This window comes from Dicentrarchus labrax, unplaced genomic scaffold, assembly GCF_905237075.1.
Source record: "Dicentrarchus labrax unplaced genomic scaffold, dlabrax2021, whole genome shotgun sequence".
Lineage (NCBI taxonomy): Eukaryota > Metazoa > Chordata > Actinopteri > Moronidae > Dicentrarchus > Dicentrarchus labrax.
In genome coordinates this window covers 18,586,169-18,645,122 of record NW_026136712.1, presented here as the reverse complement: position 1 = coordinate 18,645,122, position 58,954 = coordinate 18,586,169, and the positions used below count along the sequence as shown (strand labels likewise).

At 41.2% G+C, this 58,954-nt stretch overlaps 1 protein-coding gene across 1 annotated transcript; it reads right to left on the bottom strand.

Annotated features, from left to right (window-relative positions):
* Nucleotides 1-15,647: 15,647 nt before the first annotated feature.
* si:ch211-216b21.2 (heparan sulfate glucosamine 3-O-sulfotransferase 3A1) lies at nucleotides 15,648-46,229 on the bottom strand. Its single transcript, XM_051418437.1, has 2 exons — nucleotides 45,365-46,229; nucleotides 15,648-17,993 (listed from the first exon to the last, which is right to left on the bottom strand). Exons 1-2 carry the CDS (start codon nucleotides 45,919-45,921, stop codon nucleotides 17,372-17,374), a joined length of 1,179 nt encoding a protein of 392 aa, XP_051274397.1. The 5' UTR covers nucleotides 45,922-46,229; the 3' UTR covers nucleotides 15,648-17,371.
* Between the last annotated feature and the right edge of the window lie 12,725 nt (nucleotides 46,230-58,954).

Below are 58,954 nucleotides of genomic sequence, written 5' to 3'. Positions count from 1 at the left end.
ACGACAACAATCAGTGCCACAAAATCGTATATGGCAAGTAGCAAGCTAGAGTGACAAGTCCACGATAGATTGGTCAACAAAACATTGGACTTCAACAAGGTAGGCCGGTTTGTTTCTCCATTTCCAACAGTCAACATTTAAAATAATGATCGTGGTGATCATTCCATATCGTGTTTATTATTGTTACCGTTTGTTTTGGTCTAATTTGTCGTTACTGTAAACTCAATCAGTTCCTAAACTTCTCCATATTAGCCCCATTTAGCAAGAACACAGTAAGATTCTGATATATATTTTATAAACTATGTTTTATAATAATGAGGTTATTATTATTATTTTATGTTTTTGCATCATCGTCCCTCAAATTTTCTTAGAAGATGTGACTGAGGCTTGCTCAACTGTGATTGGAGCGCATTCCAAAAAGAGGCGGGGCTTATGAACATCTTACTGCGAGACCACAGAAGAAGAAAACAGGAGGGTTTATCTCCACTTCCTGTTACTTTCTGCTGTTTCCAAGGTTCATCATTAGAAGGTCGGTCAGCTCAGTTTATGGGAATTATTAAGGTTCAAATCCCCTCTGCTCCACACTGTCACACCAAACTCCATTCATCGAAGGTCCCCTAACCTAGTCACTGTAACCAAACCACATTGTTTCCCTAAACAAGACCAAGACAAGTAATTTCTTGCCTAAACTTACCCACAGTGGTGTAGCATCAAAAAACAGATGTATTTTTAAATAGGAATTTGCACAATTTTGTAAGACAGTGACAAGCGATGTTGTCCATCTGTTGCGTTCTAGAGGCATGGACAAACAACGTGTTTTGTTGTTTAATTTGGAGGACATTATAGAATACATTTCGAGTGAAAGGACTGTATGAAAATGTGTGACTATTGTTTCTTTTGCTGAAGGGACGTTGGTCTGTTTGGGAGCACAAGGGAGGCTCTTTTATTTTCTCCATGCCGAGGATTTATATTTTATCTCGTCTTTTTAGAATTTACTGTAAAAACAAGACTGAATAGATACATCAAATAGTTACGTCAAAAACATGCCTTTTGTGTGCACCATGGTCCATAGACAATATAATTCAGCACAACTGAACTCGTCCTTTCTGATGGGTGAAGCAAAATTATCACAGTGAATAACATATTAAACAAGTCTGAGAAAGAGTGTATTGCTTTTGTTTCAAAAAAGAGTCAAACATACGATTCAGCAACCCCTGCCCACCCCAGTACTATTCATGCAATCCCTAAACTGTAGAGATTTGTTAAAGGAATCAACATACAGCATTTTCAAATTAAAATATTTAGTAACATGTTGTGCTTTGTATTCCCGACCAATTTGGTTCCTGACACACCTCACAAACACAGTCTGTCAACAGTTAAACCCAGAGAGGTCTGTCTTTCTACCTTCCAGAATCTCCTTTGTGCCCTGGTGCTTAGTGCAGTCGTTTTGTCTTATCACATTTTCACACAGTCCCCTCTGCAGCTTTGACAATTTTGAAATGCTGCTTTTGTTCAAAGTGCTTGAAGAGAGAGAATGAGAGGAACGAGGCCTCAGAGAATCGCAGTACCATCAGCGTTAATGCAGGCGCTCTCCATCTGCTGTAGAGGCTGAGGGTGCATGCCAAGGAGACACTGGGCACCGTACAAGTTAACCACTGCACTGAGAGTCACATATAGCTGTGTGTATGTAAGCGTGCACATGCATGTCATGTATTCTGTACTTGATAAGAGCTTACACAACTGCTCTGCTTAGTGGAATCACGTTCAGCTTTTCCAAAAGAGACCAAATCATAGGCGGGAAGTCATCAGCTTAAACCTACCAGTCAGTGCCTCATGGTTTATAGCGCCGTTCCCATCCAGTTAAGTATACGCATGCAGCTGCAGTCAACAACGACTGAAGTACACTTCACTGGTTTTGGTTTTCCTCCAAGCAGTCTCCTGTTTTCTACATGTCCGTCCTGCCGAGCTTTCCAGTTTCTGCATAACTGGTGCCATGCATTGCTCCTTTGGTGTTTGAGATTTAGTAAAAGTGAGAGGAGCTAGATTGATGGGTTTGATTTGTGATTTTATTGGCAGTGTTTCTGTTAGCTAAGGGAATAGAAGGAGGAAGACAAAGCAAAAAAAGTGAAGAGAAAGAGTGTGGGAGTGGAGACGATAAAGAGTGGGCGAGGAAAAGGAGCATTAAATCACCAAAGGTCTTCTTACACTACCTTAACAGGATTTCTTTGATTTCTTTTTATTGCTTTCATGCATGACACAGATTCATAAAGAGGGCGCTGCTAATATCTTATGTCATAGGAGACATGGAAAAACTGTGGAGCAAAGTGTTTCCACAGCTGGCCTCATGCTGGGGCTCGACGAGGTGGATTGTGGCCACACCACAGGATCCACGATCAGTCATTAACTACATGTGCCAATCATACATTTAGCTTCCTCCTCTGTGTCAATCATGGATTTGATCTCCTGCCCTCATTCCTATCTTTTTCTTTTTTAACATAAACCTGCAAGCAGCCCAGATCTTGCCTATGTCTAACTCTCTTAGAAAATAGTGGAGAAGATGTTTTAGAGTAGTTCTTTAAAACCAATCTCACCCGCGACGCAAGGCCTTGCAACATAAATATACACCCCCTATTTAGCATTTATTATCAATATATAAATCAACATATTATTAAAAAGAGACTGTAATGGAATTGTAAGCAGATATTAGGACATTTTTATGTGTTTATTAATGTATTTGTCAACAATTTAAACTTTTCCTATGAAGAAAGACAGTTAATGAATGATCAACACTGTATAATATACAATATGCATGTTGTATAAGTAGCAATGATATTATGATTACACACTTGAACAAGGCCTTACAGTGTCTTATAAAACTTTTAAGAACTAATTATACACATATTTACTCACATATAAATTGGGTTTGAAAATGTGTTCAGCTGCTTAATGAAAGACAAAGTATTAATGACTATATAAATAGTTGATTAATAAAATAAACATAATTAATAGAAGAAATTAATACTTCATATTTATATTGAGACATTACATCTGTTTTATTATGTCAATCCTTCACTAAGTGCTTACACAGCAGTTATTAGTTCTTAATTAAATATGACCTATCCATCACTTTACTTTGCACCAAATGTATGAAAATTGTCATTGGTTGCTACAAACTGTTCACCAGAATGCATAATCGCCTTTATTATCTGCTTTTTAAAATTATATCACTTCTTCTATAGCAGAAGAAATACCAGCGATATCATCGACAATAAAATACACAAGGCTTTAATTGTAGTGGTAAAAAGAAAGTGCTGAGTGTAGCACAAGCTTAATGTTAAACACCACATTAGCTTTTGGGACCAAACTTGTATAAAACAGAGGCAGCCGTGTGCATTAATATTTATGAGTCAGCACTAAAGACTCTTTATCTCTTGTCTAAGTATTTACAAAGTTCTGTTATTGATTGTGAGCAGAGTGCTCTCTGCAGAGCCTGGAGTGGAGAAGTTATAGTGACTGGTTCAGACCTGAAAGGTCACTGTTGACAAATTAGTCTGTTGATGGGTCAGTGAGAGGGGTCGTGAGCCCGCAGGAAGAGGTCAGGGGTCAAGTTTGTGCAAACACATACTCACGGTGTTGCAGCTACTGTCAGGAGCTGAGAAAAAAGGAACTGTTGTAGTGTCTTTTCTCTATGGACTTTCCTTTACAGCATGCTTTAAAAGGGACGACATAGCAATTATATTAACATATGTTAATACTATATTTATATAGCCTAATGTATTTTCTTTTACTTTATTTGCAGTCCCTACAGTTTTAGTCATTAATGTGTCGCATATTTGTCAGGCTAAGTAATAAACTAATGACATTCCCATCAGCCTCAGTTGTACTTGTAATTAGCAGACAATAGCATGCTGGGGTGTGAAGTGCATTCATATAGGCTAGCACTTTTCTACCTTAAAGGTTATACATGATGAGATTTAAAACATGACTATAGCGGTAAACAACTGTTCTCTGTGTAAAAATAAAATGTAATAAGGGTATCCAGAGCTGAGAATGACGGGAATATCGCAACCTCTCTCTGGTTTGTTTTCTGCCCCATTGGCAGCAAAGTAGAGCGACTGAAACTGCTGTTTCCCTCATCTGCCTCTGTGAATTAAGGATTTATTTCGACCAAACCAGAGTTGGTGATTGTGGGAAAACGAAATAAGTATGGTTCTAATGAGTTTTATTATGACAATGTTACAGTCATATGCCAGGTAAAATGAGTTACTATTTTTGTCAAGTCTTCTCGCATGGGATAGCGATATTACGACTGTTTCTGGTTAAACAAAAGGTCTTTTGCTGTAGGAATCCTTTCCATAATGTTGTCAGACACATAATAAAAATCTGAGCCAGTCAGTGGCAAAAACAAGCACTTTTAGTGGACGTACTTCTGTTAGCTTATGCTGTAGCCAGTGCATCCCTTTGCATTCATATTTTCATATCTAACTCTGTGAATTAAGGGTTTATTTTGACCAAACCAGCGTTGGTGAAAGTCACTTATGGTGAGTTTTATTTAGTTTCCGTGCCGTTGTTTTCATCTGAAGTGTGCTATCCAGTGACAAGTGAATATCATATATAACCTTTAACTGACAAAGGACTTTAATTGAGAGCCTGTTTGGATGCTTACATTTGCACTCTATAGCTTTAACCATTCATTCATTCTCTTCTTCATTATCATTGAACAACATCCTCTAGCTCGACTATCCTATTCCTGAATATAAAGTGTTGTAAGTCTGTGCTTGTCTTATTTTGTGAGTTTGTAGTACAGTGTGTAAATTGGGTTGTGCAAAAGAGAAAGCGGCTTAAATCTACCATGCAAGCAGGCAGTGTGCAGATATTTTCTATCGCTCCATTACCTCCCTATTGATTGAAGGGCTGGATTTGATGTGTTAATCCGCTCTCCCCAGTGAAAGATTCCTGTCTTTCGAGACACTAAACACACACACACACACACACACACACACACACACACACACACATACACTCTCTCTCTCTCTCTCTCTCTCTTGCTTAGACTGAAAAAAAGTAATCAGCTGAGAATTCTACAAGGCTCCTCATTCACCTCGCAGTCTTCTGAAAGCCTTTGATCAAGAAGTGCTTAGGTTTCACATAAACGGTTGGATACCTTTCAGAGACCATGCTAAGCACACAGCTACTTGGGGGATTTAGCCTACTTTAATGCCTGTTTTCAGAGCTTCTCTGTGGCATTTGAGCCAACACGTTAGCTGAGGTGCATGGCGAGTTAAGAACTGCCACACAAGTAGATATCGCAAAGGCCAACTAATGCACGATGGTCATGAAATACTGGCTAAACCAAAAGGCTCTTCTTTGTTGTTCGACAACACAGCAGAGTGCCTTCAAGTCCTTGGGGATACCAAACCTTCGTTTGTCAGCTCTTCTTAATGTTATGGCTCTTTGCTGGAAATCATGTGGAAAGCTGTGTTGTGAAACTGAATGAATAATCACTAAATAACACAAATGTGACCAATACAATGTGAAATATTTCCTCTATTTCCTAAAAAGTATAATAGTATCATTAATTAAATTAAGCAGCTTGCAGGTATCACACATTTTAGTCCATAAAAAGGACATCAGTGGATTTAGTAGCAAATATTAAAACCTCTACATCTTATTTATTTGTTTCTGTCCCATTGTTTTAGTTTATCCATCTGTACAGTTGAAAAGCTCGATAAATTAAGTGGCAACAACTTGTATGTCCTATGACAAAAACGCCTCATTTCCAGTAACGGTGTCCCATTTGTGTGCCATCTTACTGACAGACGAGACATCTTTGTTTGGAAACACTCTCCGACTCTTCCAAGTCCTGAGACACTGCGAGTGAAATGAACCATTTTGAAATCCTATCAAATAAACATGTTTGTAATTTTGTCGCCATGCACATGTACTGTATACTGTGTGTGTCTGTTTGTCTCATAAATGTATGAGACATCCCTGTTGGATGTCTGAAATAAGACGTCTTGTTGTTTCTGTCTGGAACTCTTTGTGTTAGTCTCCCGGCCATTTACTCACATGTTCCTGAATGTATGCTGTGTGTCTCTGTAATGTGTTGACATCCCATAGATAATGCAGGTGCAAGAGGCTTCCTATAATTAAAATACATTTTCAGTACACATATTATAGGGCAAGGTTGCCTGTAGCGTTCTTTTCCAAACCACAGTATGCCTGAGCACAAACCTACACCTCCTGTTTCTGTTGACATACAGCACTTTGGCCTTTTTTTCCTGATTCATTGTTCATTCATTGATAGAGGGAATCCCTGCCCTTACAGGAAGACAGTGTCAGACTTACCTCCTGGCCAAATCCACAGGTTCCACATTTTCCAGTGGCCAGCCCAGTATTGACAAAAAAAGCAACACTCACATGAGAGCACTGCCGCCCCCATGAATCAAAGCGCAGAGCAGCGAAAGGTTAAAAGCTCCTGGGGCCTGCAGACACATTTTTCAGGGGGGCGGGTAATAGGATCAGGGCTTCCATAACTCCCCAGAACAGCCAATCCTCCCTCGTTTCTGCCCGTTTAGCCTTCAAAGAGAAAGTTTGTGTGTCTGTGACGGCTGGTCAGGGGGTTAAGAGGAAAGTGCATTTTTTTGGTCACAAACTCAATTTCCTTGGTGAGCTGAAGAGGCCATGCTTTAAAACCCAGAGCATAAAGCCTGTTTAATTTGTCCCACATACAGTATTCTCCTGAACCTCTCACTCTGGTATCAGGCAGACAAAGTCCTGCTTGAATGAGCTGAGGAACCAGCAGCAAAAGAATGTCTGTCCAGCTTTTTTTCTCCAAGTCTTGACCCTATGTAACTATAATAAGGACACATTCTGTATTCTTTCATTCTTATGTGACACCATGTCTTTATGTTGTTATCTTAATCTGGAAAATTTGTCAGCAAAGGAAATGAGGCCAAAACAATGAACCCTGTTTCTTATTATTAGCAGCAGTCATGTTTCCATATGTTATTTTATATGACAGCACTTAACAGTTCCCATACATGCTGTGTTTTAGGGTATGCCATAATCTGTATGTAATATAAGTCAGAAGAGGGAACCAAAAAAGCACAAGAACAAACAAAAACCACTGACTAAAATATTAATCCTAATCTTTATCGTCTACACATGCCAAAAATGTGCAATTGGCTTAAATTGGATTGAAACACATCATAGAATAAAAAATGCTCAGTGCAGACGACAATAACGGACTTGGTTCCAGTGTAAATGGTGTAATCAAAGTCATTACATTTGGTATAAAATACTTTTTGTAAATGTTCTTGGTTGCTGCAGCAGCTCTGTAGCGTCTCCCCAAGGGCAGTCTAACACAGCACCATCCAAGGCACATCAGCATTTATAACGGCAAAATGGAATCTCAGCAGTCAGTGGATTTGCTCATGCAGATAAAATAATGGAGTTGAACTTTGGTGAAGTTTGACATGCAGATTTACACCTCTGACCAATAGCGAGCCATCTTTAACCATGCTGACCTTTGAGGGAATATAAAGCCAAACAGTCCAAAGTGAGCTATCACATTAGCTGAGTCGCACCATCCACTTTTAGGCCACCAGAACTCCTCTGTCAGCATATAAAGTGCCTGACAAAAGACTCATGTAAAAGTAAGATAAAAAAAAGAGCATGGGCAGGGGGAGATTAAAGTATAGAAAAAAGGTAAAAGAAAAACAGGTATGTCTCTGTATATCTCTGTCTGAAAGTCTAAAACCTTAGGGGGAATCCACTTTCTGGTTGTGGAGTGGTGTTACTTGAATCTCTGAGCACCTTTCTTTCTTTCTACAACCTTACCTTTCGTCTCTAACTATCAGCGGTATAAAAAACACTGTAACTGTTCAAGGAATTCTTCTGTGAAATCCACGTGTTTGTCTTCTCTCCAAGAGCCTAGCTTAGCATTAACGCTGGACGCAGGGGGAAACAGTAAGCCTGACTAGCCTGGTTGTCCAAAGAGAAAACAGCTTCACCTGTACCAGCAGCTAGGTGTCAATTGGTGATTTTTGGTGCTTTCCGTGTCTATTTATCAGGTATGACTTGGTCATATGACATTTTAGATTAGCAGTTTTCGGCTTCAATTACTTTGCTCTGGCTTTTTTTTTTAAAGTTTAAACTGGATATTTGCTCTTTCTTGGATTTTGGAGTTGGATTTTCCCAAGGCCTCTGATGAGGATCTATTTTATCTGTAGTTATTTTAAATATACCCCCTGCACAAGGCTTTGGCACTGTGGTAATCTAGGCTAAAAGTAACACTGCTTACCTGCACTCCCTTTGGATCACATCTCTACAATGTGATCAATTATCACCATGCCTCTGAAGCTGCATGCTTGAGTGCCTGAACTGCTCGTCTCATGACTGGGGCGAATACATTTTAGCCGTCATCACTTGAGCGAGGACACTGTCTCTGATAATTAAAAGAGCTCCATTGTCATGCAGCTGAACTGCTGTTCCGATGCATGCAGAGCTGAGATCAGATGACGATGACAGGGCGAGTGTGGAGTGGAGCCCGGGAGTAAGTGACGAGGGGGCAGGGTCCCTGAGGGTGACCTCGGCCAGGCTTCGCTCACCAGCTGCTGCCTGAAACAGGACACCCGAGCCCCTCTGCTGCCATCCACCTGGATCGCTTACCTGACACACATATAGACTGCGCTACATACACACACAGATACAGATGCAAATGCCAACAGTATCCCTTTCTTACCCTTACTGTACAGTACAGTCATGCACACATTGCTCTCTTTTAGCGAACATAAATGGCTGTGGAAACTCAATGCAGTCTCATTTGAGGACAAATGTTATGGAGTTTAAAGTAGGGGATTAGGCTGCCTTTGAGGTGGTTTTTAGGGGCCTTGTTTGATTGTGATTTCTCGCAATTTGGAAAGTCCAATGCTCTATTCAAAGCACTCCTTCTCATTTAGTTAGTTGTTGGCCTGAGGACAGCTACATGTGCCATGTGCGACCTCTATGATCTACCCTCTCTAATCTCTGCCAAATAGAGTAGGTTTCAACTTAAAATATTAAAAATGGCTAGCAATATGACTTCTTTAATACAGCAAGTTTAGCTAATATCGTCTGTTTACTTGCCGAGTCTGGATAACAAACTTTGAAGCTGATGTTGCTCCAAGTCCGTCCCAAAGATAGCATAAAAGACGACAACCCTCACCGGCTTCCCACTACTGAATACGGCCAATTGTTTGCTGGAATGCACATCCAAATTAAAGGCAGCACTACAGGGACTCAAACCCTGTGTCTCTGATATAATGGACACAAACCAATTTAACTTTTGCAATTTTATATGATTCATAAGACCCCAATTATGTACCTGTGTTATTTTTTGCGTTATTCTTTGTCTATAACTCGTTGTTGTGCAACCAGGATACGCTTGAAAAATACCTTTTTAATCTCACTGAGGTTTTCCTTGTTAAATAAAGGTTAAATACCGTGTGCCAGCATGACCACAAAGCATGCTGAGAAAAGAGCTCCGTGTTAGGATATGTCCACAAAGTTTATGGCTGTTTTTTAAAGGCCAGGCAGCATTATGGGCAGCAATACATCACACTCAAACATACCTTACAGCAGTCAGTGTGTGGCGAAATACTTGACAGCACGTGTAAATGATCCTCCGTACAACCTGATTACTGTGGCATCCCCAGAAACAAATCCATCACCTGATTACGCCCAAACCTCTTTAGCAACACTCTCCTTCAAAAACAAAGTAACAAACTGCCATACCTGTCATATTTATGAGTGCAAGGGCCTCTGTTTGTAGCAGCCAGAGCTCATACATACTTCACACAATGACCCCTACGGCACTCTCATTTGTCAGAGCAAGACAAAGCTTAACTAAACGGCAGGGTGAGGGAATAGAGAAACCCCCCAAGTTAGGTGGAATGACAGAATAGGGAGTGATGCAAGATAAACACACACAGTGTTATATGTCATATGGTGCGTAGTATTAACAACCCCACTCCCAAAACAGGTTGAAAGGCAACAGACTAAATCGAATTCACTTGACCAAAGGGACAAATTTGCCTCATTCACTGCAGGGAAGACTAACAGCTCAGATTTCCCAATCACCTGCTTTCTATCTGTACATCAATCCCAAGTGTGCTGTGGGCCTGCTCCACCAAAATATACATTCAGAGAGGTAATATTGAATCTGTCTGTAACACCTCATACGGCTCTCCTCCAGGCTAGTTCTTCATGTTGGCTCCTTCCAACACTTTGCTCCTCCACAGCCATAGCCTTGGGTGATAAATAATTACTCGGCGGAGCGTTGACTTTTCTTCTGTGGTGTTTGCATGCTGTCCCTTCACTCAGCACCGTGGCACTCCGACAGTGTCAATTATTAACAAGCTGCTTTTTTTTTTTTGCCTCAGTGTGTATTCCCACTGTGTTTTGAACTTTGTGTTGTTTCTTGACTCAAAGTGAGCCAAGGTGTAAAGAGGTTAGTGAGTTTTTCAGCAATAATGCAGCCTGTGTGTGTGTGTGTGTGTGTGTGTGTGTTTGCGTGTGTGTGCGTGTGTTTGCGTGTGTGTGAGGACCTCTGAGCATGATGGGCCAACGTCTGTAATGAGTGGGAGGTAAACAGGGGCAGGTTCTCATTTATTCATAAGGCAAACAGAGACTGCTCAGTGAATGGGAATAAGTGTGTGATGATTTATTTAGAGCTATTTGTTTCAGGCCACACAGGCTAATTTCCCCTAAAACAACTAGTACTCTTTCGGCAACTCTGTGTTGACATACACGTCTGTATGTCTGTCGGGTTATACTCTGACAAACAAACAGAGCTATTTGTACCATCTCACTCTTGCTGCTATATTTAAATGCTGATGTACAAAGTTCTGAGGTAAAATTATTGAAAAATAAAGAAAAAGGAAAAAAATACATGTGGTATCCCGGTTATGAGCCTAATGATTATATTATGTTCACCTGGAACAACTAGTTACCAGTTTATTTGTCTCCCTGTCTCTCCCTCCCGATTCAGTTACATCAGCAGTTTAGGACCTACACTCTGGTGTCTGACCACCCAGAAACAGTGCTTCATTTATCACTCTACATTCGATTTGGCTTCTCTATCTGATCAACAATGATTAAATATGAGGGTTGAATTTATTTTGCCTAAATCATAGTTACAACATTTATTATTAGTTCTGTTTTAATAACCTCTATGGGACATAAATGTTGGAGTCATTTCTTTCCTTTCACCAATTTATTAAGTTGTATTAAGTTCATGAAAAAGTTCATGCCCATTTTCCAATTGCTCATTGTGTCAGACCAACAGCCCCGAAGAGAAAGATATTAAAGTAATAGACGTTTCTGGAAATGCATTATTACGCGCTTTTTCTCCCCAAAACCACAAATTGTTGCTAAAATGACAATTTGTGGTTTTGGGGGGAGTTATGTGCTGTAACTATTACTTGACATACAACAGTTTATCTGTCTGCACAGTAGTTCTGTGCAGTGTCTGCTGGTTTCCTGGAAACCTCACTGTGAAGAAGACTCATTGAAGTCACTATGGCTGCTCTTTGCTAAGAAATAGCTACAGCGTGTAACTCTTGCGTAAAAGCACAAATTGTTTTTGTTTTGTTTTTACATTTCTGTTTGTGTAAGGAATTTACCAAAAAGACAGGCCTACACCATGTTTATTAGTGAGAGCTCTTTGTAGATGGATTTTTGAACATTAAAGAGGGCCAGGCTAGCTATTGCTGCCCTTTTCCGCCCTTTATGCTAAGGTACGCTTATTTGCCCTCTGGCTGTAGCTTTATATTTAGCATTTATCTTCTTGTGTAACACTCAACAAGAAAACAAATAAACATATTTCCCCAAAATGTTCCTTTAATTTGTGAGCTTTAGGTGTCGCCCCGCCCCCCCTATTTCCACTCTTTATGCTAAGCTAAGCTAATTGCCTCCTGGCTCTAGCCTCAGACTTAATGCACAGATACAAGAGTAGTATCGATCTTCTCGTCTGACTCTTTGCAAGGACAGGAATGTGTATTTTTCAGAATCTTGAACTATTCCTTTAATTTAATGATACAAAACAGAGAAAAACAGCAAAAATGCCCTCTGTGATGGTGTGACTAAAAGGTTCCAGGGCTGAGTGTCAGGGCTGACAGAGCCTTCCACTAACAGGGCTAAACTTCTCCTCCCTTGAGGACGTTTGGTCTCTACCCCGAAGACGATCTGGCCGTCTTGTTTAGAGTTCTGTCACCCTGCTTTTCATCCAGGAGAAGGAAAATTTGAGCTTAACATGAACACATCTTTAATCATGTGTCAGGATCAATTATCACCCTTTTGAAATGCAGCAGCTCTTTTGAAGGAGGTTCTCTTAAGGAGAGATGCGTGAAAAGTTCGAAGTCAAAACACACATGTCTGGAAAGAGTCCTGCTCCCAGACAATCTTAATTGCCAATTTGGTGTGTTGTCTGCTGTACTCCGGGCACAGAAGTGACAGTTCAAAGAGCAGTCCCTCGCTTTATTACTAGCATGCAAAACCGTTGGTAAAATGCCTTTTCATCACGAACAAACAATTGGTCATTTTCATGAGAATGTCTTTAAACATAAAACCAATAATTTTGCTGCAGCATGGCTAAACATTTCTTTTTTTTCCCCACATTTTTTGCAGGCCACATTCTCTCTGTTATGTCAAAATGAGGAAAATCCACAGTGTGGTTTCAAGATAAAATATAGAAATAAAAACTATATGAATCCTCCGCAGAGAATAAGAAAGCCTCTCGTTCCCCATTTGTATCAGTATAACAAGTCAAACCAGAATTGTTGATGGGTAATGCATGCTATACTGTATGCTTAATGTAAATGCATATGTTAAGGTCTGGAGACTGAGTATGAAACACAGGTATCTTGGTTACATCTGGCCATACAGTGCACCAGATAACACTCAAAATTCTGCTTTGAAGTTTGAAGATCTCTCTTTAAGATACAAAGTTCACGATAGATAAAGCAAACTTGGAATTGAAAGTGCGACTCAGTCATCCCCTCGGCTGTTTTGATTAAGGCTGTATGTGGAGCGTGCCTGCCGGAGATATTTGCTCAGACTTGGCCAGGGATTAAGGGCTTCTCTTCTGGGATCCAGAGAAAACAGAGGTCTGAGCCCCTCTATGTCCCACCACGGGGCACAAGTGGGTGACATAGTTCGTGTGTGGATCCCATTGGGTCAGCGAGTGTGTGTGCGAGTGATTTTGTAGTTATGTGACACTGCCACGTCTGCATGTATGTATGTAATTGTCTGTGCGCTTGGAGGAAGAAGCACAGAGATTCTGGGTGAACGCGAATGCTCTCACTGCTGCCGTCTTCTTCAAAGCGATCTCTCTGATCCCTTCACTTCATGATTTTGCATGGCCTATATGATGCTCAGGGCACTTCACATGCTAGCATACACACACACACACACACACACACACACACACACACACACGCTCAGATCCTTGTTTTTCTGAAGCGCTGGCGGTTGTTATCGTACAGCCCACCCATCTTTCGCAGCGCTTCTGTAACGCCTGTGTGTGCAAAAACAGGCTCATAGTTGCGTGTATGGAGAGGGGGGTCCGGATGAGTGGAGGTTTTGGTGGCTTAGTTCGAGTTAAAGCAGGGTGGGTGTGAGCTAATTGTGCGCAGGTGACTCCACACAGGTGCTCCTGCATCTACACACACGTGTTTGTGAGGGAGAGTGATGCCATATTGATGGAGTGAGTAAAAGAAGCATAAAAGGGGGAAATATAAGAAGAAAGAAAAAAGCAGATCAGAGACCTTTTGCAAGGCTACCAGAAATGCCTGTCTTTCTGCAGCAGCTCGCCCCACCCTAAAAAAAGAAACCCACCACATGTGGTCAGCTGTTTTTCAATACACAGACTTTAAGTTCTCCCCAGGTCCGTGCCACTGATATTGAGCTGAATGCTCTCTGACAGGGGTGGTCTGTACGCCGTCCCGCAGCAGATGTTGTCATTCCATTTTCTCTTTCATAGTTAGCCGTTCTTCAGAGAACTGAGCGGGAGGATGAAAACTGTCTCTGTCTATTACTGTGAGGAACCGTCACTGGAGAGCCACTCAGGAAGGAATAACAAGCAAATTGAACAAGTCAACAAATGGACATCAGCCTCCCCTTCCCTCTGCCCCCGCGTCTCCGTGCAGGTTGTTAAAGTCACAACATCTCAGCACGCGGACGATCAGCATGAATAAGCTCCAGATATTTGTAGACTTTCAACAGGTCTTCCTCCTCTCATCGTGGTACATCTGCTGAGTGCTTGTCAGCAGTTTTTCAAATCAGTCAGCAGACTGCGAGGAGGAGGAGGCCAGGAGATTCCTTCAATAAAGAAAAGCACACAGGTGCAGCAGAGGAGGAGAGAAGAGATGGAGATGGGGTGTTTGGGGAGTAGAGACAGAAAAGGCATGAAGAAAGACAGACAGCTTGTCCCTTCAGGCACCTGCTGTAATGGTATGCTGTATATACATCATTAGAATAAGACTGCAGTTGTTCTGTACAGTGACAAGCATTTTTGTTGTTTCAGGCTTCCAGTGTTCGTATAAATCCATCATCAGGAAGAGGTGGAGGAGAGACATGCCTGATAATTGCTCAGTAGCATCAGTCAGACCTATAGTAAACAGCGATTGTTTGTCAGGTTAATCATCAACATTTACTGTACATACCTATGTATCAGCACGTAGACCGTCAACCTCTTCAGTTCTTCAGAAGCAGTTCAAGTATTTGAGAAGGGTTTTTATCTATTAATGGAAAATCTGCCCTTAAAACTAGGCAGCGATATCTGGATTAAGCATGATTTTAACCTCAAATAAGTTACCCCTGAACATTTTAGATTCAGGATGCATGTCTGCCAGATCGGCTGCCATTTAATGTTCAGTTTTAGGCTTGATTAACCCAATTTCTGTCACATCGGAAATGTTGGTTTTCTTGTTTGAGCAGATCCACGATCCGATTCCCTAAGTGGCGTATATTGTGGTTTCTCTTTTTATGTCTGCATTTTGAGGAAAAATGTTATTTGAATAAAAAAATGCACAAAACTTAGCAGGAGGTTTGTGTTTCTGTGCAGACACCCATGTCGTGAGTGGTTGTTCCAACCATACAGTGTGAGCATTAAGTCAGATGTTCTGCGTATCTGAATATTTGCTTTGCCTGTTCATTTCAGAATTGTCGTAAGTTGTGCATCACATTCTTTCACGTTAAATTATACATATTAGCTTGGAGTAACTGCAGTTAACCCATTTCCCACGAATGCTATTCCAACTTTTTTAATATTTGTCCCACAAAAAGCTTGTACCTCTGAGTCTTCAAGGAGCCAGAATAAAGCTTCCAGATTGCAAGCATCTTTTAAAATCCTCCTTTACTCTCTGCCCTGGAGGCTGGACGGAGATAAGCAGAGACAGTATGTGAAGGTGTAACAGTGGATATAGGAAAAGGAGCAAGGGAGTGCTCTTATGATTCTGCAGGAAGCCAAGCTTGTTAGATGCGTGATCAGCACTCTAATGACCTTAATATGCTCTCCTTAACATTATGGATATGGTTTGGTATCCTATTACACTGTATGCATATTAAAAATATATATATATATAAAGGCCAATGTAAATAAAATATTTACATATAACATCTTTTATTCAAGGAGTGCTTTAAAAATCCCAACAACTTTAAGAAAACAACAGTCAGAACAGCACAATTAGATTGGTAACATAACCCCCCACCCCCCCACTCCCCAAAAAACCTACAGTATATTAGGTTCGTTTCTGATGCTCACACCAAAAAACACTGTTGATTTTGTGTCTTTTGAGGCACATCTGCTTTCAGAAAGTGGCTCACAATACAAGCAGACAGAAATTAGGAACACAACTCAGCCATTGTTCTCGTGCTCCCTGGGTTTAAAAAGACTTCCACACACACATCGCCTGGAGGCAAGGAAGGCCAGTGACATCAAGTGTATTCAATTCACAAGGAGGCATGTTGAGGAAATTTGAGTCACAGTTTGGGAAGGCCCTTTGGAGGTATTTTCCCTTCCACCAGCGTCGCTGTTGCTTGAATAACAGCCAGCGCTATCTTTGCCTGTAACTTCATTAACTGGAGGTGGGGCAAACAAACCCTTGACATAAACTCACAGCTCTGCAACTGAAAGCTGGAAAGTGTTACCACACTTATCCACATATAGTAAACACATATTAGAATGGATGACCTGAAATTAATATGAGGATAACATGTTTTTAGTGTTCAGTATAAAACAAACAAAACTCTAAAGGCATGGGGGAGCACAATAATAACAGAGCAAATAATCACTGAGAAGTTATTCAAAATACATACTGCTTGTGTACTTCTTGAATAAATACATTTTAAAAAATACATATATTTTTATCTTTTCATATTCTTTTTTTGCTAGAAAAATGTTAAATTTTTTGAAAGCAGCTATGTATGTTTAAAATATGGCATTAACTCACTCAGTATCGGCTTTGATCAAAAGCCCCTGGACACAATGTGATTTTACCCATCTTCTTAAAGAAGCACTGCATAAGATATTTCTGTGTCACAGCCAAGGACTCCAAACAAAAAAACAACAACAACAAACAGTTTCTTCAGATAGTGCAGGGAGATATAATGCAAATCCTTCGACAACTCAATATGTTTTTAGAAAAAAATATCTCCATGATTGTGGATTAGAGGCAGCTCTGATGTTGAAAAATGTAACAGTGAAATATTGCATATCTGGGGTGCCACTGAGGGGAGATAGGGCCTCTTTCTCAGTCACTTATTGCTTAGGGTTAGTGCTGAGGATGGAGGTTCGGAGGAAAAGATTCAGAGAATAAAGTCATGATATTTTGAGAGAAAAGTTTCAATATTTCCAGAATAAAATCACAAAATTTCTGATATTTATTGTACTGTAACAATTTCAAAATATATTTCTTTCCTATTTTTACTTACTATTTGTAAATTTAAGACAAATTAAACATAATTTAATAAATAATTTCATAATCTTACCACAATAAAGACAATATGAGGATAAAGTTATAGTTTTTACATATTAAATATTGTTATGTATATTAGGTTTCGAGAATATAACCAAAATGTTAAAATACAATTGATTAGATCAGATTAAATGTGCATGTTTTACAACAGAGTATTAAGTTATTCACATAATAAAGTGTATTCATAATTTTTTCAACGTCATATTTTAAAATGATAACTTCACACTTTTACGTTACATTATAACTTTTCTTGAAATATTACGACTTCATTCTGAAAACCATCCCCCTAGAGTATTCCTAATACTCCATTGCAGTATTTCTGACAGTCCTCAGTGTTGCAGACAAAAACACATTCAGTCATCCCAGCCAAAAAAACGTCCCGTCATCTGGTAGAACTTCATGTTGAAGGGCCTGTAGAAGTCCCGTAGCCTCTGCACCACCTCAGGGTCAATGTTCGGATGGGTCCGCCCTTTGGTTTTGCCCAGGCAGTGGGGCTTGCTGCTGCCCTCTGCCTTCTTCAGGCACGGGAAACCCTTGGTCTGGTTGAAGTAAAAGTGTTTGTCTGTGATGATCCTCTTGAGCCCCAGGAAGTCCTGCACGCGGCCCAGCTCTCCGGCCGGGTCGCTGATCAGACGCTCGCCGCTCACAAACAGGATCTGGTCCATGGGGAAGTACTGCAGCCAGTTGTCCAGGTGCTTGGCGTAGATGCCGATCTGAATGGCGCTCCACGAGGTGTCGATGAGCCCCGTAGTCCTGTTTTTGAAGGTGAGGCTCTCGAAAGAGGGAATGTCAGGCTTCTTAGACAGTGTCTGTGTGTAGTCCGAGATAGCCCTGGTGACGGGGTCCCTCACTACCACGATCAGCTTGGTGTCCCGGGACATGGCGGATATCCTGGCTGGAGCCTCTCTGGTCACAAAGTAGCTGGGGGTTTTCTCCATGGTGATCTGGCCCTCCAGGGTCTTAGGCATCAGCTCCCTGGGAAGAGAAAAAAGTTTGGAAAAAGGGGAGTGAGATATTTGTTTGACCTACACTCCAGACTGAATCACACTGTCACAGTTATACAACCGCGCTTCTTACAATAAACACCCCAACTGGACGAACTCGGGCTATGTCATCGAAAACTCTGAATCCAATCAATCAAGAATAACACTGGAAAGAGTTTGTTTGCAGTAGTTTATTTATTTGATCTCTATCGGGTGTCTTTCTCCAAGCTCAATTAGCTGCTAAGAGGTGTGACCAAATGTTGATTTGCAGTTTTGCAGCAGCACACTCTGGATGTAAAGACACTCTTGTGGGGATAGTATACAGATGCTATCTCAAGTGTTCCTTAATGTAGCCTGAGGGCTTATGAAATCAAGAAGGGGGAAATCCCCTGGGTACATTTGAAAGGGGGTATTCTTCACTCTCATATGGCGCGAAAAGAAGAATGTCAATCTCTATACCCATACCGTAGTAGTGCTGTTATAAAATATTGATATTTGAGCTGAAAGGCCCTCTCAGCATAATTGATCCCATTCCTGTCTTTCAGTTTTCGCAACAAATGGTGGGAGAACATCAGAAAAATATTTCAACATATCATGTAATTTCCCCTCTGGTGTAAAGTGAGAAATCACAGAACGGTTCTTGTGGTTTAACACTGTCAAACTTTATGTGGGAAATTACTGAGTCTATAGGTGTTGTGGACTGTTCCACTTGAGCAATCTAAATGCGTTCACCTCTATGAAATTAAATCCTGAATCGTGATGAAAGTATGCTCATAAGTCCCACCTCAAATATTTACACCAGCAAAGTTCAACTAGGCATAACCTGAGGTTATAAAATGTATTTGCCGAATTTTTTTTATGAGTGCTTGAGTCCTTTCCTCCGTGAACTCACAAAAGGGATGGGAAACAAGCTAATCCATTTGGCCATGCCACCCCTCTTCTCCCACTCCTCTTTCTCTGCTTTCCTTCTGCCCAGCTGCCTTCAGGACAGTGACCTTAAGCAAAGTGGGTAAAAGCAGCCCATGAATGATTAACGCACCCTCCCTCTGCCATTTAAAGCCTCTGCAGAATACAGCTTTAAAATTCACCAAAGTACAGAATGCAGGCGTCAATTATTCATCTGCTTGGCTGGTGCTGCTTAAAGCGAGGACTGGCGCTGACAAAGTGGCCCAGGCTGCTCTCAGTGTAGACGCAGTTCGCCGCCCGTGACAGAACTACTGAGACCCTAAAGGAAGGAGGTCCTCTGAAATTTCTGAAGAGTGCTCATTATTTCAAAGCTGTTGTTTCTAGGACCACGCAAGCAGTGACAAGCAGTAGCACGTGTGATCAAAGTGTAGTTTCTTCCTACCGCCGAGTGCCTTTTTCTGATGTGATGGGCACGATCTTTCTCTCCTTCCAGAAAGAAGCTGATAAATAATCATGCTCTGTTTAACATACAAAGAATGAAAGGAAACAGAGGGCATGGAGATCTTCGCCAAGGACAGGTTTTACCCAGAGCGCATTTCTAAAAGACACCAGATGTCATGATGAACGTGATGACTAGCTTCACCAAGGGCTCTCCCCCAACGAGTCAAAATACATAATTGACACATTCTTAACTGCCCTCCAGACTGACACAGAGAAGCATTTTCTGATCTGGTGGTCCTAGCAGCAGGGCATCATGCGAGAAACTGTTACTGGACAGTCACATCGAACCATTGTGGCTCAATGTCACATTATTTCTTCCTCACGCTCCTTTCCTTCAAGATAATTCCCACGGCTGCTAAAGGTCTTTGTCATTTGAACATAAACGTGGAGTTTACTGAAACAAGTGATCCTGCCGTTTTTCTTTCTTTTGGAATTCTGACAGTATAACTGAAGCCATGTCAGAGGAAGAACTACTGAAGTCACGATTACTGAGGTGGCAGCACAAATGTGTTTTTGCCAGTTCTCCTTAAGGTTGTTCCAGGCTTTAAAACAGCTGTCGGTTGGGCTCAGAGTATTAAGTGAAACGGATCTAAAAGCCATAAGTCAATACCTTCAGGCCAATGTCAAAACACAACCATGCTATGCGGTTGAGTGGATGTTCTCTGTGAGGAACAAGATCACGAGGTCAGCACAAGGGGGACTCGCAGGAAGTGGTCGATAAAAGCAAGAACGGCAACACAGGTGCACTGATGTCTCGACATCCGCCTGCAAAACACTGACCGCCATCCGACCTCTAGAGTCTTCTCAGTATCTGCAACCTGTCCTACAGCTGTGTGAAGAGGAATGTGGACAAGGCTCCTTTCCTCTCACATTAGCTCTGCCCCATCACCCCAAAAGTCCAGAGTGAGAGTGTATAATGGTGCTTTAAAACAAACGTAATGCTGTCTGGGACTGCAATGGCTACTAAGCTGACAAGTCAATAATGAAGCACAACAGACTTAGTATTGATAACTGGGGAATCCCATACACTGACATGCAGGTAGTCTTCCTGAGTGTCTTCCTGTCTATATTTGCAACCTGCTGATATGGGAACCACAAGACTTCTGAAACAGCCCTGACAGTAGTACCATGACTTTATGATACAAAAGAGAACATTATTGTTTTATGAAAAAGAAATGAGCCTGTACTAAAGGAAGCATTCATATTTGATGCCGTGCGTCAAGCTTGTTCTGTGGTCGATGCACTCACAGCGGTGGTGTGTTGGTGCGAGGGCACTCTGGGGGGATTTTCAGGGTCAGTGAGGTATGTTGTATGGTGTGCAACACGAAGACAGTCATGTTTGGAAGTCCAAGTATGGAGGTCATAAGGCACTAGTGTATTCACGTTGATGTTAATGTTATAGTTTTTAAGAGAATGGTTTCAGGTTCATCTGTGGAGTGCAGTCACATGAAACAGATACTTTTGAAATGTTCTGTTTTGTGGCAAATACAACTTGCTTGCATGCATACAAGGCCTGCAGCTAATTATTGATGTTTATGATGGCGCCACATAAGGATTTATACAATATCTTATTCACGTATGCAGCAGCGTTCCCCCAGACCAAACAGATGTTCATGTCTAAAATTGGCACACTTCCCCTTTAATATAAAGAATGTTACAAAAAATGTGAACATTGCCTATCACAGGTTCGCAGAGCCCAAGGTGCTGTCTTTAAACTTTATATTTAGTCCGAGCATCAGTGCAAAACTCAAGCATATTCCATTAACAATTTACAAAACAGAGAAAAGAAGAAAATTGGAGGTCCACTTGGTTCCTAATAACCGACTGGAACCACTAACTTTTTTAACTTTTTGCCAGACAAGTGATATTGTTGTAGTTACTAATCAATTAAGTGACTAATGCACACTAGTGTTAAAGGAGTAAAGAACTTCAATCCTCAACTTTTGAGTTTTAGTTGGGCAAAGCAGTAAGGATTGGTTTTACAGTATGTGAACTCCACTGGGGTATTTCTTTCCATTCTACAGTAGAAGCATGCAGCGCTTTCTAATGAAACTTTATTGGCAGGGTAGGTGATGTAACAGATGACAAACTGTCCAAGTGCTTGATATTTACTGCAGTTCCAGATCCTGCTTTGATGTCTTCATCATGTTGCTAAAATATGACTCCCTGAACACAGTGATGCATGAAACACAGGCAGCGGGATCCACTCATGAAACAAGACACAGACCCAAAGTGATAAAAGAAACACAGCACATGAACCCTGGCCTCCCTTTAAATCAAATTCACTGCTTTGGCATGAATTTAAGTTCTGGAGAGCAACAAGAAAAAATGTTTAGGATGACTAAGAAGTTTAGAACATAACAGCTTGTGTACATGACAGAACATAACACATGTTGTAATTGTACGTCATTCCTCTCATATGGAACTAACTAGCTGGAAAAGGTTGCCAGGACTCATTCAGGCAGCTCTATTCCCTATTAAAAAACCAAATCCAATGTACACAGTAACATGCAGTACATCACTCAATGCGTCCTTTGTAGGCTCGTCTATAAAGTAACCACTTTGGAATAAAGGGCCTGATGCATCACTGCTTTCGTTTCCCTACTGAACGAATTTCACTTGCAAACCAACTGAACTCTGCCCTCATATACGGGCTGTGACTCATGTCTGCCTGTTATATGAAGGCCAAAAAAGTCTGACTGCGCCATAAGGTCTTATTTACTGTAAATCGGGTGCACAAATAATATGACAGCTTGACATATGAATTAGGGAGGAGTAGAAAACTAACAAATGATCAGCTCTGAATGGGCCATTTCCTGGTGTTACCCTGAACCTTTTACAAAGGGGCTTGGATCTAAGCCAATGTCTGTCAATTGACAGGAGTTGTAAAGACATAGCGGCAAGTGGGCATGAGTGCTGTCCACTTCTCCCCCACAAGCCTTTGATTCATTTTTCCTCTTCCAGCAGGGAGCCCTGGCAGGCATAACTACACTCCCACAGTGTTCCCCTGCCACTACCACCAGATAATAATCTTGTAATTGGCTCAATATTTCTGCTGTTTGTAGGCGAAGCAAAGGCCAGCGCCGCTCTTGGTGGCTTGGACTCACCAGATATTTTCCAGGTCAGTGGATGCTAGCGGAGGTCAGAGAAAAAGGAGGGGGAGGAAGGCAGGAGGGTGATTTAGAGTAATGGCTGCTGTGCGGTGAGGGAAAAGCCCACTCCTCTGAGCTCAGAGCATTGCTGCTCTGCCAACCAACAGCACAGCTCTTAACCTGCCCTGCGGGCTGCAATCGCCGGCAGCGTTGCAGCACATAAAGCTATAGAATGACACACATATGATGTGCTAAGTTGTAACAGCCTCTGCACATTACTCCCGGAAGCCCATGGAAACACTAATGAATGACAAAATGACATGTTTACCATAAACTCTAATGCACCTCTTTTTGTATTAATCACATTAATCACATTTAATTTTAAAAGGTGGGCAGTGAGTGGCACAATGTGGCCTTCATCATCTGCTGAAGGTGGATGGCGACAGATCCAACTATTTATAATTCAGGGATTACAGGTGTGTTTCCCAGCAGCAGACAGATGCTAGCAGGATAATCATCAATTTTATGACCCTGACTGTCTCAAGATCAGCCCACCTGACCTTTTATCCTCCATTGGATCCTCATGCACTGTCACCTTTGCCTGTACACCTGCAGTTTACAGCTCTAAATCCTCCCCCCTGGACCGTTAAATGCTTCTCCAACATGGCTTCACAGGATTACTTCCATCTGAATCGCACAGCTTCCATGGCAGAATTGAGTGTCTCAAGTTTTCTGTTGTTAGGACAGTGTGCAAAATTTGACTTTGACCAACGGCTACATTTAGCCATCAGTTCTTCCCCCCAGGTTGTAGATCACTGAAATCACCTGTCATTGCCTTTGATTGATGCATGGTGTCAGCTCCTTGGTACTCACAGCTCACTCTACTCACTCAGTTTGCTTTACTTACAACTATACACATTTTGCATGTTTTGGGTCACGTGTGGCCAACTGGTCCAATCTGGAAAAAAAAAAAAAACCCAGTCCAAATAATGTCAGATCTAACATCTGAAACACATCTGTATTTCTCAAACAGTTTTTATTCAAACTTGGCCATTGTTTTAGGTTTTCTTCCCATATTTTACTCCCAAGTCATAAGTACTGTAGCTTTATAGGGAAGCAACTAACAAGATCTTGATCAAATATAATTTGAGATGATGAATATGAGGGCATTGGCTAAAAAAATAGCTGGAACTATTAAGAATACAGAACCTAGTTATTTTCTTAATAAAGCAAAAGTATATTCTCAATACTCAATTTGCACTTTGAGTTAAGCAGAAATTATCCAAGGTGGGCTCTTGGAATTAAAGAATGAAATCAGAGCGGTACATGGGAACTGTAGGGGGTAGGAAGCAATTTTGAGAGACATACAATTACAAGATAAGAGAGTGGTCTATTCTTGGAAAACAACATGGGAGGACAGGGTCTACTGTTTTCCTCTGGGAAATGGCATGGTTTTGATGAAAGAGTAAGTAGGAAAGGAAAGAAACCCAGCATGACACTGGGGACACATTAGATAACAATGTCACTGTGGATGAAAAACTTTGAAAAGTCAACTATTAAATAACAGGAAATTCATTGTCAGATTGGCGATTTGGTGTGTTTCAAATTAGACAAAAAGGATGTGAATGGGTTTCAAAAGCTTGTGGTGGTTTTGTCTGGGAGGAGCGCAGGAAATTGGACTGAAAGTGGAAAAATCATTTAAACCTCAGTGTCATTAATATAACCACTTTCTTGAAAAACTTCACAGTGGTGTTAAAAGACAAAGACAAATGGGAAAGTTTGTGGAGGGTAAAGCCTGTTATCCTCCCTGAGGCTTAGATGGAGGAAAAACAATAAAGGAAAGTTAATCAACAGCACAAGAGTAGACTGGGGAAAAGAAACACTGGAAATAGTACAAAGTTGTGTTGTCTATTCTGATTTGCTTTAAGATTCAGTCACATCGGCTATTAGCTGGTGAAAGCATTCAGACATTAATTTATTTTACAGCCTCAAACACAAACACTGAAAAACAGTGCTGGCCAGTTGCCCTTGCAATTTATCTCAATTGAAATGTTTGGCTACACTTGGAAAATATACATTTTTTTTAATGTACACTAAAATATTAGAGACCTCATAAATAATGTCTGTAAAGAAAAAAAATCAGACATATTGCGATTTGTTACTTGGTGAACTTAAGTACAAGAATAATAATGTTACTGCAGCAAAATAATGTTTTTCATAAAGTCTTGTATAAATAAATCTCCCTGCTGGACACTCACCTTACCACTAAGCATTGACTTTTTCCTCTTCCTTTCTTCCCATACAACAACAGCTATGCGATTTAGTAAATCATTTATAGAGTTAGCTTTACGGTATGTTCTTATAAATTTATCAGCAGTGTTTTTAACAGAATCCTTCTTTTTTTCCTCGGTGCTGAACGTAAGTCCCTGGTTTATTGCGTAGGGGGGAAAAATAAGCTTTATCTTTATGGCGACTTGCTTGTGAATTATTCACCCCCTCTAACTGTGGTGGAAGACTGAGGGAGGCAAAAAGGCCGAAGGACGCGTTCGAGCCATCTGAAGCCTTTTACACATCAACTGCTGTAGCAGAGTCTGCTCACTTCCAGATCCAGACTGCATATCAGCAGAGAGGACAGGGAGGTTAGGCGTGGAGTGGAGTGGGTGAGATGGGTGAGAGTGATGAAGGACAGGGAAAGAGAGGGAGAGAGATCAAAAATAGAAAGAGGAAAGAAAACAGACGCAGACAGAAATAACCCATTTACACGGTTATATAACTCTTACCCAAAAGGGGATAATACTGTCAAGAAACACAAGTGGTCAGGTGATCATGCAGGTCGTAAACAAACCCCAAAGTTAGCCAACCTTATTTGGAGAAACAGTGAAATTACGTACTTAGACTTTCTGTCCTAGACATCCATCACAGTTTATGGACCCTCTTCCTGCTTTAACTTGACCTACCGTGCTTACAGTACCACTGTTACATTTTTCACGTGCAACGAGGTGGTGACAGACCAACCGACAGACATTACCATCCCTACAACCAGGTTGTTATCGGGCAGATAAACAAATGTTGCGCTACGTACGAAATGCCTGCCAATGTAGTACAATGCTCGTATGTGTAAGAAGAATTATAAACGAATTTCCCTCTCTATTGGTTTACTCAAATGTACATATTCACTGATTTTCTATTTCTGAGTCTATATAGGTTTTCTCATAAAGCCCGAGGCTGTTTATTTTCTCTGGATTCTGCTGAGAAAAAACTAGCGGTACTTTGATAGCGATACAGAGCTTTGATTGAACTATAAACATACGTATGTGGCTAGAAATAGTTCTATTTTACACCTTTGCTTTGGGGCCATTTACACCTGGATTTACATGTACAAAGGTGCTATTACATTGATCACACACACATTTCAATAGGAGGTGTAAAATGTGGTGAGAGTAAGTCAAGTTGTGTGTCTGAATTAGCTAAGATGTGAAACTGATTCTTATTATTGCCTGGAGAGTCTGAAAAACCCACACAAACTGAAAGCAAGCCAGCAGAGATGAGGCTATATTTTGCATCTAGTGATTAATGTTCCATTAAACCAAATTACTATAAGACCTAACCACTAAATATAACCCAAACCATAGCTCTGTATTCTATCTAATGTTATCACATGGGGTGTATGAAGTGGATTCTCAGACACAGCGCTCACATTACTTTTTCATATTTCTCTGACCCACTTGTTCAGAGTTACATGGAGTTTGAGACAGAGCATGTGGAGATGACACTTCAGTGGGATCGGCTTTGGTAACAGCTCAGTGCTATTTTTCTTTCTGCCAAGTCAGTTTTTAGGGTTTCAACAGCTTGTGGAAGATAAGACACTTAAACTTGGGTTTAATACCAAAGCTCATTTTGCAAGGTATTGTGTTTCTTGAATGTTCTCTTATATACTGGAGGTGGCTTCATTAGGGAATTTCAAGTGGTCTTTCTATAGCTGTCCTTATCCTTTCTCTAGTTTCTAGTACTGAAATAATCTGTGGGGGGGAAAAAAAGAGACTCAAACGGAAACCATTTCAATGGGTATTTAAATTCTACATTTAAGCTTGATTTGAATAAAAAAAATAAAAAAGCCCTGTGTCAAATGCATGAGAGCAAAATTAAATGTGAATTTGTTCAGAGCCAAATGGAAGGCTTTGAGGGGACTGCTCTGCGATAATTACCCATGACAAAAGGCTAAGGCTTTTGTCTTTGGGACCATTACCATGGTGATTTTCAAGCTGCTGAAACATTCAATATAAACATTTCAGTCTGCTGATTATGCCACATAGACTGTCGCTAAAAGAATATCTCATATGAGCCACATTTCTGCTGGCACGGATCCCGCCTGTGTGCCTCCACCGCCGCCGCTGCTGCTCTTGTTGTCGAGAGAAGAAGCCACTCAAATATTAGAGCTCGGGGGGAAAAAAAAAGACATTAAAGCTTGTGATTTAAAAAAATAAAAGCCAAAGTGTGATAACTAAAGCCCAGTTTCAGATCCTTCTACAAACACAAAATGATGGGCTGGCAAAAAGACAATTCCTTCCGCCTTCTCTCTTTGTGCACGGAGAGACACTGGAACTAGCATTCCTGAAGATTTCTCCTCAGCTCAGTGTTGGGATATTGATTTCACTAGCAAACACTTAAACCATTTGACATTTTCTCTTTTTATTGGGGTGAAAACTCCCAGATGCTCAGCTTATTGAGTACGTTGGTGTACTATACTTTTTTTTTCTCCTCAAAGATTTTTTGGGATCTTCAATCAAGGAACAGCTCCACGAGGACTTGATGGTGTTTTTTAGAGGTTCTTTTCTATCTCCCTCTGTTATTTCTGAGAAAGAGAAAGCTGTCTGCTCTGCCATATTCCTCTATGATTTTATATGTATTCTGGGAGACGGCTTATTAAACACAGTCTTGTAAAATCAGAGATGAAGCTTTTGTTGTTGTTATCAGTGCAAGGAAACGAGAGCAGATTCAAGAAGGCGCTCAAAAAGCATTTGGTCATTAAACTCTTGGGAACGTTCTTACTAAGCAGTAGTGAGTTAAAACATATAGCCACAGCTAGGAAATGCATCCAGGGCACCTACACAATACAGTATTAATCGTGCAGCAACATGCATGCCTGTTATCATCTTCAGTTAACGCCCTAATCATTAATCATTATTTTTGGTACTGTAGCATATTTCCTTATCAGGCTTTGCTCCATTTACGTAACCTGCCATTACCACGACGGTGGGGTAAATAATAAATTACAGCTTATTTTAAACTCAACAATCAACAATTCTGAGCCACTTTTAATCCTGAGCAGTTTTTGCCTGCATCTGTTTTCTATTACACTGTAAAAGGTGTAGCAGTAGGACTTGCTGTGGCCTGTGTTAAATGGTGGACTAGCATCCAGCGGGGAGCTCCTGTAAAAAGGAGTGAGTGAGTGTCATGGTTACCTGAAGAGACAACCATTTAATATGCCTTCCCTGTTGTCGACCATTAACGGTAAAGATAAGCCTGTAAATATGATATTTTTTTGTCAGCAAATCCCGTGATAAGACCAAAACCAAAAACATGTTGGTCCATCTCTCTTGAGACTTTTTGACGTACCCATCCTGTCAGCCCCAAGCCCTTTGGTTCCTACTGAAGATGTAAATCTTTGAAAGTCACATCACAGTCAGTCACAAAAAACTCTGGTCAGTAATGAACTAAGACTGTATCACAATAGTTCCTGCAAAAGTTACTCAAACTGGAGGAAATACTTCTTGTGGACTATTATATCAGCTGTGGATTAATACCCATTGGTTGTGCCAGTGTGTGTTTATGGCAGCAGGGCAGTGTACAGTCCCTGTGTGCAGTGGAGGCCTATAGCACAGAGGAATAAGCTATAAAGGCTATAGCTACATAGACAATACTTTTTCAGTAGAATTAATTCATTGATGGTTTTGGTCTTTTAATAGAATTTGTGGGCAGTAAGAAAAATATATAGAATATTTTCTGCCTTAAATTCATTTGGGGATTTGGGGAGAAAAGTAAGGACCTGAGGAAGGGAACGAATGAGGAGGAGAGCTGGGTGTGGTGGCATGACTGTAACATGTGTGTGTGTGTGTGTGTGTGTGTGTGTGTGTGTGTGTGTGTGTGTGTGTGTGTGTGCGATTGCTGCTACATTATACATTAGACTATGTTTATCACAAGCATAGATGAGATCATTTGCATCCTCAAAACTGCATTAATCCTAAACAATATTTCTATCTCATCCCACAGAGCAGGTAAGCATACCAACTCACTGATAATACTACAGTGACATAACTGCACTCGAAATCATACTGTACTGTACTACACACACATTTAAAGTAAGAACTTGACAGGTTGAAAGCCCAAGTCTGAGTCTTCTGGCACACTTCTGAGAGCTCTGACTGTAAACCGCCTGGGATTTTTAAAAATAGAACAACTTCTGAAAAGGAGTCATTGTCCTGTTCAAATGCAAGCATATAGAGAAGCCAAAATTAGTCAGGTAGTATCTGAGCCAACAGAGCTGGAGTTGACAGGCTGGCAGATATTCTCACTGTGAACTCATTGTACATTGTACATCATTGTATTTTACTCTCAAGACACTGCGGGCTACCTCACAGCAGAGAACCCAGTGTCAGTTTCAGCTGCCATCATGCTGAATTGCATTACAGTTTTTACTTTGTCTCAGGACCTATAGGCAGCAGGCAGTAAAACATCAACTCCATATGAAATCTGATAGTTGTAACATAACGAAAGCCACATATTTGACAGTTAATTTTAACCAGCTTTAGGAGCGCATGAAGTCAGGAGCAGAACAAAAAGTTAACAAGATAGCAAAAACAGTGCTGCACATATTCAATACATACAAAGCTCAAGGTCCCACTTTAAAGGGGGGAAGCAAGGAAAGGCAGATAGACAGTGTGAGATATTGGGAGAGGGGAGAGCAGAGAAGGCTGGGGGATAAGAGTCAAGCATCAGGCGGACAGCAGTATCGGGGAGTGTAAAAGTGATTACACTGTCTCCGTGCTCTCTTCCTCTCTGTCTACTGCCTTTTCCTATTTCATTTTCTCCCTCCTCCTTCCTCCCTCCCTCCATCCTTCTACTCCCAGGCTCAGAATACAAAGCGCCTGGCACCATCGCATCGCTTTCCTCATCTTGGTGCCAAGCCACAGCAGAGCACACCAGCGAGCTTGCGCCCTCCGCGCCGTCCCGCCACCACAGGAGAAGCAGAGAGGGGCAGAGATTAGCATGTATGAATGCTCCCTCTTATCGCTTCTTTTGACATAAACTCATTACAAACAGGCTCGCTCAATCTCTCTCTGTTTTTTCTTCCCTAGATTGTCGTGCCAGAGAGATACAGACAGAGGAAGGTGAAGATTATGTTCCTTTACTCACATCTAGGAGCTTTAAATATTTCATAGGATTTCTTTTGTTTTTTTTTGCTTCCCCTTAAACATCCTGGAGAAATAATAATGAGCTTAGTAATAACAAGTTACCAAAATGATTTATGCTCACCGGGGATAAGAAAGAATGAATGCAGTTCGGGAAGGCTGGCAGGGAGGAGCTGGGGTTAAAGACATGGTCGAATGCGTGATTTCCATTTTGCGTCCCTTGCATTATCCATTAAATAAATAGCCCGGGGGGAAATGGAACTTCGTGCAGTTCATTTCTGTTGAGGCAGCAGTGCTGTGCATAACGAACAGGTGATGCTGAGGTGTGTGACATCGCCATGCTATCAGCACCAGTTGCACAAGCTCATGCCGTTTGTAAGCGGTGCCCGTGAGGTGGGGCAGGATGGAGAACAGGTTGTCGCTGAAAGAAAAGGTGAAAAATTACCCACTGCAGGATGTCACAGGGGCTAAAACGACACAGAAATGGCTAAAGCGGAGCCAGCGGTTGCCTGGGGCTGGGCTGTGACCCAGAATTCAACAGACCCCCAGTGAGAAACCAGGAGGCCCCATCACGGCTGAGCTGAACTGGCCGCGCAACAGGAAAACACCTCCTCTTCCTCCCCAGACTGCAGAGAGGTAACCCCATCTGGGAAGCTGTACTGAGGGTGCAAGATAATATGAAGTGTAACGGAGAACTGCGGCGTCTGAGGAGCCGCTGACAACGTGCTAATGTTTTAGCCTGTCAGCTCTCTGTGAGAAAAGACGGATGGTTTTAGAAATAGAATGTAATTACAGGGCAGAACCTCATTGTCGGGGTTAGGACAATGCGTATAGTATAGTGGAGGTTTCTTTTTTTTTCTCCCAGCTAAAAAAGGCACTCTGCTGAAGCTGGAAAGTGAGCTTGAGACAAAACTGACACAAACCACCAACGCAAATGATGAGTTTTGTCTGAATAATTTGGGACATCAAATTTGGTTCATTCATATTTAATTACTATCTTTTGTATTTTTTTGTTTGGGGGCATTTTTTAGTTTGTCCTGGTAACATGCAGTGGGGGTGAGTAATGAGAGGGTCTGCCCATGCAGGTACCGAGACTAACCATTAAGAACTGCTGGTGCAGCAGCAAGGTTGTGATCCCTCACTGGCTTCCCAACCGTCAACTCCTTCTCCAATCTTCTTTATTTTGATATTATGGTGTTTAACTATGCAACAATTCACTATTGTGGTTTGACTCAACTCGCAAGGGCATCACATCAAACAGAGAAAAGCTGCCAATTCTCACTCGCTAAAACACTATTTTGTTTAACACATATAAAGAGTTTGGTGTCATATGTAGAATAGAGTTCTTTGAACTTCAGTGTGATTATTTCATATGTGATTTTTGCATACATTAGCCATATCTTGATGCATACTGACATCAGAAAATATCCTCATTAATACCGTGACCATATTTCTCAGCTGTAATCACGAAGAGAGATAGAAACCCTGACAAACGGTAACGGTTTTAAGCCAGATATTTTGCCTGCTGCCCTGGGTATCCAGATGGATTTGTTATTTTGAACGGGTGCCTCAATTTAATACTTTACCTCCAGTTTCCTAATTCTTAAGCCTTAGAGCTGAGCTAGACGCCTGACTGAACGGCTCTTGCACTTGAACAGCGATAGACTCAGTTATCTCCATGAGGGATGTTGCACTTCATTCTTTTACGAGCAGGTCCGTGGTGTATTTATGTACGGCATTATAGAGGCACGGCTCATGCAGCTGTTTGCCCGTATCAATCCGATAACCAATGTTCTAATTCTCGCCAAAGCCCGTCTGATTACTAAGTCAGCACCATAACTTGATCTCATGTGAGCAGGTGATTGCATGTAGGCCGTTCCCCTGCATGTTGCTACGGAGATGGTAAATGAGGTGTTCAATGGGGAGGGGACACAGGCTTGATGATTCATGTTATCAATCAGAGGGATATTTTTCAATATTTCACATTGATGTAATCGTCCTAAAAACACATTAACATTGAGGGAGTACTCCGCAGAGAGAGATAATGGCTGGATATTTGCGCTGTTATTGAGTCAAACTCTACCAGGCTTGAATGACGAATGTGGCTTACATGCAGAGAGAGGCTGTGGCATGAATAAATACGGTCCGTCCAAATCACAATTAGAAAATAAATAAATAGAGTGTAAAGACAATGATGAGGAGGGGCTGGGTGTGCACGATCATTCAGGAGAACACATTTATGGAGAAAAGAAGCAAACCAAAACGGAATGCATATTAGTGCCATTCATATTCATGACAGTTGAATGGAGGTCATTATGAAGCCCTTTCAATCACATTTGCATTTACATTACGAGGCCTGTAATGCCGTTGTAAACCTATAGAATATAGAATAAATTGCAGTGTAGCAAAAGTAGAATGTGTTGCAAACAACTAGCAGCAGTAGTAGTAGTTAATACAGTACTTTATGAGAATACTTGCTCCAGCAAATACCTGTGTCTGTGTGTAAAAGAAATACATTTACAGTGTATCTATGTTTGTCTGTGAAAGTGTGTTATATGTTGAGTGCAGACATCTGTTTGTAATGGTATGTCTTTTTGAGTGTGTCTGTCTGCATGTGCGTGTTTGTACATTCACCTAGAGACTCAAAAGAGCTCCTCTAAAGGGACGTTTTTTTTCTATAATGTGCATCCAACGGTTCATCGGGGAGAGCTAGAAATGCGCGCTGGCACTCGATTTCCAGAAGTAAAAGCTTTGTGGGTGAGGGGGAAATCCCTCCTGCTGGATTTACGCCTTGCCAGAGCCGACCCTGTTTAAAAGCCAGTTGGATACAAGAAAGAGAGAAGAAACATAAGAGCAAAACCAGGGCGGTGAAAGAGAATATTCACTGCTGCTGTTGCTGCTGGGCCGAGTGGAAAATAATATGATGTAATAAATGGTATGTCAGAAACAGATCTGCCCACGACAGCCACTCTGTATGTGCATGCGCGTGAGTCTGTGCGTGCGCATGCAAACGTGCATTCCAGTGCATGTGTATGTATGTATGTATGTATGTGTGTGTGTGTGTGTGTGTGTGTGTGTGTGTGTGTGTGTGTGTGTTAAGGCCTCTCCATTAGCGCTCCCATAACATTTGGTAGAGCAAACAAAGCACAGAATCATCAGAGAGGACCACTACAACTCAGGCGATAGTGGGGTGAACCATTGACAATATGAGCCTAATTACACACAGTTGTCTCAGAGGGCCCCATAAATCAATGCTTGCGGTGAATCCTAAACAACAAAATCAATAAAGTTGCGTCTCAATGGCCATAATGAGAATCTGGTTGAGGGCAAGGATTTTAAATCAGCCACAGACTGGCTCATTCCAGTGAGCTAAAGCTCAGTAAGGTGTGAAACGCATGTTAAATCACAGTATGATGATTAAAACAAAACAGGCCTTCTGACATTTGAATGTGTAATTTGAACAAAAGGCGTAATCAAAGTAAAACAGCACAACAGGATTCCATTATCATTAATAATTCTAATAATAATTAAAATATTTTTCTTTCTACTGCCCATTGTGATAGGGAGTGGTTATTAATGACTGTGGTACAAAGGCTGAGCCAAACAGAGTCAATGTGAAGAAAAGCGTGACTCCGAATGTGTAGGAACAACATGTAAACCGGTGGAGGCCCTGAACTCTCATTTGTGTTAATCAAACTTCTCTAAATTGTTTGTATAATGAAATTATGGCTGTCAGGGAGGCCTGGGGGACATCAATTAAGCAGATAAGCAAATGAAAATAAATCACTTTTTATCAAATGTGCGGCCGCCCGCCTGTGTGTCCGGTAAACACAGGAAAAACAGGAAGTGATTTCGTTCAGAGATTTGAGGGTCCATAAATCCCAGTGACAAGCAATCAAGATCAGCACTCTGTTTGTAGAGCCCTGGGAAACAGTGGGAGGACAGCAAAAACATTACTTCCTTTTCAGAAGGAAAGACGGAGGGCATATTCAGTTTTTGATTTTCAGTTCTAGGTAGTGATCGTGTTACTTTTGGCACCTGACTTTGTTTGTTTATAGTCTTTTGTTTTAGTCCAATTTAGTGGTAATGTCAGGTCTAATTAGTCACAAAAATACAAGATAAGTATATATGACCTTTTAGTCTTTTATCCTCATAAGCATTCTGAAGCCACGGCTGTATGTATCATGGTTACAGGTTGACTATTGCAATGTCGGCATACAAAGGCAGCGTTTACCTGTTTATACCAGACTATAATAGTTCACATAAACACATAGTGTCCATGTCATATTCTGCAACAGACATACTCTCCCTTGTAAATACAGCTGTCATTCACCAACTCTGACTGTGTGGTATTGCATCCATTGCAGAGCGTCATGATCATTCAGTTTTAGCAAACATCTAGAGGAAGGAATTTAAATGGCTGACCTGCATAACTGTTGCATTCATTAAACATGAAACAGCTGACAACAAGTTGTCACCACACCCACGGCCCTTAATGTTACTTAATGCTAGCCTGCATTGTTTTTCATAGTCAGCCGGTTTGTCGCTGCTTCTTGTTTAATTTTCAGTTTTCAAAAAGGTTGTCAGCTCATTCGTTGACCAAAAGAACACTAGTAATGATACTAGCCTTAACTGAGGTTCAACAAACTTGCAAGGAAATTATGATGTTTCGTTTTTTTTAATGGGCCCCTACACGGTGAATGTATTACTGCTGGTATTACTATGTTGGAAAAGGAAAAACGAAAATGATCAAAAAGCACTACATGAATGTGCTGGAATTTGGGGGTCAAATATACCATATAAAATAATAATATATATCAAATAGGGTGACTGCGGGTTGTGCGAGTGCCACATGGGAGAGCCACAGTGAGGCAAGTCAGTGGCGTTAATGGATCTGATCACAGCTTCCTGGTGAATAATGCAGCCCTGCTAATTGGCTGTTTTAATAATTGATGGGGGCGTGTTTGAGGAGGCGGTGGCTGGAGCTGCAGTGGATGAAGAACATACGACCGTCTAGTTAGAGAGGACTTTGAATGCTATATCTTGTACATCTGTCTATGCCGGTGGTTGGTTCTAAACAACCGGCTTCCTCCTCCTATTGATGATACGACTGTAGGGGAGGATGTGACCGTGTGAGACGGAGATGTCAGAATAAACAATCGCCCTGACAACATAATGACATAATGAGCCCCGGCCCCACCACATGTTTGACGGTTAAAATGACTTGGGCTCATGTCAAGTCCCACAGGCTTCACAATGTTGTTACACCCTTCGTCCAAACTGACCGTAGCTGACCCAGAACTAGCCAGCTGCATAAATAAAAATGACTGCAATAATGCAGAAATGAAACATAAGGTATTGATATAACAGGGACGTTTTTTTTTTTTTTTTAGAAATGCCTGGCATTGCATCTGGAGCTTGGTGATCCAGCTCGAACTCGGTGACAGGAACTAATGTTGTTCAGACGGGGGGGGGCAGGACACAAGTTGATGAGGAGAAATAAGTGTGGCAAAAGAATGGGACATAGGAGGGTAAGAAAAATAGATTTAACTGTAAACTTGATTTATCTGCTGTTCTCGAGGTTTCCAGTTTCAGGAGGATGCATAAAACCAGCCCATAAAGAAGTCTTGTCTTCCTGTCTCTTCGGGTCAACACCTTCAACCACTGTTGTGCTCCTACAGGAAACAATAGGATCAATATCTCAGGGTGTGTTCAAAGGATTTCTGACAATCCAAAATCATTTGTTATAGAGTTCAATAGGTACCAGACACAAAAGAATAGAAAAACAATGACCCTGGCCGATTACTGAAGCCAATAAAGACTACACCTGTGTTTGTTTGATGAAAAGCAGTGCAGAAAGGCACCAAGTGAAGCTGAGCTTTTGGAAATGTGGCTTTTGGCTCTGATTTCAAGCACAAAAATACGTGCCTTCACAGAAGCAAGCTTTAGCCTTAAACCTAGACATCTTGCGCTTATTTAAATTCTTGCAGAACAACCAGGAGGCCGTTAGCCTAGCTTAGCTTTAAGACAGGAAACAGCCACCCTGGCTCTGTCCAAAGGTAACAAAATCTGCCAACCAACACCTCCAAAGCTCGCTAATTCTCACATATCTTGTTTGTGTAATCCGTTCAAAAACTAATGGACTAAGACACTTTTGTATTTGTGCAGATTAACCAGATGAGATTAAATGTGTTAATTAGAGAGCTTTAGAGGTGCTGGTAGGCAGATTTTCTTACCTTTGGACAGAGCCAGGCTAGCTGTTTCCCCCTGTTTCCAGTCTTTATGCAAAGCTTAGATAACCCACTGCTGGCTGTGGCTTCATATTTAACAGACAGATTAAGAGTGTAAGAGTGGTATGGATCTTCTCATCTGATTTTCGCCAAGAAAGGGAATGATCGTATTTTTTTAAAAATGCAGGAACTATTGCTATGAATTGACATTGTATGCACATATTACATAAGTTTATTGCGAGAATGTGTCTTTTCAACAGCAGTGGAAAGCTTCTCCAAGATTTTGCATCTGTAATTTCCCTGCTATGATTCACTCACTTCCCTCACACTGGTCCATAACAGAAGAAAATCTGTTCCCTGCTCCTCTCATTAACATGCAAATCCTCATCTTTAGGAGAAAGGATAATAGTGAAAAAAGGAAGCCCCTTTTGTGCAACTCCAGAGCACTGAGGATGTTCCTTCCTAGTTCTATTAGCTGGACATGTTACTTTGACAGCAATCTCCCTCCTGTCTAATGTACAGTCAGACCTAGTTACAGTAGCAATTACTAGTGTTCAGGTTAAGATTAATTGAATTACTGGGTGGCTTCCTTGCACTCCCATGTGGGCATATCAATCACAGCCTGTACGCTACACAGACCCTTTATCACCCTCTTCCATCTTTATGTAAAAAGACGCGGGCTGCGCTGTTGCGCTCCATCTATCAATAAACGGGTCTGGGGTGGCAAACTCATTTTCTAACACATTCCTCTCCTTAATCAAGCAGCCTGGCATTCGTGGGTAGTTAGTAAAATATGTCCATCTTTTCTCCAAATGAATAAAATGTTAGAGAAAATTAAAAATAGAGCAGCCGGGATTGTAATGACTCTTGTTTGACTCGACTGATGAATGAGAAATATGAAAAGAGGGTAAATCTGCTCTCTGAATGAGTTCATAAAATATTTGCGATACATTTTAATTGATAATTTGTGAAGAGAAATCCTGCTATAGACCACTGTGAATGGCTCTTTTGTGCGATGCAACCTTTCACATCTAAAATACAATAGACTTTATGTACAGTAAAGTATTTGTTTGAACAGCTGGATTTCTACTTTAGGAACCAGGTAGGTTTTCAAAACCGCACGTGCAATGGATCTGCAGTGCTTCTGTTTGAATAAAATAGCTCTCAGGGCAGATTAAATGCCACTCTGTCATTCTCTCTCCATTCACCACCTCCATTATTAGCTATTTTAAAAATTGCGCAGAATTTCTGGTCATGGTCTATAGTACTGCCAAACCCTAATCTTCAGCATGTTTTATTTCCCTCATCACTACCCTGCAACTCTTTGTTCATCATCTAGCAGGAATATACAGAATACACTGGATGTAGAAGTGCTGAAAGCTCGGAAATAACATCTGAAGGAAATAATGTGTTGGCCTCTTTGTCGGCCATGCCAAAAAAATGCCAATCCCTCTTTTCAGATGGACTCCAAGAGCCACACACACACACAGTTGCGCCCCCAGCTTAGCTACAGTATAATTCTGTGTTTTGCATGGAGACAGAGGTTGGGCAGTCAAAAAGAGGTTGTGCCTGAGGTGCCGTCTGGCATAGCCTCTGCCCATGTCTGTAGTTCGGACTCTGCCAAGGCGACTGGCACTGGCCATCCCCCGATGGAGCAAGGATGTTTGGTGCCATCCTATCACCACACAAGCAGCTGCAGATAGTAAACATGGCAAGGGTGTCAGAGTCCATGCCTTGAAGCACAGAGGCAGAGAGGCCTAAAAAATACCCTTGAAAAGAGTGAAACGCTTTCCTTGCTGAGTGAACGGAAGTAAAGGGCTGGAAAGATGAACCCCCAACTTCCTTGAGTAGTAAACACTTAAATGTTTTTTAAAATTACAGGGAATTGAAATACAAGTCGGAGATGTGTGCCAGAAGAAAAAATGAATATGTGGCAAAAGTATTTTAAAGAAAACACTACGGTTGAAGGGGAAAATGAAGGACCCAAGAGGAGAGGGCTTCCTTCTTTTTATTGGTTCCCAGGCTTTCCATAGCTCTGGTTCTCCCTCTCCTTCTTGTCTGTCTTTTTCTCTCTGGTGGAAAATATGGAGGGCTCCCTGTCCTGTGATAAAGCTGTTGCCTGTAAGATGGGAAAGAGAGATCCATCACGCTGGTTTACTCTGCCAATCTGCACCACTGAGGGCTGTAACACGTACATTCTCCATCCATACATCATTTACCAAGCCCTTCTTTGCCCAAATAACATGGGTTTGGCTGCACGTTTCTGAAATCCTAAAGCCCTCTGGCAAATCCTCTGAAAGTCTTGATATGCATGAACTCTGGAGGTTGTTTTGCGGTTTGTTTAGTTCGCTCTTACAATGTGAGCTGAAACAGTGTAGTCTAAAGCCCCTTGACTCTCCGGTGCCAAATGATAGGGTTACAGTCTTTCTTTGTTTGTGGAAGGATAACACTTAACTTCCTTCAACCTTGGACTGCCAAAAAGAAAAAAAAACCCTAAAACAGAAATATAGTACAGGAAGAAAATTGCAAACATGATTCTTTCTTTTTTTCATTTCAGTCATACTGCTTGTAGAGTGCCTGAAGGCAGAACTGTGATGTTCGAAAACATTACCTGGCAGGTTTCCATGGAGTTCTGGGAAAACAAACATCACATCGCTTCAGGTATATCACCTGAAAAATAGAACACCGAGTGGCAGACGTAAAACTAATGTCTTGAAAAGGTCAAAGAGCTCTACTTCTAGATCTCTAAGACGATATAAAGGATTATAGTCAGCTTTACTGAGTTATATACAGTCAAGAACAATAAAAAAGTGACCTCAAGTACTCCTTTTGAAATATAAATCCAAGAATAAATGCTTCATAATGTATGGGCTAATACCTCATAAAAAGGCCAACAGCTGCTAAGCTGAATGGGCCTGAGATACGACAGGGTCAAACAGGTTGCTGACTAGTGTACACAGCAACCCAAAAGTGAATAAACAACACAATCCTAGAAACAATGTAACCTGATCTTAATGTTACAGTACCATCTGCTGGCATTGTGAACTCTGAGGGTGGCGCATTCTGTGGCAGCGACCCTCCTGACCGTGATCAATCACACTCCCTTTCTGCACATGTTCATCAAAGCTCCTGGAGTTCCTGATCCCTGAGGCCCGAAATATTTGTATGAAAGTAACCAGTTAGCCTCCTTCATCTTGCTGGGTCCCGAGAAGTCAACAAACAGCTCTTATTTTAGGTGTGTAAGGTGAACGCATCAGGTGTGCACGTCTGGTGGAGATCCAGGTGGTGTCTGTAGAGCACCCTGCACCTGCTGCCTGTCCTCACTCACCCATTGGGGGGCAGATTCCCAAGATGCCAGAGGGCAGCTGCTGACAGGCACTACTTTGGATAGTCCCCTTGCTTCTATCTATCTCCCCTACATGGGGCCTCCAAGGGTCAGCTGCTGAGGGCATGCAGAGATGTCAGTGGGGGTGGCGGAGGTCAAGGAGTTGGCAAGGAGGGGGGACTACAGTCATGGGTGGGTTGCATGCCTTGAGCAGGAGGTGAGCGTCGTGGTTTTACAATTATACTCCCCGATAATCACTTTCACAATCCAAAGGCAGCTCAGAGCTCATGCTCAGGAGGTCTCTGGTGATCACGTTACGTCCGCTGTGTGTGTGCCCTCTACAACCCCAACCATGACCCCTCCACCCACCTCCGCCAGTCCTCTCCACTCCACCTGCCATCCGCAAACCTGTCCCCATGTTAGCACACGTAGTTGGGCTCCTGAAACAACTCAATACAAAATACATTCCGTAAAAAAAAGTCTGTTAAAATGCTTGTTTATATCACTTAGGTATACAATTTCATTATAATTATATAACATGCACTTTGGTTAGCTTTAGATGAAATTCTACCCTGTTCTTGTGAAGCACTGGCAACTTTTAGCCAAGTACACATTTAATGAGTACATAGATTTTGGGGCTACCCAGCCAAAGATGGTTTATTTTGGAAAGGACTTTATTTCAAAGTTGAAGGTAGACCTGCAGGTTTTATACACTGGGAATCTCCTTCTGTGTATAAAAACCTCTCCCTTTCGAAAATAAGTCCCATTCCAACATCCTGTTTCATGACTAAAGCATGTCTGAGTACATCAGAAAGTTACCATCTACCGAAATTTCTTGGGAACTTTACACATTTTCCCCTTCTGCTTAGTATTTTTCCAATGTAGTGTAAATCAATCAGAGCATCAATTAGAGGAAATGGGCTAAATCTGTTTTAAAAATCTCGACTGTGCCTTGGAGAAATGCTAAAACAAATTGCTCCTTTCACTAAAGAGACCACGGAGATAGATTTTAAGGGTTTGCGCACGCAGACACATAACAAAAAATTATGTTCCTCATATTTTTTGGCTATTATGGTTACATAAATCCAGATAGGCGAAGTGAGATATTATAGACGGGGTATACAGTGTGGTGCAACGGGAGTGGGTGATGAAGACCAAACTATTTTCAACTCAATCGCTGTATTTAAAACCCTGAGGAACATGTCATTCCTTTATTCCTGGCCTGGTTACATCCAAGGGCAACAGCGAGCGCCAAAAGTACACTTGAGGTGCTTACAGTCTGCATGCTCACATAAGTATATATATGGACACACAGTAGACACACATACAGGGCACGGTCTTTGTTAAATACGGCCTCTTATTCCAGCTAGTGTGTGGTTTGATCAAGACAAAGTTGCATGTGTTAAATTATAGAAATGTAGGTATATAGGACTCCCTACGTCAGAGGGACTGCTACAACAAATGTACTTTACTTTCCTAAAAGACACACGACTGAAGAAGACTTTCTTCACTATTAACATCCAGCCTCTCCCATTTGGAGTTGTGTCATGCTTTCCACTGGTCCTCCAAACCAAACCTCTCTACACTCAGAATGAAGCGAAATGTCAAGCAGCAGCAAACAAGGCCAGAGTTTAAACTCTGCCACCCAATTAATTGACACCCACTCTAAACACAGCCAACATATGAGAAACTTGGAAGTCTGCCTCATTTCAAATCCTGGGAATTCAACAGCTTTTCAGCGTCAGCACTTGACAAATGTGACTTTATTTAGTTTTTTTCTTTTCTGTCTTTTCTTTATGACACTCTGTCAAATTGTTTTTCTACATTAGCCTAATGTAGAAAAAAAATGCTGATCACTAATGAAGAAAAAAAAACAGACATTCATGGAATTAAACTCAAAAAGGGCACATATTATCAGTCCACACATTTACATCTGGATCTTGATTTGTATTTGAATAGCAGAAAAAAAAAATCTAGTTCTGTGTATATTCACATATGAAGCTGTCTGGCCACACAGACCACTGTACAGCACAGAAATACGGAGCAGATCAGCACTGCTGCTTTCTAACACAAATCCCCACTGGGTCACTGCTTTTATGATTAAGACCCGTTTTTTTATTACCATTACAGAACGTCCTTTCAAATAAGGCCAGTTTTATGAAGAGGGAAACCCCTAATTTAATGTGATTTTTCAGCTAGCTGAGCATACTCTTTTCATTTGCTTTCTCGTGCTTTTAAGTATTGCATACATGAAGGAAAACACTTCTGGAGAAGCTGAAGTGGACCCACTAACTCTGATCAGCCTTACACAAAAGATATGCTGGTACGTACTGTAAGCTGCCACACACCTTTTTATTCCCATGATATTTATTTGTGTAAAATGAAGCTGTGGTCTAAGACGGCTGTAAGACACATGAAAATCCTGGTTGTATGTGTGTCTGTGTGTATACTTGCATAAAAAAAGAAGAATGTGTGTTTTCCTGCACTAAATATGGTTGTGTTTGTTTGTATCTAGCTAAATATACGTGTGGCGGAGTTGGCGGCACATTGCCCCTGTGTTTAACGGGTCACACATGTTTTTATGAAGGGTAATTAACCCATTAAGGGATCTGGTGAAGGCTAATCCAACCGGTCTGCAGACATCAAACAGGAACTGTGGCTAGGTCTAGACAGGTGAAAGCTGGGCGTTCAGTAACCCAAGCAGGCCAAAAACATAATACTGACTACTCTGTAGCATGGACCTCTGCTTTAGTTCACAGTGTTTGTGCTTGACCTCCTTGTTCTCTCTGAGTGTCCATTTCCACAACAAAAGCCTAACAGGTTGTATGTGATTATACGGATACACCGCTGAGAAATGTGTAGTGAAATGTAATACTGACTGACTGGGCGATTGGGCCGGGTGTTGGTTTCCTGTTCAACAAAAGGCCAGAATTTACTTTAAGTCTCCGGGACGAAAACTCGAGAATGACATTTTATTCAGAAAGCAAAATTTAAATTTTTTGTCGAAAGTACAACACCCCAAAAATAAATATATAAAGCCGTTGCCAATATTTGAATAAATGCAGATGGTGAGACAGAATTTTACCCAACTATGTGAAGTCTTTGGACACATAAAAGTGAAGTTAAAAGTTTAAAGCTACCAATGTTTCATGCTGTGACAGCCATGCTGTCAAAATGGCCACTTTTATCCGTTTCAATAAATTACAGATTTTTTTTGCCTCGTAGGCTTTGGGTGTGCGACTGACTTTTTAGGGCAGTTGATGGAAATTCCCGTAACAAGCCAGACGAGTATAATTCTGAGAAAGCTGGAAAAGGAGGCTGGAGACGTTGCCACGTCACACTGAGAGCTTAGAGGTGTTAAAAGTATGTTCCACACATTCCCATAGAGACAGAGACGAGTGATTCATGCTGGGGACACATATCGGCACTGACAATAAACAAAGAGTCTCCTGAGACGGAAGCTTCACTGTTGCTAATGAAAGGAATCACATAATTCAAGCAAATTGGCCACGGTGATTAGTCACAGAAAATCTGGTCTTGTTTTGCACAAACCCCATTTATTTTTTTATTTTAACCGATGGTATTAATATGGACTACTTAACATGCACTGGACATGTGTGGAGCTGCTTCTTAGTATTTTCGAGTTTGTTTCTTGACACATTAGCTTTCAAACCATCTCGTGTTAGATAGGTTTCAAACATTCTTGCAGTGAAATCTTAAAACAATCAGTACAGTAACTGTAGCTCTGAGCAAACGAGATGCCGGAGATGAGGGGCCGGTTAGGTTTAGCATTGCTATCAGACTGATTTCCTGGTTTTCGACGAGCACTTTTGAAGTGAACACCTCTATGTGACCTCAAGCCATCAACATCAAATAAATGAGACTCAATCAAAAGCTTCCACAAAACACAAAAACTATGAACGGGAAGACTCTCAGACGTTGTCGTGGAGAGCTGACAAGATGAACTCCTGCAGAGTGGGCCACGCTGTTGTAACAGTTATTTATTCCTCTTTTCAATTCAAGGGTCCTTCTGTTTTAAATGGACAACATTAAGGGGAACCGGCACAGAGGTCTGTCCTCGGAGGCACGGTCCAAATTCCAGAGAATCTTGGCAACTCCTCGGGATAGATGGGACCCTCATGGATATAAAACCCCACAATGGATGAATAGGTAAACAGAAGGGTGTGAAAGAGTGATGGCGAAAAGAGAATGTTCACTCTCAGAGAGGCACAAAGAGGGAGGTGTGTGAGTGGGAGATGGGAGAGAGCCAGAGTGTTTGGGGGAGGAGAGGGGGTGAGCAAAGAAGGGTCTGGAGGGAGTTGTTCGTGAGGGAGAGTAAAAGTTTTGTCTCCAGGCTTTTAGAGGGTGCTGTGTGTAGTGTTAACTCAATCAAAAGGTGAATTATACCTCCTGAGACACTCAGGTAACCTTTCATTATGGCCCTAATCCTTCTTAATAACAGAGCTGCAATGTCGGCAATGCCCCATTAGACAGAGAACCACTGAGAGGGAGAGCCATTATTCCCCACAGGCCTGTGGAAATGTGAACACACAACACTCACTCACACACACCCGCAGTGACAGATGAAATCAATCACAAATTCGACTTGAGCGAGGAAAACGCAGCATATTCCTCCATAAGGAGAGGGAGACACTGAAGGAGAGTAAATGTGTGTTTATGTGGGATCAGAGTTTCTCTGAAGTTTCACTTTTGTCAGGCAAGACTGAAAACTGACTCTATAAAAGCAAAATCAGACTGAAAATGCCGATTTGGAATAAAAGATTGAGAGGACTGTTAACTAGTTTTACACCATTGAAGTTTACAAAAATACACACACACACTGGTTCCAGTTCAGTTTACTCTGGATACCATAAAACACTGTCGACAATTTAGACTGTTGGAATTTATATGCAATAAAATATTGTTTTTCAACTATTATTGGTTACGGGTTTTTTTCTTTTTACGTCTTTATAGTCGACACAAGTTTGCCTGATTTAGAAAAGACGACCTGTTTTACTATTTAGATCAGAAGCTCTATTTAGACGTTCTGTAGCTTGCAAGAAAAAAGAGTTTTGCAGATTTGCAGCAGGTCAAAAAACTAATGTTGACCAACTAATGTTAATAATTAAAATATAAATTAGTGACAGCAAGTGTGATAAATGTCTTTTAGTTTAATGGAACAAAAAGGTTATAAAAAAGTTATGTAGCAACTGAACATGTAGGCTATTAAAGGTGAAATTAACACATTAAAAAAAAAAAAAAAAGGTTTTAAAAAACTTGTTTGAAGTTTCACAAGAAGATAGTTATATAAGTAAAATGAATGCTCCAACAAAGAAAATGTAAACTTGTTACACATTTCAAATGCTTAGGATTTATCCTTGTCTTATTTCCCAGCCTAATCAAGCTGCAACCCGTGATCCCACTATGGCCCTAACTCAAGCAACTTAAAGGCAGTCAACCCTAAAATGTGCAACAAAATGAGCAGCCTGATAAGATCTAATGAAAGCAGGACTAATGTAGCGTAATAAATCAACAGGCTGTCCACAATGCTTCTTCATCCAGCAGTAATTAAGCTACTTCTATAAAAGTTGAGATGTGAAATAAAGATTTATGGGTTCTGTAGACTAATCTTTATCAGTGATGTAGCAGTAGGCTAAATAAAAAGTTGGATAAACACAATCTATCATCATGGCAATTGAATGACTAATAATAATATACAGAAGCTCAGCCTAGATTTTAACAGGGACATTAATTATGTGTTCTAATATTATAGATCTTACCTCAGTTTGATAGTATGAATGTTAATTTACGTTTAGGATTTAGCTCGGTCCAAAAAAGTGTTTTATTATCAGTTTAGGAATGTTTTTCCTCCTTACATAATTCATTATAAACGTACTCACCTGTACCACTCCAGTCCGTTCTCATAGTTGCGGTCGAAGAAGTGCGGCTCCGCTCCCACGGCTCTGATGTCTGGATGAACCCGGAGAAACTCCAACAGAGCCCGGGTCCCTCCTTTCTTCACCCCGATGATGAGAGCCTGGGGCAGCTTCTTGCTCCCCTCCCCGAGCGGACTGAGTTTACCTGCAAACCTCGGCGACACTTTCCTGGAAGCAACTAAATCCGGAGGAGGCAAGATGAGAGACTCCTCGGGCAGCTCCAATACCTGTCCCGCGCGCTCATCCGCGAGGACCCGCGAGGAGGAGAGTCTGGCGGCCCCGTAGCCCATCAGCTCCGACCCGGCGGTCCATTCGTACACCAGTCTTTTAGTCCTCTCCTCGAAAAGCCCCGCCGCCCGGTTGGAGGACGCTTTGACCGGCGAGGGTGAGGTGGTGCTGCAGCGGTCGGTGAGGCAGTGCAGGAGGAAGAGAGAGGTGAGGAGGGAGCACAGCATGACCGCCGCTTTCCTGAGGATGCCTCGGGACGGGGGGTCCAGTTTACTGATGCGGCTAAAAGCCATACCGGTCCCTTGGTGGTCGGTACAGCCATGCTAGGCACACATTATTGAGTCTTCTTGCCATTAAGAAATCGAGGAGTGAGTCTTCATCCACAGTGTGCTGTGGATAACACCTCTGTCTCCTCCAGAAGAAAAGTGCCGAATGATACCTGCGGCACACAGGTGAGAAACTGACCGAAAACAGGCAGAACAAGAGCCGACAGGTGCTTCTAGACAGTGTAAGACAATGTATGCTGTCAGGTAATGAGGTCTCTTCTGTCCTCGCTCTGTGTAGGATGCCACCGCGAGCCCTGATGTACCAGCTGCACGTGTATAGAGTTGTAAACTTGTCTCGCACGTCAGGTTGCCTGACAGGCACCCCCCTGGCCAATGAGATGAAGAGAGGAGCAGGCAGGAGCCAATGATATTCCAGGTGGGAGGGGACAATGATACGCGGAACATCTCTGCCAAATTGGAGCTAGTTTCCATGTACAAAATAACAGCGGTGGAGAGTAACTAAGTACATTTCTGTGGTATTACTTTACTTGAATAGTAATATTTAATCTACTCCACTACATTTCAGAGAGAGAAATATTGTGCTTTTTACTCTAACTACATTTATTTGACAGATATAGGCTACTTACTTATTACATTTCAAATTAAAATGTTACATTAAAAAACAAACAAGCAAACAAAAAAAAAAATACAAATGATTTACATTATTTAAGATTAAACCGGTGGAGCCTAACATTTCTAGTGTGCGTCCCCCTTTCAAAAAGCAGTGTCTACTTAGGGCACCTGGTCATGTTGATAGTATCTATATAGACAAGATAACAATGTTGTTATGAAAAATACCAACAGAAGAAAAAATTCTGTTACAGTATATAGTTTTTTCTTTTCTCCTCTCCTATTAATCATCTCTCGACCCCTCAGATTTATTTTGTGACCCTTTGGAAGGGCCTGACCCCTAGGATGGGAACCACTGAACTAAACTGCCTAACTGTATTCATTGTACTCCAAATGATCTCCACTTTGACCAACTACAACAGTAACATGCTAAATTTACACTGATGAAATAATTGTTATTTGCAGTTCTACTAACATTAATAACATATCAGACAAACCTAAATTTTCTGTCAAATGAGTACTTTTACTTTTGGTACTTTCATTGCATTTAGCTGATGATTAATTTATGTTAAATAGGATTTCGCTGGACTTTTACTTGTCTTGAAGTATTTTTACACTGTGGTGTTGGTACTTTTATCTAACTAAAGGATCTGACTACTTTTTCCACCACTGCAAAATAAATTTGTAATTATTTCTGAAGTGGAACAAATGCTGCATAGACACACTGAAATACACACCGCACTAAGAGACATGTCACAAACACGTTTGCAAACTTGCAAAGTACATGCAAATGTTCAATTTCAATACAATTATTTTATTTATTTAATCCTTTATGTAAATGTTATTCTCCTTGAGGTCAACCTCTCTTTTTTGTTTGTTTCTGTGAACACAGCATACACTGAAATTCACCACAACACACAGTACATAAAACTCATAAGACATGCTAAAAACAAAACATGCACACACACTCACACACACCTCTGTGGACAAACAGACAGCTGTCTGCTTGCAGGGGGAATGTTTGTTTAGTGCACAGTCCCCAGTTCTTCCACTGTAGCAACATGTTTTGAGATGCCAAAATGATTCTCTTCCATCTTCGAAAAACACTCGTGAGGCCATTTCTCTGTCACTGACAGCGGCCACATGCAGCTGAAGTCAGGCCACCAAAGGAGATGGCCTCTACCATGAACTCTTTTTTATGACACACAGAAGAACAAAAAAGTGAAATAATGATAACGGGGCACATTATTTCTTTACAAGTGAACAAGAACAGAACCAAATGTTTCACATCTGCTCCTGCTTTCTGGGTATTAGCATGAGAATGTTCAGGCAGTGCTTCAATGCTGCACAGCTCACTGCTCGAGAAAGAGGATGGAGACCTCAACACTGGGCTGTATTGCCAGTGCCAGATGTCCCCCCATGTTGTCGAAACAATACAAGGGGGTGTCCCGCATTTAACAAATCACACCCCGTGCCTTTTCTCTGTCTCCCTGACACTGGAGAGATGGTCAGCCCCCTCAAACCAACTGTGATGACACCCAGCATTCCCTCACAGAGGTCAAATGGCTTCACACTCCTTCTCATCATAGACAAATACTGGAAAAATAATGATGCCCAAAAAAGTAAGTTTCTTTTCACGACAAATTGAATGCTGAACGTGTCTAGAATTGTCAAATAAAGTGTTGGCACACTTTAATAATTTATTTATGTATTTACACAGTTATGAAAGGAACCACCTCACAGCATAGTAACTACATAGAGGTTCCCAAACGGTTTGCCTGGACCCCCTAGAGAGGTCACAAGATAAATCTGCAGGGTAAGACATGATTAATGTGGAAGGAGAGAATTCAAAACAAGCTGACTTTTCTGTCACCCAGTGGTGGAAGAAGTACTCAGATCCTTTAATTAAGCAAAAGCGATAATATCACAGGGTAAAAATATTCAGTTACAAGTAAAACATTTTGATAAATCTCACTAATAAATAGCATCAAAGTTCGCATTATGCAAAATTGCAAATATCCTACCAAGTGTTATTATACATGAAATTATTGGAGTGGAGGAAGTATTCAAATCCTTAAGCACTCTTTATCAAGTAAAAGTCTGGCAATAAAAATGTCACTGAAGTAAATGTATTATTGCAAAATGTACTTCGAGTTTAACAGGTAATAGTACTCATAATGCAGAAAAATGGCCCCTGTGAGTGCCATACTATTATTCATTATATTATTGAATCATTATTATTGGTGCACTCATGTGTATGCAGCATTTTAATGTTGTAGCAGCAATTTACTTAATTACTTTATATACTATTGGGTGCTTCAACCTTTAAGGAATGAATCAAATGTTTTTTAAATGATCATGAAGTTTTGAATGAAAAGTTTGAATCTGCAAAGTAACTATAGTTATGAAATAAATGTAAATTTCTCTCCAAAATGTAGTGTGGTAGAAGTATAAGAAGAATAAAATGGAAATGCTTTTAGTACCTCAAAAGTGTACTTAAGTACAGCACTTGAGTAAATGTATTTAGTCACTTTCCACCACTGATTGTAGCCCTTCAGGCCTCTCAAAATGATTAGAATGAAATAATCTGAAAAAGAAAAATCACGACTCACAGACATATTGCATTTGTGACAAGGGCCCGCTGATAAAGACCATTGATTAGTCTAATAGCACTGTTGACATCAGTGGCGTCTGAGTAGGTACTCTGGGGCGCGTCTTGTGCAATGTACCCATTTTCAGTCGGGTTTAATGTTTGTGCAGCGACACATACTTCCTTTAAAAAAAAAAACAGCATTTAGTGTGTAATTACACACCCAGACATTGGTGCTTTTAGAAAAATGTGCAAGCAGTCTAGAAGGCATGTAAAAACGTAATTCGGCTTTCATCTTCACAGTTTATCCAAATTGCACCACTATGGTTACACTGACGCAGCCTTTTTGGAATCTTGGATGCAGGGTTGGGGTTTTAAGTTTAAAGGGAATACAAACACAAACTGTTTATTATCCTTTGAATATAATCATGCATTTACTTTGCATATTGAATAAATTCTCAGGGCATGCCATGGGAAAGCAAACATGTGCCAAGGCAAAACCAAATAAGGAACGGCTGAATTATCTGAATGTGATTGTTGTTTCATAAAAATGTATAAACCATACCTAGACTTGTGCATTGGCTCTCTCAAATGCACCATCAACAGTGAGAATATACTCATGCAGAAACTGTTTCCACTGCTGAGCTGGCCAAGTAGTTAGACTGTGTGTCTCAGCCATGCACATAATCTCTAGACAGGTTTATGAACTGAGGTTTGGGAGCCGTCAGTTTGGAGGAGACATCTTTACTGCCAATATTATGGCTTTACGTTTCTCGACTTGAAATCCGTGGCGATAAAATTCAGTTTTTTTTATTTTTGGGACAATATTCATCCTTAGCTTCGGACAACCAGCCCATTTTAATGCCATATAAATTTAATAAGTTGCTTAAATGTATGCTGTATATTGAAATATTATTTAAAAAAAAACGTACAATGGTCCATGTGGCAAACATGGTTAGAAACAGATGCAGCTAGTAAAAAAAAAGATTTACACATGGAAATTGTATGGATAAAATTTACGACATGTTCCATGCCTGAACTAAGATCAGCGTCACAAATTTCCACACAAGCCGAGCAGCTCCTTGGCTCCAGAAGTTCATCTCCTAAAACCATCTCATTTTGAATAAAATTGAAATGGCATTGCCCACTTAGGAGCTTAATTAGGTATGTTAGTAAGAACTTAAGAAAACTAAAAATTATACAGTACAATACGCACCACCCAGATGGCTATAATTTAACTTAAACCTAATCTATATTCAGTAATATAGTAATAATAGTAAATACATTTAGATGCGACAATTTTAGAGAAAAGATGAACCCCCTTCTTGGTACACAACCTGTTTATGCTATTACCGAATACATGCAAATTTTAAACACTGTACTAGCACATATGTATATGGTGTGTGAGCGATGACTCAATGTTTTACTGAAACAGGGTGTTTTTTTTCACCGCTAGAGGAAATGTACTCGTTCTATATACACAGCTGTTGGCCATTCATCGAGGTTGGGTTCTTCTGCTTTGTTGGCAGGCCGCGCGCTGAACAGGAAGGGTTTCTATTGAGCACGGAAACCCAAATAAATTGTGCTCTTAATCAGATTAATGTTCATCTGAAGTGGGCTGTTTCTCTAAACAGTCTCAAAAATGTCAACATACAACCAATTTGCATTAAGCACACAAGCAATTACACTCCATTCATCAATGCTTTATCTTAAGATTTCTGTTTGCTGTTGATTGCCACAAGCAGAGGAGGAGATGGCACATAATTAGGGGTTTTCAGTCTTTTTTTTTTAAAATGGGAGCACATTATGATTTAGTTTATATATATTATGTGTGGGATGTATAGTATGCTAGTAACTTGAAACTCAATTTTATATTATGATACAAAATCTGATAACATTGGTTATGCTTAAAAACAAAAGCATGATTAATTGATGCATACATGGAGGTGAATAAATGAAACCTTGTGCAGTATCTGAAATGAGCCTTACAGCTTGTGCGGTGTGTTACATTTTGTGTCACATTCCTTCCTCCAAGAGGCAGCAGGATGCAGCTGATTATGAGAGAGGCAGACGGGGTGTAGAGGGGAGGGGAGGGGAGGGGAGGGGAGGTGCTGTTCTAGTTAGAAGGTTGTGTGGCTGTAGGTCCATCTCTACAGCCCAGTAATCAGGTTTAAAGACAAGCTGGTGTGGGTGCAAAAAGGTTAATGGCGCATACGGCTGGCTATGTTGTATCACATACTGGAGAACAATCGTCCAAATTAATCTCCAAATGCACTTGGCACAAGGAAATACTGTCATGGTGACTTTGAGTCAAGCTAAATTATATGAAACAACCTTTACATGCTCCATATGGGGCATTTTACCAGGGAGCTAAAAATCTGGACTGTTTTAACATGAGATAAATATTAAATACTTAATACTTAAAAGCCCTTGCTTTCAAATCTTATATCTCAAATCTAAATATTTCTCTGTAACATTAAATATTACTAAATAAACAATCATAGTTAAAGTTCTAAAAAAAAAAAAATAACCCGAGGTATGATTTATGAAGAGTTTCACACTCAAAAACATATTATATTTTACATACATTATAATTATTTGCTGTTTGGCATCACAACTAAGCAAACAACCACAACTGTCATCAGATGTTTTTTCCATCTGAGCCCCACTTCAAACTGAGTGCAAGGACAAAAACACTAATACAGAAATCTATCAGAACTAATCCACCAACTTTGGCAGAAAATTGTGTTCATGAAGGACCCCATCACGTATAATTTATACAATGTTTTGGGGACTTCTGCCTCTCTTAGGGGCTCAGCCTGGGGCAGCATTGCCCTCTATAACCAGTGTGCAGGAAGAGATGATAGCATCATTACACAAAAGAGTCACAGAGTCCAGGAATAAATGCGCACCATGTTGACCTTTTGACCCTGCTTCGTGCCTGGGACAGGGCCAAAATGTGGAGATGGTGTTGGGTGATATGGGATTGATATTGGCGTCCAAATGACCAGCACAGATGATGCGTCACATGTGAGCCAATTAGAGCCCCGTTGGACAGCGGCGTGCTGTGTTCATTAAAAAGCAATATGTGGAAGTCTGATCTGCCATTTCCTGCAGATAAGTATCTGCTCATACATCCAAAGACGACAGCTAGGCTGCGGGTTGTTTCAGCCACCACAGGGCAGGGTAGTCGCAAAGCAAAGATCCTCTGACTGTGAGTTTGAGTTAACCATGTTGCTAACTGAGCCTGAAATTGTGTGGGACTGAGGGTCAGGGCCTACAATCTGGCCAGGATATCTACATGCTGTTTGCTGTTGTAATGCGATGATGGAGCCCGAGCAGAATCGATTAAAGCTATCATTTGTTGAATCAGGTGTTTTTCTGCCTGGCTTCAACAATACTATGACGTTTCTGTGGTGCTTCTGTTCCACTGAATAGCCTCGGCCTGATGTAGTACAGTACATGCTGAGCAGCAACAGTCTTTATTTTGGCAAATGAACATGTTTCATGTGAAATAGCTGACAAAATATAGTATCACAGGCCATATGGAAATTATATTAGCTATAGCACTGAATATGTGATGTTGTGGTTTTAAGGCATGTTGCACAACCACAACTGGGACCTAAATCACTTCTTTGATGATATCATAGCAATCAGACCCATTTAAAGCAACTTTTCAGAGTGTGATGTTGCACAGTTAGTACACCTCACAGACCAGTAATATCATGTTGTCCCTCTCACCTGTTTTCTTTGAAAGCGATATCAGTCCCAGCCATGACACCTCAAACCCTCTGTCTATAAATGAGCTCTGTGTGGTCTTCAGACCACGCTGAGGTGCGGGTCAGCCCCGGCTCTACCCTGATGGACATGTGAGAGTCGGGAATGTCGTCCAAGACAAACAAGACCCTCAGTTTGTGTGATGATTGTGCATGGAATAATTCTCAGTGAAAGCAAAGCTGACGATGGAGGGGGCAGCTGCTGTCAGAGTCAGGAAACCTGACAGTGTGCAGCATGATGTATTGAGAAAGACTGTTTTGGGAGATCCTAGCCCACCCTCCTTCCCATTAATGAACTCCCAAAATGGTATATGAGCAGAGATGCAGTGATAGACAAAGACTATGGTGCTGGATATGGCGGATATTGCCTTACCTCTGGAGAGGGCTCCATTGCAAATGACAAATGGACAGTTGAAATGACTGGAAAGAGATTGATTTCCTTACATTTTGCCCCACAGGCATTCCATCTTTTACTGGACCATATGAGGTGTGCCGTAATATTAACTCACACCTTTTATGGCTGTCAGATTTGAGACATTTTTTGTTCTCAGGTGCACCCAGGCTGGAAACACACACTCTGAAAACACCTGAGATTGGTCCTCCCCGTCAAAGAGGTCATGAGAACTTGGATGACTGGCGGCGAGAGCGTGTCTGTGAGTATGTTTGGGAAGATATTTTAAGGGATCACGTTACATCTGATGTCACCACCAGACATCCTGACGGGTATGAGGAAGACTAATACACTCAGCAATTTATTAGCAGCACTTATAACTGCATGCAACAGGCCACATAGTAATTCCCTGAGTCTAAAATGTATTAAAATTTTTGTCGTAATGATTAAAACAATAACTCAGAGGCAACTATTTGATCATTATGCCACATTAGATCTGATTACATAAGTGTAGGGAGGTAAGTATGTCTAAATCTTTCATATGACCACTAACTCCCATTTGAAATTACGTTACTGAACAGAGATGATGAGTAGGAAATTATGTTCTGAGGTGATTTTTCTTTGTCAGTTGGACAATAAACTTGCCATCTCTCACTGCCGATAAGACTGCTTTTTTCATCTTTCATGCTTAGGTGAGGACGTAACCTCTCGCTTCACCGTGGCGATATTTACATCAGAGAAGATCTCGCCTGGTCACATGGAAAATATGTAATGAAGACTATTTGTTAATGTCAGCATGTGGCACAGAGGTGCCCTCTTGAGATAATCTGAGCTCTCGGCCATTTGCCGACTTTTTTCAGACAACTCAGAAGTCTAATTAAATTTCTGCCTTGGATGATTCGTTAATAACAGCTGAAGCGTGGATGATACCTTGTTAGCTGCTGCACATTTAAGGCAATGATGAGGCTTTGTTTGCGTGTGGTTGCCAGGGTCTGTCTAACCTCTTTGCAGTCACTGCCTCAAAATGATTGTTTTGGCTTGAAAAATGTAGCAATTGTTGTCTGTCAGAGTACTATTAAGGTATTGCAGCTCAAAGTAGCTCCTAACATAACAGACCTTTAGTTATGTTGGGTATGAAAACTCTATAATTGCTCCCTTTTTGAGAAGACGTAATTTCACCATGCATCAGAACTACTGATTCACCTAAAAACAGGTTTGCGGTAAAGTTTCGATACGGTATTCTAAGTGGGGTGCCAATTAGCTCCCTCAGACTACAGTTGCATGTTGGAGCAAGAGACTCAGAATCCAATAGAAAGCAGAATTGTCATTTACATTCCTGATGATATGGGGTTTTAGAAATGTTACATTTTATGAATTATAGAAAGAAAGAACAGTGAATTATTTTTTTTACCATTTAAAACCTAATTCTATTTATGATAAAATTCATTCTTTTACAAATGTTTGGTCTCTGAACCGACGCTGAGATAACCCTGATGATGTCATTATTTTTTCAGACTTGACAAAGCTCTTCCAGAGCCACTGAAGACATTACACAACTGTTGTTGCATTACCCATTAAAACCTGGAACTCAGTGAAGAGATGCATCATTCATCACAGTAAACAAGTGCAGCTCTCAATGCCGTCTATGTCCAAAGGCGCCTGTGGCTAATGTGCAAACTTCAAATGCACCAATCAGTCAAAGCTGTATAGTATTTGAACCTCGTTTCTCTCTCGGGTTGGGCTAGCACAGCCTTCAACTGCAGAACCGTGTCTTAAATGTCTATCTTTACAACAAAGTCAATTAAAGTTAATCACTGCAGAGTAAGTAAAGCCATCAAAGCCATAAACGGTGCTCAACTGTTAAAACTGTAACTACCCCAGGCTATGCTGAAGTCAGGTGGACCCTTCACAGGGCGAAACTGCTAAAGCTATTACGGGATGAGAGTCCCTGTGCTGCAGAACATTAACTGAGATCCATCAGCACCAGTGAGGATGCAGACAAATAGTGTACACTACAGACAGACACATATACACAGCTACATATGCTGGGAAACTGACACACACAGACATATTTATACACGGAGACACCCACATGCACGGATCGCAGAGCCGAGACAGATGTGACTGCTCTGACAATCGAAACAGAACCACATCTGGGCTAACATTTAGGTATGTGGATGTTTCCCAGGAGTATTCCCCTTCTACACCCCAAACATATTGCTCTCTCCACCCACACAGGATAAAGACACTGCACCAATGTGTTGTGTATGTATGTGGGTGGGTGCTATGCTTTGTTCATTTTCTTCCAATTCGCAACCAGGTCAAAGTGTTACATTCCATACACACACCTTACCATAAAACTCTAAGTCTGACCGACAAAGAAGAGTTCCCTTCTCACTCTGATGAACTCCCGAAGGAGGGGAAATGAGAATGAAACATGGTGTCGTAACACAACCTTTCATATCACTTTTACCACTCGTAGGATGACAGAGAGTGATAAAATGCTGAAAAAAGTCTGGCCAAGGTTGCGTCAACTCCCCTTTATAATACATAATGAGGATGGGGAATGCAGATGCATGAGTGGAATCAGCTCCATTGCTTTGAAAATGCTTATTATAGGGATGATTTAAGATACTTGGCACCTAAAACAAGGAGTGAAATAGATATCAAGGATGTTTCCGATATTTCTCTTTTCCGTTTAAGCTTAGCTGGTACAAAGGAATCCAACAAAAACAGGCCACGGGTTGTTTCCCCCGCGCTTTTTAATTGATACCCTGGAAGTGTGAGGACTGAAAGTCTATCTTACATAGAGACTGAAAGAGCTATCATTTAATGGAAAGAAATCCAGGGTTGCCGAGCTTCCTGCTGCTGCAACTGCACTGAACGTCGCCTCTGCCTCCCCCCAACCACAATGTCAGCACAACCTCATTTCGATGTATAGATAAGAGAGATAGGGCCAACACTTCTGCCGCCACAATTTGACACAACTAATTTAGAACTGGTCTTTTATGGAAGCCTGGAATACATTACCTTGCCAGAACATAATAATAATGGAGAAGCATCAATCAAATAGGCCCTGTGCATACATTGTGTAATAAAGCTTATCTCTGGGTGACACAGTCTGTCTGACTCAGCCTGCCAGCCAGAACGAAACTATATGCGAGCTCTGCCATCAGGCGCTGGTTAACACTGCATAAATATGCAGTTTAAGAGTCAATGACATTTTAATAAGGTAAAGCTGACAGCTTAGGGCTCGCACACAAACACCCAGTTGTTTCCAGAGTCCCTGAATCAAAAAATAGACAAGCTAAGAGTCCATGTCTACATGCTGCACGCTGTGAGAAAGAATGTTGTTTCTCTGAATATGTATACCCCCCTCAGCTGTCATCACACACACACACCCCTCCAAATTGTCAGACATTGGTGTGTTCCCTCCACTCCCCCCCGGTCAAATGTTTCTATAATTTTTTCCAGGCGTTAACTGGATTCAGCTGCTTGTGAACTGCTTTGGCTCTCATCTCCACTTTCCATATTATTTAGAAGGGGCCTTTTTGTTGATGTATGGTGTCGAGCTTGTTTTGCTGACTGTTCTCACCGGCACCTCTCAAAGTCGTCATTGTGTTCAGACAGAGGCGATGTGATGTCATGCCTCCCGAACACCTGGGAAATCCTTGAGTCTATGTCAGAGTCTGTTTGGATGAGGCTTTTCATAGGCGTCTTGCATGCCCAGTGCATTTGGGATAGCTTAGTGTTTGCTAGCCATGATTAATGGCGGCAATGGGTGGGCATGCAAAATTTAGAGGGAGACAAGGCAGTCTGATTTGTCATTAATAACACCAGATGGTAAATGGTAAATGGACTCGTACCAACCAAAGGTTGAGCTAATATAATTTCTGCATTTATAAAAACATTACTCTATATAGATGAATGATTGAATCCTTGAAATGCTCTTGAAATATGACATATTCAAAATTGTTCTGTGAAACATCCAAGGAATTAGTGAACTACTTGTGTATTTATCTCACAAAGACCCAGACAGTGTGATCCGAAGTCGAGGACTTTGTTAATTTCACGCCTCGGCTTCCACTCCACCTTGTCAATCAAAAGTAATGCCTGCTGTCATTGCGTCACCAATTTCACGACAGAGGTCAACAGACAGGCCTATGATGGCTCCAGATGGGCTGGAAAAACATCAGCTTCACAAACACACACGCGTTTTTCCATTCTTTAAGCGACGGCGATTAGGTCTCTTCCCTCTTTGGGGCGTTTTCTATCAACTGGAATCTCACTGCAGTTGGCGATGTCCCTCTTTTAGTCCCCTCGTCTTTGGAAAGAATGCCCTTCAATGCCACTAATCCAAAAACTGCAACACACATGCTGTAGCCTTTATTCTTTATTTGGACCTCCATTAGATCCTGTTGTAGAGGACACCAATAACATTTTTGGTAGCCTCTGTTTACCCGCTGGCACCTAATGCATCACATTTAGCATAGCCTATCACCCCCTGACACTCGGCCTATAGAGGAATGTGGAGATGGATACAGGCTGAGTGAGGGCTAATGGGGATGAGCCTCCAAATGTGGACTGTTGCTCATTGTCGCTGTGGTTTGGGCATTCATGGCATTAGAAAGATCAGTGTGAGGACATGGCTCATTGGACTCCAAGCGTTTGTAGTCCTGCCTCCTCCCTTTGTAATGACTGAACTCAGAGCAAGCTCAGAGTAATGTCAACATGATAGATCTCAGCTGTCTCCTGATGCAAGGAGTGACAAAAGAAATGCTAAATCTGAAGCAAAAATAAGGCAGCAAAGCACAGAATAACAATGCCAATATGCCGCGTATGTGTGTCACTCAACCAAATGCAGATTCAGAGGCTGCAAATCAACAAGGAAACAGTGACACAGTCATAACTTAAACACTGTTATGGAGAGACTCTGAAGTCGTCTAGACAAATCATTGGTTAGCCAGTCTTCTGTTTATGCATGTGTTTTCTGTCCTCCACATTTTAAATGCAGGCTTGCTCATATCTCATTAGGTGACAGCCAGTCGAGTCAGACAGGGTGAATCCCTGTCTGACTGCAGGCCTTTGACACCACGCCCAGTCCGGGCCTGACACACGGACAGTCACACACGTGCAAATGTGAACCTCTGCAGATGAGCAAACGTATATAGTACATAAATATACACACAGGGACACACACATCCTCAGCTGTCACAGTCTTCACAGCTGATTTACCGTCTTGCCTTTGAAAATGTGGGCTGCCATATACTTACTGAGCAGGGCAGAGGAAGGATAAGGCTTTTTTTTTTATTTTTAGGATGGTCGTGTATCACCTCTGGTTATAAAAATAACGTAACCGTGCTGGTGATGTACTACAACATCTAATTACTTTGTGCTATATTCTCCTGTGAGGCTGTACTATTTGTACTGTTTACAATGCCGCTGTTGAAGACAAAGTAGCACGTATTATTTTGACACATGAAGCCATTCTGACTTTTCTAGATGGAAATTGTACCACTTAGGAGACGCTTTAGCTTTGAATATAGAGATTATAGATTCTGCCTCTGTTGTGAAATTGCTTTGTAATGTTAAAGTGTAACTAAACCCTTAAATTCTGCTAGCTCCCTACAAAGTTACAAAAGTGCAGTACAGAGAATCATAAATGGGGAAGGG

Coding starts and splice junctions, on each gene's coding strand:
- si:ch211-216b21.2 (XM_051418437.1), bottom strand. CDS start 45,921: ATGGCTTTTAGCCGCATCAGTAAACTGGACCCCCCGTCCCGAGGCATC. Junction 17,994..45,364: donor AACGGACTGGAGTGGTACAG/GTGAGTACGTTT, acceptor TTCTCTTCCCAG/GGAGCTGATGCCTAAGACCC.